Source organism: Aphelocoma coerulescens, chromosome 1A (genome assembly GCF_041296385.1).
Source record: "Aphelocoma coerulescens isolate FSJ_1873_10779 chromosome 1A, UR_Acoe_1.0, whole genome shotgun sequence".
Taxonomy (NCBI): domain Eukaryota; kingdom Metazoa; phylum Chordata; class Aves; order Passeriformes; family Corvidae; genus Aphelocoma; species Aphelocoma coerulescens.
In genome coordinates, this window is record NC_091014.1 from 11,777,070 (window position 1) to 11,849,158 (window position 72,089).

Here is a 72,089-nt window from a genome sequence, read left to right on the forward strand (position 1 = left end):
GGATTTGAAAACAGGCCTCTCTCTGAGCTTGGCTCCCTGGGCCTGTTTTACAATTGCTTCAGTTTAGACGTGCTGGTGCTCACCTTTTTCCAAAAAGTCTTCTCGTTTTCGTGATCCAGAACATAAATCACAGAATCAGAATATTCTGAAGTGGAAGGGACCCACAAGGATCATCGAAAGCTACTCTTGTGAATTGCCCACAGGGGGGTCGAATGCACAGTGTTGGTGTTATTAGCACTGTGTTCCGACCAACAGACAAAATAAATGCTGTATGTCACTGGTATTTCTAATGTTTCATGTAGTAACGTGCTCTTCTAGGAAGCTGTCGTGTGCCAGAGTACAATGATTTAATAAGATTAGCTGTAGGCTCAGTTATTAATCAATTTATAAAATCAGTTTCTCGAAAAAGAACGCATACCCCAAAATACCAAGAAAAGAGACACAAGAACTACATTATTCAACACAGAAGGCTTTATTTACAATTAAACATAAGGATATCAGAAAGAAGGTTTGAGCTTTATTTTATTTGTATTTTCATCAACATTTCTAATGAAAGTTTACCCTGCACTGTTTGAACAAATGTAAATACTTAACATTAGCCTTAGTATCATGAATTAACAATAACTGTAACTGATGTTTTGGATAAAATAACAACAAATAATAATTCAAGTGCAGTCTAGGTGCTGGACATAGTTTAAAAGCCCAAACCTGCATTGAGATCAATGAGATTATATATATGGACAAACATATAGTTCTGTCCATATAAAATTTGGCCCTGAGACATTTAAAATCATGGCCTGACTAGCTTGATCACTGCTGCTGGAGCACCACACAGCACTAAACAGCACTAGTAAAGCAAACAGTAACTTACTGACAATGTACTTGAAGTCAAATAAAATTAAGCGGAAATGTTAGCATATCAAAAACCACAGGAGCACTGCTGTTTTTCCTTTCATGTTAGATGCTGGCACAAAAGACATTTTATTATAAAAAGTTGGCGTCAGATCTTGAACCACAGCAGAGCTGTGTTTATCTCAGAGGAGATGTGGCTTAATGACTTTAGCTGTCCTCATACTATTTTGACCAGTCCATAGGACTCTAGCGATGCCTTCAGTCAAGCTGCCCCCAGACTAATATGGGAACAGAGCATCATATATGACACCAGCAATAACGTGGATATGAGAGAAAGGTATTGTTTTCCATTGACTAGCCAGCACCATGAGTAATCAAATACATGGGCTGAGAGCAGCCCTTCCCTCCAGTGTCACACCGGCTGCCCTGGTAGCTGGCATTTCCAGCTTGCAGCAGGAAAGAGTGCAGCCATGTACCTCACAGACCTCACCTTCAAGAAGAACATCCTGGGATTTCTGTGACTCATCAGCTCTGCTGATAGCTACAAAACTTTGTCCACAAGGAACAATGGAATAAAACAATAAAACACGAGCATTATAATCAGTTGGATTTTCCCTTTATTTCCAAAGGTAAGAACATCTTACTAAAGATACCCAGCCAAAGACATTGCCCTTTATTAGCTTTGTGGTTTATAGTCCATTGTAGCATTGTTTCCAAACAGCAGGACATGAGAGGAAGACTACGTTTGATTTCCCTTTTCTTTGCAGCTCTTAAGTAAGGGGACAAAAAAATCCAAAAAGAAATCATAGAAAATTCTGAACTTAGACTCTTATTCTGAATTTAATGAGTCCATGGAAAAAGAAGAGACCCCACAACACTCCGTATTTTCCCCATTGACTCTCAGAATAAAATACAGCATTCAGATCAAATGAAAAAGTCAACTATTTATGCAGACAGCAGTGCTTGGTACCTGTCAACAGGCTGATACACCTCATTAAATAAATGGTTGCACAAATTTCCTAACAGCAGGTGGTTTATCAGTAAGTAATTGGGGCTACCTGTTTTCATTTATGTGCTTCTATAGCAAGTGGAACCCTCTGACATTTGATCAAAATCATTATCTCAGTCTTTCCTCTCTCTGAAGCATTTTGGAATATTTTCTCTTGGTCTGTCAGGTGACATATCAGATCATTCTCCGATGGGCGCTTTGGGAAAAGTGGCCTTAGAGCAGTGCAGAGGCTGGTGTTCAAACAAGAGCCAGAAATAAAAGCTCACAAGAGGCAACGGGAAGAGCAGTGGAGCAGGTTGGGAGTTAGGGAGTGATTCAGATTAATAAACAGCTGTGGAGTCAAATGTTGATGATCTCCATCAACATATGGAGAACTGTGGTGTATCTATGAGCCATCTCCATAAAAACTGTATAAAACACATATTTTAGTCTTTTATAAACTTCATGTATTAGTTAGTAACTTTACATTATAAACTTCACATTCAATGCAATTCACATCCCTGAACAGAGGACAGAGAGCAGTTCTATTGCAGCAGCTTCCATTCCTTAAAGGAACAGAGAGAAATATTGCAATGAGAGCATGTAGAGCACAGCATGAGCTCCAAATTGTTGTCATTCCCAGCCTGTGCTCAGAGACAGAACATCAGCAAGCGGCTTTCATTTTTCTTGCAAATCCAGAAGAAAATGAGTAGCAAGTTGCATAAATGGCAGAAGGTGAACTAAAATCCAACTGCACATCAATTTCAGTCTGCTTGAATGCAATTTAAAATGTGTAACAAGTCAAATAAAGTTTTTTGAAAGTGTATTTTCCACAGTGGCCTCCTTAGTGATGTCAGATATGTCGACCTTCGAAAACATCAGCTTATTTGGGTTAGTAAGCTGGTCTTCTCAAAATGGAAAAGTATGTTGAACTCCATAGCATGTGGATTGACTGTGCTTTGAATCATACCTTTTGTCTCTGAATTTTAACGAGCTGCTTGGCTGAAATTTCAATTAAACATTGACTACCTCTGAAGTCTTTTGTTATCTGTAGTGAAATAAAATCAGAATTCAGCACATGGTGAGGTAAGTCTTCATCTTAAGAATATCTCTTTAGTATAGCATACTTCTCACCACAATGTTCATGTCTCTGCACTTCTTTTAAAAAATTCCAAAAATGTGGTTTTTTCCCCAGATACTAGCACATTAATCCACTACTTGGTTAGTCTACCCCTGATGGGAGTATATTTTGCCTTTTTGGACCGGGAATGTTCAGGAAGTGTTCAGACTAATGTAACATTGACGCACCACTGAGAGGAACTGAGAAACCATCACTCAACAGAAAGTGTAATTTACAGCGGGTTCTCTGAACCTCAGACAGGGGGATGTCCTGGCAGAGCACAGGAATCTGCAGCTGTGGGGCCTCTGTCTCAGAGAGGTGCTAGAGGACACTTCTGAACAGTTTAACAGTCTTGGACAAAATGTTGATTTTAAAGAAATCACAACAAATGAATGAAGATCTTCTGATGTAGTTCCCAATCCCCCCCCACCCCCCCCCACCGAATTAAGAGCATCCTGAAAGATATAGGATGGGAAGAGAACTTGAAAACATTAGGCCAATTATCTGGATGATTTCCTGAAGGATTTTCTAGCACATTAAAAAAAAAAAAAAAAAAAAAAAAGAACAGTGAAATAGGTAATGACTCTGAACTCTTGAAACCCAGAGGAGAAGTCACTGCTGAGGACTGAGCTGTTAGTGCTTACCTACTTATTTTAATTTCTTCGACCTGCAAATGAAATAGGACCCCAAGAACGCCAGGAACACCACAGAGCCTCCGATTATTAACGCCATCTGCAACATGCTCAGCAGCTGGAGCCGACTGGAGATTTTAGCTCTGAACATTTCTGCTTTCTCATCCCCAATAACAGCAGACTGAAAATGTGCAAGAAAATCGTCAGTGAAAGGTAGATATGCAAGACCTCACTTGCTGAATGTGTTATTGGTGTGGTGCAAATCAGAGCACGAGTTTAATTACCCAGTTTCACGGCACCAAGACTGAAAAAGCTAAGTAGATTTTTGGTTGTTTGTTTTAAAACAGAGAATATTAATAGACATAAAATATACTAACCTCATTTAGCCAAAGAAGAGGGAACACATAGCGTTTTTTAACTTTTTTTAAAGGACTGAAATGAGAAAATAAGTACAGCATGTTACTTTTAGTTTGCTACATAAGCCCAGTTTCCACTTAAACATTTTTCTTCTTGTCTAACTGTATTTCTGACTTCAAGATGTACCTTTTAAATATACTTTTGGAGTGAAAAAAAACACAAACCAAACCAAAACTACAATTAATAACTGTCATTTTACATATTGGGCAACCACCATTTTATGCCTAATCTTCTGTATTTGGGCAGTCAGACACAGAGAGGGTTGAAGATCTGTGTGGTGTTTGTATGTACAGGATGCCAAAGGTGTGTCTATCCATGTACATTTGAGCCAATGAGGAGGAAAAAAAACAGCTAGAGACCCATTGACCCTTGTGATAATAACATTTAGTGACAGGAAATACATAAATTCTCTTTCTCATTGTCTCATTTGTCTTTTGTGTTCATCCTCATGGCCCCCATTTGGGTTTTATAAGAATGCTATTTTTAAGAACATGTTGCCTTGTAAGCTTTTGTAGAGAAATCAAATGTGTGTTAAAATACTTGGGCAGTGTCCCGCTCTGGAAGACTTGCTCTGAACAAGCTTCAGGAAAGTATTTTTATTCCTTCTTCTCCAAGACATTTCTACTGGTGCTCTCATAGACCAATCAGCCCCCTTAAAAATTCATTAAAAATAAAATAATGAAGTAGCACTTACTCAATTCTTGTTGAAGGCTGCACAAGGAGGTTTACTTGCAGCCTTTTTGCAAATCGTAGTGTAAAACCAGTCACCTAAAACCAGTGAAAAAAACGCAACAAAACATTAATTTAAATTTTTTAATTAGATGCAAAAGCCTATAATATGGACTGTGTCAAAAAGCACTTTGGGGTTATTTTATCCTTATGTTTGGAAGGATTAATTTTTAATGAAATAGTAATGTTTCTAAGGGTTTCTCATTTCTCACTGAAGTTCTAATTTTGTGGCTTTACCATAGTTACTTCTGTAATTTATATTTAAACCTGAAGGCAAAGGCTAAAACTACTAAATCAGTCATTTTTATATTTCATATAAAAATATATTTCAGGGGTTTTTTTCACCAAAAATCAGCGAAATTTTCTTTTTCAAAATGAAGGACATTTAACTTGCATAGGGCAGAAAACAAACTTTTCCTATCAGTGACAATATCTATCTATATCATATAAATAATATCATATCTATACAAAAGTCAAATCTTTTCTTCATCTCTTTCTTCCTGTCTCTGTCTTTCACAAAAAAAAAAAAAAAAGGCTGTAATTCTTGAAAATTTTGTGTAATATTTAGGAAAATCTGATTTGTCTATTCCAAATAAGGTGAAACAAAGATTTAACTTCAATCTCCTCACTGAAGTTACATAGCTTAACTGCCAAATTTTAGTGAGAAATTCTCAATTTTACCTTTTCATTCAAAGTAAGAGCAAAATAGAATTTTGGAACCTTAGAATTCATCATACAATTTAGAAAACTTTGGTAAATACACTTAAAGTTAACTGAATCACTGAAACAGAAACAGAGGTAAATTTGTAAGAAATCAAAATAAATTCATTCTGTTTGGGAGATCTGTTGGACAATCCAAGTCACAAAGACTTGAATTGCATCTATTTAGATCAGCCTGTTTAGAGTTCTACCAATTGGAAATAAACTCATCTATGTTTATTTAGTTTCAATTGAGAGAGTAATTATCCAAAAATGGCTGGTTATAGAAAATTTTTAAAAATTAAGTGTAGAGGAAACAGAAGTTTCATAGAATAATTTTCTCAAAGTACTTGAAAGTTATAGAAAAGCTACAACATACTTCACAGTTTGAAGAATCTATTCAATCCCACGTTCCCAGTAAGTCAAAATCAAAACCGATTTTCAAAACTTTGAAGGTCAGAAAAAGATCAAGTTCTGTTCTAAAGTTCCCCTGCTGAAACCATCCCACTTTGAGAGCAGATCTTAGAAAAGCAAGCATGAAAATAATGCATCTTTCACTTGTCCCTCTGGCAAAAGGCCAATTCTACTACTATTAAATTTAAACACTGCCAGTTTCCCAAGGTACAAGTATTAAGTACTTGGACTTACAGGCTCAATGTCCAGATACGTCTCATGCTCCTTTTCATCTGGGCTCAGGCCTTCCACACTGTGCAATATAGACTCACTTGCATGAAGAAAATGAGGAAGAGAGATATATACTGGTCTTTCTATTGAAAAAAAAACAAACTCTCTTGAATCATTAAGCCTTGCTTTAGCTTTCATTTTCACAGTTCATTTTCCAAACATAGTTTTGCTATACAGATGTACAATCCTGATAAAAATGTTAATAGTCTAACCCTACCACCCAAAAAAAAAAAAACCCAACCCAACCAAAAAAACAAAATTCAAGCATTTCAGTGACTTTTTCCAGTCATGGGAAAAATCTGCATGGTGAAATAAACTGCAGCTACAAACCCTGCTTGTCTGTGCCTACACTGTGGAGCTGGCAGTGCTCCCAGTTTCATTGCTGAGGTGAGGAGATTGTCAATGTTTCCCCCCACGTTCATGATCTCACCTTAGCCTGAAGGGACCCCTCGCAGTTCACTCTGCACCAAATGCAGACTCAGTATATATTTATTTTACCAACACCAAACTAAGCCAGTATTGTCTCTCAGTCTCTGAATGTGTATGTAATTGTGTACGTACCCACCCCCACTGTGTGTGTGAATTCCCACAAACACAAAGACTGTGACTATCTCTGGATTTTACACAGTGCCCCTCCCTTCCTTCCTCTACACACATTCCTGCAGTTTCAGTACACAATCTATGGTATCCCAATTTTGCATAGCACTATGCAAAATACAGAAATATTATAGTCTTCATTTTGGGCAATGAGGCTGAAGAAATGTGAGGGGGTCTCACAAGCAATCTGTGGAAGAATTCACAAACACAAACGTCCTGGATCTCAGAGTAACACCTCAGCTACAGGACAAGTGCCTTGTCCCCAGTTAAATGGCTTGTGTAGCAGTACTGTGTCACCACCATACTTGCTTTGCAGGCACTGATGTCCAGGACTCCGGCTAATGTGCAGTTCTCTGATATGACTGGGTCCGTACAGAAGCAATAATTGTCTCTGACTTCAGCTGGTGATGCAAATGCTTCACGAGGAACTATGAAACGATAGAGTGTGATTCCCTTCACAACCTGCTTGCTGTGGAAAACTCCGTAGATCGATCTGAACACAAAAGAGGAGAAATGTGTTTCAGCCATTTGGATTAAAAGTCTGATTTGGTGCCAATGCTCCTGAAGGATCCCCCAGCTGCCTCTCTCTTAAAAGAAACTCCCCCTCTCAGGGAGCCAATGTCCAGGCTCCTGCCACACTGTTCAGAGAATTGTAGGGTTGTTCCTCTGTACTGAAGAATATTCCACTTTTTCACAAAAGGATGTACAAGCTCAGAGATGAGCGTGACAACACACAAAAAGACAGACAAAATTTCAAATACTAATAACAAAAACTAACAAAATAATTGAGATGTCTTTTCCCTATACATTTCTATACCCACTGTCATTATGAGGTTTTTGAAAGTTTCTGGACTACAGTAGAGATGCTTATCCATATAAATCATCTCTGATATAGTTTCTTGCTGACCTTGTGATAGTGTAAGCTTTATGATGCAGGCAACATCTTGCATATAACCTTATCTCATTGCAAGTGAATCAGAATACTACTTAAGCTTCTTTTTGCTAATTTATTATCAGATGATACAGAGACATGGTTGCTACACAGTAATGTAACCAGGATACCAACACTTTGCATTGCAGCCAACAAAAGAAGGGTTTTGCAACATGGACAGGACAATTTTTCCTGACCCTGCTTCTGCAGGACCTTTGCGCAACTGTTACTGTCCTTTAGTGTTCATGAATTGTGAGAATTAAATGGCTGGAGGGATCTCTCAAACTGTGTGCAATCAATCATTATCATTTCTCCCCTGCATAGAATTCCCTTTTCCACAACTTGGGAAATGTTTTCCAGTTGGTGAACAAAATGCTTCACTAAAAAACTCCTTTAACTCCTTATAAGAACACTCATCTTTGAAAACAGACACTCTGCAAACCAAATGGCCCACTTTAAACTTAGTAAAAAGGAAGCATCTGTTTCCAGGCAGCAAAACAAATAAAGGGTCTCAACCTCCCAAGAAAATACACTATGATGCACTTTAAATCTTTAACATTTCTTTCAGAGATCCCACTGGAAAACTTGGGGACACTGGATAGCCCAGAAGAAGCAGCAGGCTTAAAAGTCATCAGCACAGGATGCATTAAGCAGGCTTGTTTGTTTGTAAACACATAAAAATAAAGTATGTAAAAATATCCTGTGAGAAAACAATTTTGAGTATCTATTGAATGACAGTAAACACTGTTCTGTATAGATGATTTTCTCCAGAAATGCCAAAGATGGACCTAATTGGACCCTGCTGTACCTGTTACCTTCTCAGACCAAAGAAGGCTATGTCCTGATCTTAGAAGAAGCTCAGGACTTTGAATCCTGTGGCCCTCAGTTCCTTTTACAGATCTCTAATAGCTCACAGTGTCACATTTTCCTGAATACACATCTGTAAGTGGCTGAAATAAAGCACATTGTAAATAACTTGCTACTTGACATATATAAAAGTGGAAGAATCAGGCTCTGAATCATGACCACAACTCATGACTTGTGTTTTAGATGAAAAGTTTACATTGCACTGCCTGGCTGACCTGAGCCCAAGCACAGCCACTGCAGCCACCCTCTGACAACAAAGAGCATGCAGTGCGACATGAAGGTGGGAAGGCACTCCAGGAAGGGACCAGCCTACCTGCAAATATCGGAGGAGAAGAAGCGTAGTACCTGATTCTTCGTAACAAATGGTGGGAAGGATGCTCCATCTGTGAACAAAATAAGAAGAGCTTGAAAGCAATTCTACTTAATAGACATGATTTAATTGCTAGCTCAATACTCAGTTGCTACTGCCCTATAAAGCTGTGATAAAAGTAAACAATATGAGTCATATGTGGGGAAAATGTTTATGTAAGTTGTTGCACATTAACAGGCACTTCAAAGATAAGATGTAATTGTTCTTGAAAGTGGCCAAGATACAGCAGCTTCCCCCCTCCCCCCAGATGTGAAGCTATATGATCAAGCCCATGTAAAACAGAAGATTTAAAAAAAAAATTCTGCTTGATGTGAAACCAAATACCTATTGCCATTGCTTCAGGGTTCATGCAGTCTATAGACCTAAATCTTCCTAGAGAAGCTTGGGTCACCTGCAGTTATGACACTCAGCGCTTACAAGAAACACAGCTGCAGACGTCAACACTGTCTACTTAATCATCAATGCTAAACCTTTTTCACCAAAGACTGCTCAAGTGGGCCTCTAAGTTGAGGCCCTTCTAGAACTAATGGAGAGGAGGAAGCCACTTCTAGAGCACAGTCCACCTCAAACCATGGTAGATATGCAGAATAAGTCAGAGGATAGCACTCTGGTATTGTCTTTCTCTCAACTTGTTATAAAAAAGAGTGCAGACACTCAGATTTGTATTTCTGCACTGCAAGCACTGAGTTATGTAAAATGAGCCTCTGCCATTTTCCCCATTAAGGTGTTGTAACCAGTACATTTGTTAGTTTTTGCAACAATTTCTGTTTAGTTTCTTAGGCACCAGCCATAACCAAACAATTGCAAACATCTGTGATATCTTTGTATCTAGTTGGCAAGAGCAAGAAAGCTAAATTACATAGTGCCACTTGCCCACTGCTGACAGAAGCACTTTTTTTCAAAGATTCAAGATCATCCTAAACACACATTCTGTTTCTAAATCTTGGCATTCTTGTAAGGTTGGCAAACATGGATTCATGTCAAGCCTCATACAAGTATACTGTTTTATATTTTTATATATGTATTTTCTTATACTATACATGGTGAGCTTTCATGTGAAAGCTTACAAGATAAAGAATTCTCACACTTACAAGACTTTTTAAACCTGTTGCATCTCCAAACATAGCAATGTCACACTGAATGCCCTTGCAAACTGTGCAGCAATCTTTGCTAACAACTAAAAGCTCATTTTCACTGTACTGGAGCACTTAATTGTGGCATATGTTTATTCCATCAGCTATGAAGGAAGAATCAACAAAAAGATGACCCTGGCTAAAAAAACAAAGATGCCAGGCCCCATAAGAAAGAAGGCAAGTCCTAGAATGTAAGAAAATATTGTTTCTTATAAAATTAATTACACAATTTTAAAAGGAACTATTCCTTCATGGCTCCCAGACTTTTGGAAAATTGGATTTTTGTGATGTATTTTAAATACTTCAAATACTTGTTGCATGATCTGGGTTATAAGGAAAATTATCTATGCCAGGTAAAGCAGAATGGAAAATGGAGGGAAAATTCCAAACAAAACAATCCAACAGAAAAGCCTGCTTGTTTTGATATTCATCTACTGAAGGTCTGGAGCTCTCTCCAAAAGCCTCCACCAGACACCTGCCAGCCTCAGCTCCACAGATTGTGGTGTCCTCACAGCAATGCTTTCAATTACCAAAAAGAAAAATATCACCTTCAACAAATGTATCTTGAACAACTCAGCTGTTTACATATGCATTCCAAAAGCAAATTCAAAAATATTCCTCTACAGTCTACTCATCCCAGTCTAAACTACTTTTTCTTCTTCATTGCTGTTCCCTTTCTAGTGGTCTACAAGCCATTCATCTGACAGCCTCCTCCTTTGTTGCCTCAATTTCTTTTCATATATCAGGATGTCCATTCTGGGGCATTTAATTAAATTCTCTACAGTGTAAATGAATGTGCATTATTAAAATGCAAAGATAATTTTCAACTGTTACAGCAAAGAAAAAGAATCTTAATTATATTGTACAATGAAAATAATTAGTAGAAACAAGAGAACTGGATAATTTTGTTTCTCTTCCACATCTACTCGAAATGTAGAGGCTGTGTGCTTGTGTATGGAAAATAACGTACAGTAATAAATAATTCATATATTTTAATAGACACACACATATGCATATATCATAGTAGTAGTATGTATGCGTATATATAGATACTTAATATACAGAATACTGAACTGGAAAAGCCCTGGGGAGTTAATTTAAATATTGTATCTCTTTATTCCCTTGCAATATCAAGAAAAGTGTTGAAGTTCTAAAATGTTTAATAGGCTCACCTGTGCCATTAACCATATCGCAGTGATCCGGCCAGTATGAAAGAGTCCTGTAGGGTAAAATAAAAGTCATGCTGCATATAGTAAATTATACCAGGTAAGCAATTTAATTACCTGTATTGCCAAATATAACTGTTCCAGTATAAGCCTGACCCATTAGCAAAGGCAAAGGATTTATTCAGATAAATTATAGGATCCATTAGAATAGGATAAAAGCAATCTAGCTACTTAAACATGCAAAACAGAAGTAACTACTTGTATCAAAAAATCAGTAACTGTTTTAAGTCCAAGCTCCTAACAGAACTATTAACAGCTGAAAGAAAGAGATGGTTTTGCTAAGACCAGGGCTTGATCCTGTTTCCTTTGAATCATTTACCTACAGCCCCTAGTGAATCAACTCTTAAAAGCCATACATTGAAAATATATATCTATTTTTTTTAATCTACAATGTTATGTTACCTTTTATTTTTATAGCTTTCTATTATTGCTGTTTTTGAAATATCTTCTGTCCCAGTATAGACACTGTAAGGTCCATCACTTGTCCCATTATACTGTAACAGATGCAACAAGAAGGAATAACAGTTAGAAATATTGAACAAATCCATAGCTTTGTCAGATCTTTCTTCCTCAGAGCAGCTGTCTTAAGTTTTATTCATAGAATGATAACTGAAGGCATTGCCTCCTCCTTGGTTTCACTTACCGGGTAGAAGACTCCCACAACTGGGTTCACACCAGGGAAGGGGACACTGTCTAAGAAGGGATCTGTGTACCCCCACAGTATTTCTTTCACTGTTCTGTTCTGCAGTATGGCTGACTTAGAAGATTTAATCCAAGTGTTTATTATTGATTGCATAAAAGTACTTGGGAACACGGCAGGTACAGCCTACAACAGCAATAAAATCAACATTTAGCATAAAATTCCGCGTGTGCTTTTAATTAAAAATACAGAGACTGACTCTAAGAAATGTCTGGTAAAGCCAGTTCCCAGATTTGCAGCTCCCTCGAAGTTAAGTTTCTACATAAAATTGACACTTAACAAAACAATTACTTGCCATACTGGTTACACAAAAGCAGACAACTTTTCTTGGCTGATTACATGAGTTCACTAGATTAGCCCTAATCACAGAATGACAGAACAGCTGAAGCTCACAGGCTCACAGGGAGCCCTGGAGACCATCTGCTCTGCCTTCCAACATGGGCTCTTCTGTGATTCTGTGACTGCTGGTATGGTTCTATTTTATGTTTACACCAAGCATCTTCACACTCTGCCCCTTGCAGGCGCCTTCTCACAGAATCCTGAGCACTCACATAAAGACGGCAGAAAGTTGCAATACAACAAGGGCTGAATATAAATATGAAAATTGTAAAGGCAAACACTGTCAGCCTTTGATAAGACAAAAACACCTGGACTAAAAAGGCTCTAGCACTACTTTAGGTGAAGATCCCTGTGCTCTTCTTTGAATAACTAATATCTCAGTAGGACAAGAGAGCTCCAGGATTGCACCATGGGGCCCAGGCTCTGTGGTGGTGAGGCCATGCAGACACAGGATGTGGGAATTAATGGAGCCTCCCCTGCCAAGCAGGCCTCATGATATTATGGAAACAGCATGGCAAATCCACCCTGTACTGTTCATGCTGTATTTCACACACCAAGGGAACCCATCCACAAACTCTTGATTTATTTCCATGCTAAAACTGACGAGGAGGAGGTTTTTTGAGCTTTTAACACACTGTAGTGAAAGGTGTCCCTGCCCATGACAGGAGGGCTGGAACTAAATGACTTTTAAGGTCCCTTCCAACCCAAACTATTCTGTGATGCTATGAACTCCTCCCCTCTTTCCTCCAGTAACTCAATATTTGTCTCTGGACACTATGGCTTTCTTTCTTTACTTACTACAACAGCGAGGTTGAGGACAGTCACATTGTCATTTTCTGTCCCAACAGACATATCAGGTTCAAAATTAGCAACGTTGGGCAACATGTAGGATATTGTGCCATTCTCATTTTCCGTGACATTTTCTTTGGGTAAATATCGCACCCTTGAAATACAAAACACAAACAGCGAATATTTTTAATGTTTGACTTTTGACAAAACACATAACCATGCCTGACTGAAGGTTTTTGAAAAGTTGATGAACATTTTGGTAAAATGAATGTTGAACATTTTATAACCACTAAAAGGTTTATAAACTTTTCATATGCATACATGCAAAAATTCATTTTTTTGCAAAATATTGTTATTTTGGAAATATTTCCTTATTCCCAAATGGAATAGTTTTCTTCATACTACAGTGAAAACAAACATCTCTTTTTTTTTTTTTTTTGTCATTAATGGATCTTGCACATTTTTATATTTTGTTTTAAATGAATTATGCTTTGTCATGTTTTGTCATAAGCTGTTTCATGGTTGCATGTAATTAGAAGGGGGTGACACAGTCATAAACATACAGATTTTAATCTGATAGACATGTGGTGCAACAAAACAGGCTAAACCCATAAGGTTACTTTGATCATATTTGATAAGCATGTAGAGATTTATAAGCAATCTTTCAGTCCCACTGAGGTTCTGCCAGTCATGCCCTGTCAGCAGATCTCTAAGGTACAAAGCTCTGCTGCAGTTCTAGCTTCAGCTCTTCCAGTCCCATCCCCTTGCTGACCCCTCTGTGGGGACAGCAGCCAGCAGGGATCAAATGACAGTCTATGCTGTAGTTTATCCCAGCTCCAGCTCAGCAGGGATCTTCAGGATACTCCATCAGATCTTCCAGCATGAGTGTGGGGGGGGTACAAAAGGTACAGAGAGCATTTTCACATGGTACAGATGTAATCAGTGCAGGTGGGTCTTATCTGAAGAGCAGCTGGATCTTGGCTTCTCAGAAGTGGTTTGCACACCTGTAATTTTAATTATTAGCCTAATGTGTAGAGCACCTACCTGAAAGGCGAGAAATTTTTCATTCTAATTAATGTGTTTTCAAGCTGTTCTACACTATAATAAATTACTAAATATTTAAAGGGAGAATGAGAGAGAGAGAGAGACTCAATGTCACAGATACTCAGGTAGGCCCAACATCCCAGAAAAGCATGAGTGCAGCAGTGAGAGGAGCCTCCACTTCACAGTCATCATTTCTTACTTAGTCTTACTTAGGCTTATGTCTCAGATTTGTCCCTGAGAAAACTGGCATCACCATCAGCACCAGAGTAAAACATTTCTGTTTGGTGGCAATTCACCTTCTGCAGTATTTCTTAACTGTCTTTTTCCTGATTCCTGTGTAACCCTTTCCTCTGTCTTCCCAGGTACTTTGTGAACTAAGAGTTCTCTCTTTCCCTTGAGAAATAAATAAGCTTTTAGGCACCAAGGCACTTTGTCTGTAGATGCTGAAATGGAAAACTATCTTGTGAATACAATATACACCCTCAAAGTTATGGAGAAAGAAATATCCTATCATCACAGGAAAGCAATTTCCTAACAAGGGTGCCAGTGATAGCAAATATTGGGCTTAGTTACTCAGGAAGCACCAACTAGTCCTATGCCAACATCACATTTAACGTTAAACACATAATAAAACCTCCCTTAAATGTGGGAAGACTGCTGCATCTACACCCTATCTAGTACACTCATAAAAAGGAATGATTTACCAAGGAAAATTTGAAAAAAGAAAAGCTATTGATTAAAAATGTCACAAAGGAGAAAAAACAAAAGAAGCCACTTTATTAAAGTAAGTAGTAGTGATGCATGGATGATAAGATAATCTCTTGGTTTTAGGGCATCTGGCATATTTTGTCCTACTATAAAGCTGGTGAAAACTGAACAGGAAGGAATGCAACTGCCTCTGTGATATTGTGGCCAATGAATTATTGTTTTCCACAAGAGCAAGCAGCTTCACATCCAATCACCTATTTCTATTTGTGTTTTCCTTATGTTAGACACAATCCAGAAGATGTTTGGGATTGCTGTGTGTAGCTGCAATTTAGGAATTTTGGTCATGTCTAACTAAAGTATAATGCTGGAATTTCAAACATAAATTCTATCTCAGCAGAGCTTTCTCTGACTTTAGCAAAACTTCTGATATGATGTCACATATTGAAGGCTCTTTTCTTACCTGTATGTGTAAGGTCCTCTTTGTTCAAATTTTGGTTGAGCTCCTTCATCTATAACCTCTGAAGGATTTAAGACATGGAAAATCCAAAATTCCCTGTAAACTGTGCTTCCTGGCACAAGCCAATTTTGAAAAGCAGTGGTACCATTGACAATGACAGCTTCCTGAAAGTACAACAATCAAAACTAAAATTAACCACAAAAGAGATAAGTGAAAAGTTGCATTTACTTTTTAGATGATTGTTGGAGATTCCACAGCAAACCAAAAAAACCACCATTTTAGCATCAGTACGAGATGTACAGTCCAGTTGGCCAACATCTGGAGGCAGCTTGACATTCCTGCTCAGTGAGAGCAAAAGTGAGTCCCCCTAAAACCAATGACCATAAAGCTGATACAATTTCTGATGTAGCTGGCAGCAAAGTTTTCCTATTGCTGTGGTGGGCATTGCCTTAGTTCTCAAACACTTGCCAAAACTACTGATTATTTATAAAGAGAAAATCTTTGATGACTGAATGATATCCAGCAGGTTATAGAATCCATAAACTACTTTTCATATACTGCAAATAGCCCAAGGGAGGAAATGAGAGTAATGTCTGAAGATTTTTCAAGCTCTAGATAATTTTGCACCCAGAGAAGCCACAAAGTACTCTTGAAGGACTGTTCCTTTGACAGAAAATTTTTGTCACCAAAACTAAGACCTTCTAAGAAATCTCTCTAATTCTGATAACATTTCATTAGGAAACTTTTCCAGATTTAGGGAAGGAACAAAACAGTACATCAGGAACCACTCTAGAGGAATCAACAGCATTAAGTCTGTGGCACAGCCATACGGTAAATGGTAATTCAGTCCTCAGGACTGTACAGTGAGAAGGAGAGTTTTAAAGCATGCTACCTCTATATTCAGGGGAATGCGTGCTTTGCCTGGTCTGTATCAGGCCTCTTCTATAGGATTTTCCCAAAGCCTTGGGAAAATGTAAGTTTTCCCCTTGGTGGTAAAACTTCATAAAAATGTTTTCCAATAAGAAGAAAAATCTAGGCTGCCTGTCTCCAACATAAAAGATGCTTTTCTTTATTAGAGCGATTGAAGACGAATTAGCTCATTTGCACAGCTCATAAAGCCCAGAAATTAAAAGGCTCTAATTTCTCTAGATAGCAAGACTTTAAATCAAAAGTTGTTAGATTTTTTTCTAGTTTAAGTTTGTGCCTCTGAAGTTCACTCAGCAATCACCACCTAAACAAAATAGATACTGCCAGTTAATGACTATTGCAGTTAGAAACAAGTATCATGTCTTGGAGAACTTGTAACACAGTCAAGGCTCTGTCTGTGAACAGCCTGTTTGTATGGTGGAGTTGCAAACACCTTGCTGGTGGTGTAAAGCACAGGGCTTGCTGCCTGGATATCTGCTATAATTTATGTGCATTTGTGTGAGAGGGGAAGGAAACCTTGCTGCAGCAAGCGTGTTATCATCTTGAGGCCTTGCACTCAAACCTCACAAGGTCAAAGACTATCCCAGCCATGGCCCAGCATGGGGCAGACCAGCTCCTGAATGTAGAGGAAAAAGCTTACATGATTCAGAAATCGCCTTCCCAGTCTTCACAGAGAATTGCTCCAAGAATCTGGGAGAAACAGGATAATATAAAAGGTGCAACTCAGTCTGCCCAGAGTCTGCCTGTGATCTGTACTCAGCAGGGTTCTAAGACAGGGACAGATGCCAGGATTTGACCTCCCACTGTGTAACTGGAGTAGGGAAATGGTTAAATTTCTAGCAGATATATGGTCAAGAAGACAAACTAATCTTTCTAGAAGACAATACTCAGGAACAGAGAATAAAGAAGTTTCAACCTTGGGACAATGGATGTATTTAACAGATCTTAAAGTGGTATTACATACATTTTAAAATTCTTTCCCTCCATCCATTCCTCTTCCCCTTATAGCCCTCTGCCAGAGGTTGGAGCAGTCCAGAATGATATGCCAACTCTGCCACCACACTCTGCTGGGTTACAAAGTGTGGATTTGCAGCCCACCATTCACTGTGAGCTAATGTCACTGTGGACACACTTGGGGAATGTTTCAAGGGTACAGCTGATCCAATCTGGCAGTGCTGCAGCCAAAGGGGCAACAGGCTCTCACAGTTCACAGCTCCTGATCTATGTGATACCCTATTCCTTTGCACCAGCTCTTATCCTCAGGGAGCTGTTTCTGCCTGCCAGACAGAAGGAATATAATTTCCCTTTTTTTTTTATTGCTTTCTGTGTCACCTTTCTACCAGTTAGCTATTTGGCTCAGGGGTCTGTGTGGAGGGAACCGGTATTAGAACATGGGAAGCAGCAGGACAAAAGAAAGAGGAGGAAGGAAGATAACAAGACCATTATTTTCAGTGGCATTTAGCCATTATTGTTAATAACATTTCTCCCACAAAGGAGGCATTTATGGTTGTCTGTCACATACTTTGAGAGTGCAAATGGTGGGTTAAAGTGCAATAAAATCCATAGATCCGTCTTATTCACGTCTTCATTTAATAAACTAATACACTCACACCAGCAAGCCCCTTGTTTCTGTTGTTTGATCACCAGTAATCCATCCCTAAATATTACCGCTCTACCTGGCTGGGCAGTTATATATTTCCCTATTAACATTGCTGTGCTTTGGGATGTTATGAAAGGAAGACACTAATATGCAACTGATAGTACAAAACACTTCTCAGCTCCCTAGTCTATCTGCATCAGCTCCAATATCTTGCACAATAGTTAACTACTGTCAGCAAAAGTAGCTACACAAACACAGTTGCTACACAGCCAAGTTCATCCCATGACCTAACTGCACAAGATTGAGTGAAACCAGTGGGAACTCTGGTCCTTTTTGTTTCTGACAATTTTCCCCCCACTAGAGGTGGGTCAACTAGCAATAAGTAAATTCAAGAAATGCTGAGCAGTCAGCAGTAGAAGCTTGCTGTACTTCGTTGATTCAAAGCAAACTAAGCCATCGTCATTTCTGATGAAGAAACACAGAATTTAAGACAAAGTTTCTGTCTTGACAAAGAATCCAGCCAGATGGACTAAAGATGCCATTTTCTGGGAACTGAGAAGTGACACAAATACTTTGGGCTGTAACAAAATTGTATGCTGGGCTGCCTACATAAAGTGCAGGAAACAATACAATTCTGTAAAACTGAAAAAGTAAAGCTAAAGAAAAGCAATTAAACTTCTCCCATTTTGCAGCTGGAAGAATGACTATTATTACTTCTTAAGAGATTATTATTAGCTTATTATTAGCCTTTCTATTCAGGCTTTGTTGGATCATAACTTTTATTCCTTTTCAGTCCATGATAATAAAAAATTAAGGAAGTAAATAAAACTTGATAATGCAGGAATACATGTGGTTAGATCGCTTGTGTTCTGCTGAGAGCCAGCAGTTGCTTTAGCTTCATTAGTTTGTTTAAAGAAGTGGCATATGAATGTCACAAACACAATTTTAAATTAGAAGCGTTTCCAATGCCTCCAGTAGCTGAGGACATATAATCTGGCCAATCATAGATCACAGATATGTAAAGAGACAGATGAGCAAACATAATAATAGCTACAACTGAAAGCCTTATTTCTAAAAATAACTGAGACTAACCCCGTACAGCGCTGAGGCATTGTGACAAATCATTCAACATCCTGTATTACCAATTCATCAGGAGTTCAATAAATTAAGTATTATTATGTGACTTATGTTAAACTCCTGAGCTCATGCACTCAGATAGAAAGCAGAAGAACTTAGAGAAGTGGTGATAAAGATTGTTCTAGCAAATGAATCCACTACCAATAATTTTGAGTGGTTCAACCTAGCTGGGAAAAAAACCCCATAACTAAAGTGATGGGACTTTTGCCTAAAAAGATAATATTGTTTTAAGGAGGGAAAGGCAAAAAGCAGAAATCGAGCCATGTCAAAACACCTTTTTCCAACAATACCTTTCTAATTTGTTGTTTTGAATGCTTTTTTCCCTTTGCTTTTTTTTTTTTTTAATTTTAGATAAGATTATATCTAGTATTAATGACAACACACGATAATATTCAACTGAAATGTGTAGAGTCAGTTCAAAAGGTATATTTTGATAATCTCAAGCAAAATTTTTTTTGTAGAGAACTCTGAAATTTCCATATTTCACTCATAACTCTACCACAGTCAGTTTTCTAAACCCCTAAGATCTTCATGGAAACTTCTCTCCTCTTTGGACAGATTTAATGTCTGGAGAAATCAGGACCGGACTTTTGCCCTTTGGTCCTGGAATCAAAGGCACCTTTCCGTGAATAGTATCAGAGCTGAAATAGTTTAGCACTAATCTCCTTCAGTGGATCCCTGCCAAGGTGCTGCTGCTGCTGGTGTCATTTTGAGTGTGCTCTTAAAGTGACAGTTTCTTTAAAGAGCCTTGAAAATGATCAGAACATATATATATATTATATATATATATATATATATATATATATATATATATATATATAATATCGAACCTGTGGGAGGTTGGACTTGTAACAACTTACCCAAAAATGTTCTGAGACACAGGCAAAGCATTCTGGGGCTAGAAAACATAGCCATGTGTTCTGATTTGAAGCACAGATGTCTGATAATAAATTGGAACACACAAAGATGTGACATCTGGGTGTTTTATGTTACATGGACTTTGTTTGGGTCGTCCACTCATGGACTGCTCTTGGGTAGAGCACAGCACAGCACCCTCTAGGAGATAAGAGCTGATAGAGTCTCTGTCCAACTCCTAAGGGCACCTGAGATTTTCCATACACTTCCAGAAGCTGTCTCTTTGCTTCAAAAGCAGTTTGCAGCCTTCCAGCAAAATATATCTTGCAGTGTTTACTCCAGCTAATTTCTCAATGATGGCAATAAAGGAGAAATGAGGCTGGTAAAGTGTAAAGATGGGTGCTTAAGGGAAGCTTAAGAGAAGCACATTTAGGCTTCTGCTGCAAGCAGGAAAGGACAAAAAGAACTATTGATAGCATCAATTTTTGAAATTAAAGTTCCTCCAATTCATTGGTAGTTGCTAAGAAGTTCATCTTGACTTGCTTGAGAGTAAATTGACAGTAATGTTACTTGACTAGACTTTGATAACAAGTTAATTTAGGACAATTTGTCTTGGTACAGTATGAAATGTCCAAAAATTATTCAACATTTGTTATTCTAAACCAGCAATAACACTTGATAACAACCTTCATTTCCATCAAAAATACAGAATTGGTCCTACTACCCAGCAAAGAACTGGAATTTATTCTGAGATAGGATAGCCAGAGGAAAAACTAGGGGCCTTTTTTCAAGCTTTGACTGTGAAGAATTTAAGACAAGATTTTGCCTTTACTGGTCATATCAGAAACAGCTTTTACCTTTCATTAGGAATAATGGAATTTTGAGTTTTGTTTTCACCCAGGGGGTGAGGACCCAAGTTTAGATTTTGCCTCATATAAGCAAAAATTGAAATAAGATAGATTCGATAAGTTTGGAAAAGACCTCCAAGATCATCCAGTCCAACCTTTAACTGCAATGCTCACTAAACCTTATCTTGAAGTGCCATATTTACTAATTTTTTGAACACTTCCAAGGCTGGTGACTACACCACTTCCCTAGGCAGGCTGTTCCAAATGAATGCCTACAGGTCATATCTGAAAGAACACCGCACTCTGTTTTTTCCTGTCCTAGGGTCACCGTTCTTGAGAAATTGGAAACAAATTTGTGATTGAAACTGATCTGTTTCTACCAAAGATTTTCTGTAGAAATTACATTTCCAAAAATGAAATATTTCAGAAAAAAAAGTATTTTGAGCACTTTCTGTTTGGAAGACCTGTTTCCCTTGCAGTCAGCTCTATATTTATCTTAACTATAAATGCAATGAATAGCAAATTTGTTTTTCTTAACAGACCTCTCATCAACACAGCAAAATCAGAATTAGTTAAATACAAGTCCCTCTGGAGCATCTGTCTAACTAATTACATATTTCAGCTGTTGTACTTGGGCACATCTTGTCTGAAAAGGAATTGTCTCAAGAGTCTTGTGGTGTCACTGAAAAGTCAGCATGCTAAATAGAAAAACAATAGTCTGGTATGACTTGTGCTAAGGAAAAAACATACCCATTTAATTAAGTAAATAAAGCCTCTACAAATTTACTCTTTTATGTTTTATGTAATTACTGGTACAATTTTTTTTTTTTTAAATAGACATCAAACAAGCTGCCTTGAAATAGGTACAAGCATCTGAAACATGATCACAATGCAGAAAATTAAAAAGTGGTTGAGGGAAAATTACTCCCTCTAAATGATTTACCTCTATAGACTCATGCAGGCATAATTGAATATGTAGACATCTGCAAACCATGCTGTATAACTGGTTCATTATTGTTAGTAAATGGATGAACACATAACACTGCCAGTATTTATAACTTGCTTTCAAAATACTTAATGGTATGAGACAACACTTGGGGTTAACTTAAAGTAAGTATTCAATATAAGGAGAGAGAAATTTTTAAATTTATGTGCTTTCTAGAAAGCCTGTCATTTCCTCAACATGGCAAACAATCACAACTGTTTGCAAATATAGAGAGTGTGACTTTTTTGTAAAATATTGCAATGTGGTTGAGACATTATCTAGTGAGATGGTTTTTTATTCGCTATAAACCTTAAAAATTCTTGAAAAATAAAATTACAAATAGAAAATTCCTCTACAGGTTGGTTTTCATTGGGTTACCTGAAAATATTATATAGAAGCCATTTTTTTCAATTTTTAAAAAAAGTGATACTATAATCAAGGCAGGGCCTCAACATACAGTTCAGCATTTCCTGACAGTTCATGTATCCACCTCCTCAGCTGACTTCAACAGCTGTTGAGCTAAGGCCACTCTTCCAGAGGAACCTTTGGATAATGTGTCTCCAAGATGTCCACAGTCTTCAGCACCACAGCAGATCAACAGCAGGATTAAGCAATAGTTAAGATTTTCAGATCTGTAACTGTCAGAGAACCAACCTTGGCTGCAGTGACCCCAAGGAGGCTTCATGCCACTATAGTGGACACACCAGGGCTTTGTACACCCTTTCCACCAAAGATCTAACAAATTACTTTTTTTCTGTTTTCTTTACAGAAAAATCTAGATTTTAGGGACAGAAAATAATCTAAAAAGCAGAAAAAACCCCATGTCTGCCAGGTCTAAAACGTTCTACTTCAATTAATCTTCACACTCAAAATGAGGAGATGTGTTTTAGTAGATCCTCCAATCATGTGGAGAACATTGACCTGGATCATACAATCACAGAATGTGAATACATGAGTGTAGGATTAGATTCTGCAGCAGAAGATTGTTTAGATTATTTGCAGTACATAAATATGAGTGCATGGAGTGAGTACCAAAGTATGGAAAAAAAAATCAAAACAAAAAAAAAAGGAAAATATAAAGAAATCAGAAACAATCAGAAATATAATAAAAATAAAACCCACTTACTTCTAAATTACATACTGAAAACACAATATTTTAGCTTGTAATGTGAAGCACAAGAGAGAGCAAACAAGTGGCAATATAATAAATACATTTTAAAAAATTTTGCTGTTGCATATATTCCCAGGGAATTTTGGATCACATCTATTATAAAAACTATATTTAATTAGGAAAAAAAAAAAAGACAGAAACAGAATCTGAACATAAGATTTAGAAATAATGACTATTCAATAACCACAAACCATATTCCCTGGGGGGAGGGGGGGGAAGTACCTTTTTTACTGCTTTGCCTATAAGATTATCTCCAACTGGTATTAGAACTCCTCCGAGGACAGCCAGTACAGCACCGATTATGGCCCCAGTGAGGAGCCCACAGTTTGTGTCACAGCCCATTCCTCTTTTTTGTCAGGGTACTGGTAAACAGCGTACAAATATTCTTGCTGTAAGGCTTGATGGTTCTTCCTCACTTCTTGGTCCCAACAGGCTCACTGATCTTCCTCAGAGAAGCTGCTAATATAAGCAGAAAGTGAACAAAAATCAAATTCCAAAGCACAAAGTGCAAAGTACATGACATGAAGCAGGTAGGAAGACAGCAAGTCAAAAACAGCCAGCCAGAGACCTGCCACTGGCAAAAAAAAAAAAAATGGCAGGTACTTTTGGCAAGGTAATTGCTTATTACGTGTGATTATCTTTCTTCATTCCAGTTGCCTAAACAGACTAATAAGTTTTTTTCAGTCTTTTTTTTTTTTTTCTTTTTGGCTGCGTTGCATTAGGGCAAGCTGACATTGTTACTATTCATATGGCAATCTTCCTGATCATCTTTAAATTTCCCTCTGCCAAAGAAAGAGGCTATAGACAGCTCTGCTTTTATCTCAGCCTGCCATGCCCGCGGCTCCCGCTTCAGGCAAAAGCAGGAGTTGCACTCCCCTGGCATGAGCTCCCCTGGCTGTTTCCTGCCTAATGCTAGTTAAAAAGTCCTCAAGGCCCATCAGCACCTCGGTGGGAAAGCCAGCCTCTAAAGGGAGGCACCCACAAGAAACCTCTTTCCAGATCTCTATCAGTCCATGATCCTCACTGAAGGCATAAAACTTTGTTTCAGCAACTTCATGGCAAAGGCACAACTGGATTTTCCTTCTAGAGCAGCAATCTTGCCACCAGCTAATTTCATCAATCCCAGGACATCAGAGTTTTTAAAGCAAGACTAGGGCTTGATTTTTGAAAGATGTAATACTTAAAATTTCAAGATTATTCAGTCTCAGAAGAAAAATGTCTGTGATTATTCAATAGAAGAGTTGCTAGTAATATGTCTTAATGTCCCTTACAAACTGGCTGCTAGTGAAAGGGGTTATAAAGAAAATCAGAATGACACCAGTGCTGAAGTGGTAAAATATCAGCTCCCAGTGATTTGTTTTGTGATTTTTTATTGTTTATGAATAATTGAGACAAAGAGTTGCCCAATTTGCAATTTATTCTTGGTCATGAATTAATCACATCCACAGAATTTGCAAGTTGGTTATTTGGTTTGCTACAGTTGTCAGAAAATCTCCTCTTTTCTATTTTAGATGTCACTGTCCATGTACTTTTTATTCTTACCAATTTCTGTTAACATGTTGTGAACATCTCTAAATCAATTTAAAGCAGGTACTAGTTAAGAGTTAATTACACATTCAAGGCCAAACACAGAGAGAAGAAAAACAGAAAGATGAAGTGGAGGAACAGCTCAACCAGTTTGCTCATGAGGACTAAAGAACTAAAAGGACTTCATGAATTTCTGAGTAGTAAAGCAGGTATAGGAATAATGTGTGCTCTGTTTTCATAATCAGTTATGTGATCCTTTTATCACAAAAAAGGACATACAGCATGCCCTAAAAGATTAGGTACCATGGTCAGCGGGCCAGTGAAGCGTCCTCCCTTGTCATGCCAAACTCACAATTATGTCAAACTTTACCTGGTACCAGACATCTCCCTTTAACTGCACTGGAAACCCACCTCCTGCCTGCTCTTGCACTAGCAGCAGCTTATGGTTCCCTTGCCTTGTCTATTTCTGCACATTTGAGATTGTATGGTATGTTAAGAATTTCTCCTTGGATATTTTCAAGCTGAACGACCAAAAGACTTTTTGCAATCTTGGAAAAATATCCTTACTACAAAAGTCAGCCTGTCCATCCACGTGCCACCAGATCACTCCATGTGGTTCCCACTCCAAGGCCATTAAAGGCTTTTTGATGTAGTGGGTGGATGCATAATGTGTTTAACCACAAATTTCAAAGCAAATTTAAGTTAGAAATTTATTAGACTTGAAGAACTTTTAAGTGAAAATCACTTGGACCAAATCTCATATCATTGTAGCTATGCTGAGATCAGGACCTTTAGTTTGGCAAAGACAGAACAGTAAAAGGCAACTAATTGGGTAGGTGGTGTGAGGATCTGAAAATCTGATTGCTGTTACACATTGTAGCAAATCTAAGGAAAAGCAGACATTGTCAAATAGGTACTTTTCAGAATTTGATTTATTTCCACTTGATTTTTCCTCCAATACCAGCAGATTTTTTTTTCCAGTGTGGAAACACACATTTTAAAATTTAAAATTAAAATTAGTTCTTTCAGAAGTATTTAAGGCGATCTTTTAGATATCATCAGACTTTTTTTTCTTAACTTACATACTGAAGCTTTTCAAATTCAACAGTAATACACTTTCCACCAAAATACATTTCCATCTAAGTTTCTACAAGCCTTTCCAATGATTTCATTTTGTTTTAGGTAGACTAGTCATCTCTCATGAGCTCTAGGGATAAACAGCTAGAAAGCAAGGGACTGCTAGCAACTTGTGTCTATTCCAAGCTTCTAAGAATTGAAAATTATTCACCCTTCTCCCACCAAACATAATGTAATAGAAGTCTAGACATCCCAATTTATGCAATTCAAATTATTCATTACACAACTGCAATGAAGAGCACTCACACCATAACACTCAATTTCACATAGAAGTCAACATGCTATTCTCATCTGTCAGAACAGAATTTAAATTATGAAGATTAGGGCAGAAATTTCCAGTAAGAATGCACTTTCTGGGAATTTATATTCAAGTGATAATTATATACCTTAAGCAGAATAGAAAGTGCCATAACAACATTAGATATGGTCTATGAGGCTATAGTATCATTTAAACTTATATTTGACTACAGGATTAATAAGATTATTCACCCCATTCTAGAGTGTTGGGTATGTACTTTCAATTTTTTTTCAAAGGTCCTTAACAGAATATTAATTAATAACAATGGAAATGGTCCATTCAAATCTCTGAAAGACAATTATAAGCAACTGTATAGGAGGAGAGATGCAAAATGTTATTAAATTCTTTCACTACTTAACTTAGACTTCTGTCCATGTCAGCTTAAAGCAAGTCCTTATAAAACACAAATAATCTCATTATGTATTTGATGTTCTTTTAAATTATAGTTTCAAGCTTTTCAACTGCAATAATAAATGCCAAAAAAATGACTTTTAAAAATGCATTCCATATAAATTCATGTGACTCCAGAACTGTATTTTCAAAAACATTAAATATCAAAAGACCGAATGCAATTGGGAAAGCCAGCAATACTGAACATAAAACACTGTTATCATAGTAACAAAGCATTTCACTAATCCACACAAAATGTCACTTTTCTCGCCAGCAGCTTTGCAAAATCCTTCCATTTTATTTTGCATTAAAAATAAATATTTTCAATAGCTTCCACCCAACTGGTCTTGTAAGCATTTCTGAGGAAAAACCTCTGATTTTAAATGTTGTATCGTATGACTCACCTTGAATAAGGGCAACTGATTTCTCAGCTGAACATACAAGTACTTAGCACATGACTTGCATCAAGTTACCAGCAGACAAGCAGCTAAATCTCCCACCAAGCACATAAGCTGTGAACTGCAAGGGAGTGTTTATATATTCCAGGAGACGTCAGTTCCCTCTTTATCTTTTTGCCAGAAAAAAAAGTGAAGTTGAACTGCTGCTTGGGGAGGGGGTTATTTTTACAGCCTGACTAAAAGCCACAGCCCACATCTCGTGGTAATATACTTAGCAACTGCAATCTTTATCAAATTTTGATCCAAGTGAGTCAAAGGTCAAGGAGACAAAAGGGTAAAAAAGGGTAACTTACTCATTTGGTTACTGGTCACTTCTTTTGTATCTGCTTATTTTCATTTTACACATCATGATAGTTTATTTTCAAGTAAAAAAAAAATAGGAAATTTCAGAATATTTTTCAAAGGGATTCTTTTTTAGGTATCAGATTGCAATTACAGATTTCCTTGCAAAGTGCTAGGGCTCTTTCTATTTTACTGGAATTTCAATGAAGGTCATCCCAGAAGCTTCTTTTTCTGAACGTATCTAAAAATCATTTATTTTTACACTGATATCTCTGTCACCCAACCTGTTACTCCATCACAGTGTCTACTACTACACATTAAACAGTTTGGCAAGCTTTTGAAGAAATATTTTATAAATACCTCTTTATCTCAGGTGAATTCAATGAATGGATTGTTTAAAAAGATTCTTCTGGCAGCAGCAAGAGGAAGTGACTTTTATTTGGCTTAATTATGGGAGAGAAAATATTCCTAAAAATAGATCCTTAGGTCCAGACTTTTGTGGTACAGCACTGAATAGTTTGCAATTCACAGGTTTAGTATTTTCTATGTGTTTTGACTGACTGTTTGCTGTTCTTTTATGTTGCTCTATTTGGAAGTTTAGCTTCTGTGGAAGAATCCTGCCTTTTTCTAATCTACTTCTGCTAAGTAAATCGAAGGTGGATGAAAATTAATGAATTTGAGTTTTTTATATTCTAGTAGTGAAGGCAAAACTGGAAGTGAGCCTGGCCTTTTGAAAACAACCTTCTGGGCAGTTTTCAGTACAAGCCTTGCTGACAGAACAAGTTTTTGTGAGCCTGAATATCTTCAGCTTCTCATCCTTGAAAAGTGCAGAAAATTTGTTTTCCCCTATTTTCTAGTTAAAGTGGGATGTTTAACTGCTGAAAGTTAAGCAGTCCTCCACACTGTGCTTGCCATGGACGACTTGTATGAATATTGTCATTAATTCTTTCTATTGGACATGTCCTCCTATTACGTCTCCAAAGGATGCTCTTGTTTGGGATCCTCCTTCACTGCTGCCTCTGGAGATGTTCCCTACCATGCTCATTTTCTCTGTCTGCAGTGTGTGGAAGTCAGTGTGCACCCTTCATGAGGAAAATTTCTACTGGGCATTTTTGCTGGGATATGCTAATGTCAATTAATGGTGTTCAGTTTTCAACATATACATGCTGAGTTGTATCACCTAATGTTATGACTTACAATATCCCACTATCATCCTGTATAAGCAAAAATCTCTTCTAGCAGCAGTGCTTGGCAATGAAATGAGGACTGCCTGGATCAACTACAGAAACCAGCTAAAAGGACAGGAAGCTGAGAGAGAAGCTGTGAACCTTTGGATGTCAGTTATTTCTGCTTCTTAAAAAAAACTAAAACAAACCGTAAGTATTAATGGTTCTGTGTTCTTTGGCTTCGTATCAGAGTTCAGAGGTTGCAGAGGAGAAAGCAGAGACACAGCAACAGAGGAAGGACACACAAAACAAACAACTGTGTGCTTCATCGGCGTCCCCAGTGGTGCAACAACAGACAAACTGCCCCACAAGGAAAAGTTGTCAAAAAGGAGAAATAGGGTAAAGGACACTCACATGCTTCATGAAGGCAGAGAAAACTGCAGGAAGCAGAAAAAGAGAAATGCTGTTGTTATTTCCAAATGAAGTCCACATACATTTTCTGAAGTAAACATATTACTGACAAGAAAATGATGAAGAAATGAGCATTATTTGTGGCTTGTATAGATATCTCATATCAAGGCCTTTTGGAAAACATTTTCTTTGTGGTGCTCTCCTATAAGTCCTGAAATTCCTAAATAGCTTATGTCTCCCTTTCCTTTTTTTTTTCATATTAAGATCTATTCCATCACAGTATGACATACCTTTATGGTAGATATAATTTGAACCTTCAAGATGATTACATAAACATTCCCACATTCCTGTGGGAATTCTTTGCTGTACAGTATAGCACAGCATGAGTTTATATTCCTGTGTTTCCACAGTTATTGCACTCAGAATTTTTATTCAACTGCCAATCAAGAAGCTTATAAAAACTAGTGTTAACATTAATTCTTTTCCAGATGTGGAGGTGTTAGCATATGTTAGATGACATTAGAAAGCAAATTAGAAAGCTCCAGGAAAGTCCTGTCTGTGCTTTTGCACCCTCTGAACTTTTTAAGGACATTGGTTAAAAAAACCCCAACAAAATCTACTTTGTAGTTGTTAGGTAAAGTGCCGACCCCTGGGGCAAAAGATGAGGTTAATATTCTCAGCATCCCAAACATAATTTTCTAGAAGCTTTGGGGTACTCTCCCTGGTTTTAAGATGAAGGTTGGAAGAATTATGTTTACCTCCTTTCCATAGTAAATAAGAGCAGAAATTTATTGCTTATCCAGGTTATTCTATTAGCATCATCTTATGTGGCTTCTATTGTCCTACTGAAAGTCCTGTTGTCACCACTTAGTGACCCTCTGGCTTCTTCATAGGAAGTGGAAAAGTCCCACAGGAAGGGTTGTACCTTGCTCAGTAGTGAAAGATTAAATCATTAAACCTGCCCCCCTCAAAAAAAAAAATACAAACATACACACAGAGAAAAACAAAAAGAACCCATGGCTTCTGCCCCCAATAAGCTCTTTCTGATTCAACACACTCATATTCACCCATGTGCACTTAGATCTACTGAGGAGAAGAATGGTTCAAATGAATCATCTAGAGAAGAAAAAAAAAAGTGCAATATGCCACCAGTTGGGTGAGACTTCTGCCTCTCTGTGTGTACTGGAGATACTATGAGGTATTACTTTACAGGGAAAAATTTTTTATTCATGAAAGTTAATTTGATTTCCTAAGGCTGTTAAAACCTTCTGTGTATCACATCATCACATAACACCTGAGAAGCAGCACATAAACTGTCCACTCAGACCAGATTCAACAATTTACTTCACCTTCCAATGCACAAGAGGCCCTCCTAGAGTGAACATGGCCTATCTTCAGATATTGCATGTAAAGAACATGAATATATAACACACAAAGTATAAAATAATAATACAGACCGAATATTGCTCCTGAATTTCATGTTCACTCTTTCTATCTTGTCTATTCTCACAGCAACTGCTATGTTTACCACCTTATTTTCCAAGTCACAGGATAGAACAGAGTTTTATAGGTCAGGTCACCTCACAAAAAAGAAGGAGGAAGCACAAAGATATTTTAGTTGTTTCAGTTTTCCTTTTACTATCTTATCTATAAGGTTCTAAAATAAAGAAAGGCATAGGGGTTAATTTCTTTTTCTTAAGTTAATTACAAATATTTGTTAACAATAAAATTATCCAGCTAAAAGCAGGCATCTGGCCTAAGGGAGACAAATTGGTTTCCTTTCCTCTCCCTAGAGAGGAATGAACACAACTCATCCCAAGTACTTTAAATTTTATCTTAGGCAAGAATATATAGAATCATACAATTATTAGGGTTGGAAAAGACCTCCAAGATCATCAAGTCCAAGCACCATCAAGCACCACCATGTTTACTAAACCATATCACAAAGTGCTACAGCTACTTATTTTTGAACAATTCCAAGGAGCAGATATCTTTTAGAGGTACTGATATCTCCCCTTTAACTGCAAAGCATTTAAACAATGGACTTAAGATAGGTATCTAATGATTAGAAGGTTAACGTTAGAACAATTCCACTCAACCTCCCCAAAAACGTCTGTCATTTCCTCTCCACATCAGTGCACCGTATTGACGGTACCTGAGCAGCTACACAGGAGGGTTCTGGTAAATGCAAACAAGTTGTGAAACAAATAGAAAATTCAAGAAGAAAACTTCAAGATATTTACCACCTGGCACTAATGGAAAGTTTGGACAAAGATTGCAGACATGGTATAGCATTTTTTTTCCCAGCTCACATCACAGATTTTACTGCAGGTGTGTTGGCCTTCAAGGCTTGCCAGTGCATGCCCTGAGTCATACTACAACCACTCATATCAAGCACTTTTCAACCTCCTGATAAAATAACCTCCCCAACATGCATTAATACTTTATTTCTCTTCACATGAGTTTGGAAGACTTTCCAAACTGCTGTGGAGCTCCTTCATTACCCACTGGAGACTCCCAGCTGTAGCTTTCCCAGCTCTGTAAAGTGTTAGGACCAAAGGTGCTGTCCCTTGTGGTTCTCAGTGTGTCCTGACGATACGAAAAAACATCCTAAAATACCAGTGGCTCAAGCCAGCTTGGCAGCAGCACAGTGGAAACAGTGTGATATATTTGGCTCCTGTCACTGATGAGTTCCTATGTCAAACTGTTACGAGGTTCTTTAAGGGGAAAATGCGTGATAGAAAACCCAGCAGTTGCTTCAGGGCTTTTTCCCTGGAAATACTGCTTCTAAGCTCTTCACTGATTGTGGCATGCATAAACTGCTGCCTTTCTCAGTCCTCAAAATCACTTTTAAAATTTGTCTCCAAGTGATTTTAGCAGGGGGACTAGGTGAAGAAAGCCCAAGAGCAGCGGGGACAGAGAAGACTCTGATTCTTCCACTCCTGTGAGTTCACGTGAGAGTATCTCACAATATAGACAAGAAGGAACTTAGTAGTACAGAATCCAATACAGAAACTGTAATATTGTAACATAGGCTTCAAGTGAGTCTGGAACAGTGAAGAGCTATGAAAATCTCTTACTGAAAGGGCTAGGTTGGTCTGTTAATGCTAGAGACATTTCTCACTGAAATCTAAGTGATGTCCCAAAAATTGGGATTCATCACCCAGTATCCAGTGAGCCAAACACACACAGAACCAATAGCTTTGTTATTTCATATTTGCACAAAGATGGGCAGTGGGTGGTGAATCCACAAAGCTATAGCACCAAGTAGAAAAAGATAAGGACTCTTTTTATATGTTCTGCTTTTCTAGTATATTCAGTGTTTAGTATTTGACTATTTCTGAGTTGTACTGAGCTGGCTTCTTATCTTGGATGGCCTGGTGGTCATCAGTGTTTACAATTCTATTATTGTCAGGCTGCCTTTCTTAATTTCTTCTTATCTTGGGTGTCCTCCAGTAGCAGATTCTTCCTCACAATCTTTGCTACTCACCTGGTGTAGCAGGGGAGTAGGTCAGGCCCTGAAATACGATAAGGCAACTCTGTTGACAAAATATTTGTCTTAGACATCACAAGGAGAGCACAGAGAGGAGGCTCCAATGGTAGGACACAAAAACTTTAAAGCAAACATCTTCTGAAAGTCAGGAGAAATTTAATAAATCTTGTCCCTACTTGGATATATTCCTTCTTGCAAAACTCTTCACCTTAGATCAGAAGTCACAGAATAATGGAGTAATTCTAAAATCTTTCACTAGTGCAATACCTGGTTGAGAAACAGCCACAATGAATCATCCTAGTCAATGTCAGTGGTTTTGAAGAATGACTGGGTAGTCCTTATGTTAGTTTTTTGCCTACCAGCTACACTTTAGTTTTGTCTCTGTAATAATTAAGAACAACATACGTACAGGGGATTTTTCCAATTGTGAATACCTAAGTTTTAGGTCAACTTCTTGGTGACTTCTCAGGTACTGAAGACCTGCCAAATGACTGACACCTTTCAGTTTACACGTTCCAGACCTGGAGATATGTCCTAGGTCTGAACAATGTACAGAAGATCTTCCCTGGGGCTTCAGTCCAGCCTCAAACACCAAAGCCAAACCGTCAGCCTACTGCGAGGAAAAGCCCTGCTCCTTATCAGGCCAGCACAAGGAGAAAGCTTTCCTGAAGCTACCCCATGTCCTTTGGGCAGCTGCCAACCTCACTTTGGGAATCAGTAGCTGGAATAGAGGAAAAATATTTTGTGATAAAAAAAGATTTTTTTTCCTTTTTCTCATATTTTTCTTGAGAAGATACTTAATTACCACAATAAATGAATCAAACATAATTCAAACACAGACAAAAAAACCAAAACCCCAACACTGAAAAACAAAATTACCGTTGCCACAGGAGATACCTTGCCAGCAGCTGAAAATCTAAAGAGATTATGAAAAATTGTGTAATATCACTGTGTATTGAGAAATATTAACACCTATGAAGAACAGAGCAGTTGAAAAAGTACTAGCAGCGATTTCTGTGCACTAACAGTAAATGAATGAGGGAACTAATAGATACCCTGAACTTCTCAGATCATGTAATTTTTGATCCTAAGATATGGCATTATTCTTTCAGATGAAAACATGTTACAGAAATATGCATATAACTATCAGTTACAGGGGGAAAAAAAACAGTAGTTCCAAAATACAGAAATCTAACCCAAACCCCCTACATTTTCCTGGTTGTGTCAATTATATAAATGCTTTTGAAGTCTCACTTGAGTACAGAAAAAAAACCCCAAAACTAAGCAGCTACAGATTACACATTTTTTATGAGTAGGATATTTTTGCCAAGTTAAAAAAAACCCCAATTAATAAATATAGCTATTGTGTCAATGGTCAAGAAAATAAATCATTAAAATAGCATATGATTATGCTATATTTATTGGGTTGATTTCAGGACTTCCGTATAAAAATTAATTGATGTTACATGAGCATATTTACTGCATATAAATTATAATTTTAAAACTACACAGAAATGCAATATATTCTTTTTCCTCCAATTAATTATTATACAATTCCCATAATTAATAATTAATACAGTATCTTTCATATGTTCTTTTATATCACAGTTAGTAAATGTATACAGCCATAAACTTGGTATATCTCCTTATATTTTGTATAATATATGCATGTATTTGCTTATATAATAGGCTTTTATAGACAAGACAATAATTAACAGGCAAATTATTAATACATTCATTGCAGTTAAAGTTTCAATATGTGTGCTGGTTTGGCCAAATTAGAAATATATCCTCTGAGAGAAGGCAGGTCACCACCACCCCTCCCACACCAGGTTTGGGAAAAAAATAAATTTTCCTCAAAGGAAAGTGAAGGAAATAAAAACTATTTATTTAACAAACACACAGAAAAAGGAAAATAATGCTAAATAAAAAAAATCTTTCACTGTGGAGAAAAAACCTGGGAAAGTGTCGGAGTCCTCCCTTTGGTCTCCTCGGAGCTGGGGTTTGGCCCAGGGCCAGGCCCTCTGTGCCCAGTGGAAAGTCCTCCTGATGTGCTCTGATATTGAAGCAGTCCAGCAGAAAAGGGAGAAAATCCAAAATTTCAGGGAAGGAAAAAAGTTCAACTCTCAGTCTCTCTCTGAAGAAAGAGAAACTGAACAACTGGCCAAAAGCTGACCAGGCAGCCACAAGCCGGGTGCTTCCTCGCTCCCCTGGCGCAGCTGGAAAAAAAGTCCCTATCTCTGTGTGACCTTGAACAAGCTGCAAACTGCTTTGAAAAAGTTTTGCTCAGTTTTTCCTTCCCTCTCTCAGGCTCAGTTTAGAGGCATAGAAAGGCACATGAATTAATTTCTGGGCATAGGGCAGCGATATGGGATACACATCAAAGTCACCTCAAGACAATATGTTTATTTTAATTGCAATTACAGTGAAATATTAGCAATATATACATTATCAAGATATGCAAGTGAAATAATTTGACTACCAGTATATTTAGTCTTTACAAATTTTAGTGAATGGACTTTTCTTGGATTTATAAACAATCAAGAAATAAAGGCTGAATGACATATCTCTTTGCTTTCAGTAACCAGCAATTAGGAGCATTTTGCAAGTTATAGGATGCAATGATACATTTACAAGAAATGTATAAAATACCCAGCTGTAGGCTCAGAATCTGCCCCTAGCCCAGGAGCAGGATCACGTACCTGTATGGAGGGAGAGCTGCTCTCACAACTCTCACCACAAAGAACTGCAGAGGTGCAGAAGGACCTGCAAACTTACCTCCGTATTTACAGAAAATTAGAGTTGCTGTGGCAACCCTAAGCAACCCTGCAGCCCAGGGCCCAACCAGACAGCTGATCTTGTATCAGCCACAAAGAGAAGCAGAAAGTTGAACAGACCTTTTAAACTCCCTTTAGCTAAACTATCTCAAGTGATAAGGAATTATGAAACCTCTGAGCCCAAGATAATACCCTCTCACACTTATGCTTTACAAGAAAGGCCAAATCTAAGAAACCCCTTCAGGACCAGCCTTTGCCTCTGATCCCTGTAGCCTCTGCAACAGCCCAGCACTTGGAGGGAATGTATCAGGTCCCTGTTACCAATACAGAACAAGTTTAATTGAGTTGCTTTTTGTGGTGACTCTTTGCAAACACAGCCTAATCCCAATTAACCCCCACAAAGTACTGGCAGCCAGGTAGTATGTGTCATATTAGAGATAGCTCTTCAGATTTGGGCTTATTATATTTATTTACACAAAGCACAGAGACAGGTCAGGATGAGGGATCCCAGCTGAAAGCACAGCTGCTCAAATTCATGGGACTCTTTCTAACAATTTCCACAGGCTTTGGTTCAGAACTTGGTTGTCTAAATGAACACCTGAGCCAGTGCTACTGCCTCCTCTGCCTGTCTGTTTGGATCTTTGCTAAATCCTTTTATCAGAACAGGGATGATACTTTTCTAAAATTATTAAGTTTTAAGCACTGTATTTTTTTTATTTGAACAGCCTATAAAGGACCTCCTTCCAAAAAGTTACAGCAAATAGCAACAGTTATCAGCCTGTCTGCCAAGTGCTTTCATAATTAAAATAAAAGCTATCCCAGAGGATTATCAAGACCCTGGAGGTGAGTCATTATGACAGGAGCTATAAAACTCCCACGTGTATTAACCCAAGGAGCACTCCATGGCATGAACCTCTTAACTCGGCTTTCTATGAAATTTCTGCTTCTCTAAAGTTAGTCAGAAAATCAAGTGACAAGAAAAAGGTAGGAATAAAAAAAATATTTCTGAAATTTGCATTAATCTAGATATTTTCTGACCTATCGTCTTATGTAAATGCTGTTGTTCTACCTTTGGTCTTCTTGGAGTCCTGCTGATTGCTTCCTGTGTGGCTTTCGCAGCTGCAACCTCCAGCTTGTTGCCAGACTTCTGCCTTCCTTTCTACATGTGCTTCCTTTTACCCCGATTCCTTCTCCGAGAATCTCCTCCCGCCTCCAGCTCTGTGTATGTCTCTCACCGTCCAACCTATCATCTCAGCAGTCACGCCTCCACCAAGCATCTCCCCTAGTCTGTCTCCTCCCCCTTTGGATTATCCCCTAGATTTTTTCCCCACTCTTCCAGAATTTACTGCTTTCCGTCAAATCTGTCCTTGTTCCTTGGCATTAACATTTCTTTTTCCCCAATTTCCCTTGATACCTTCTTCTTTCTTCTATTCCTCTTCTCCCTCTGGATGAAGTTCTGGTATATAACCTTCTCACACCATCAGTTAATCAAAAAAGCTGGTTGCAAATGAAAGCCATATTTATCACTGTTCTTTGGTACACAGACAAATCTTACCTGAAAAGGCTAATTATAAATAATAATTTAAGTTTGTTAACACTGTATTCTTGTTTGTGTTCCTCTCTAAAGCCTCAGAACAGTAAAGCCCACAGTATTTCTACCCATTATCTATTTTCTGCCCAGCTGTCATTCAGCAGTCTTTTTGAAGTCCTTCCACTTCTAAGAAAATTAGTACTGAGCAGCTTCAGCCATATGAAAAAAAGAAAGAAAGAAGGAGAGGAGAGGAGAGGAGAGGAGAGGAGAGGAGAGGAGAGGAGAGGAGAGGAGAGGAGAGGAGAGGAGAGGAGAGGAGAGGAGAGGAGAGGAGAGGAGAGGAGAGGAGAGGAGAGGAGAGGAGAGGAGAGGAGAGGAGAGGAGAGGAGAGGAGAGGAGAGGAGAGGAGAGGAGAGGAGAGGAGAGGAGAGGAGAGGAGAGGAGAGGAGAGGAGAGGAGAGGAGAGGAGAGGAGAGGAGAGGAGAGGAGAGGAGAGGAGAGGAGAGGAGAGGAGAGGAGAGGAGAGGAGAGGAGAGGAGAGGAGAAAATTTTATCCCCCTCTTACCTGTACCAGACCTGGGAGAGGATCTGAGATGAGGCTGGGAACAGCTCAGAGTTTTCTTAATGCAGTGTTAGGCAGGTTCAGTGGAAAAGCAGGCATACTGGGCTACCATAACCAGTGCTGTGCCCTTCCTTCCAATCCACAACAGCTAGAAAGGAAATGGGATGTATCCTTCATCTCTTCCTTATGATTTGAGAAGTCAGGGCACTCAGTGTTTAGCATGTAAAAAAAAAAAAAAGTGCTTAAAATTATATAGGATAAAGATTACAGAATTATAAACATGTCATCACAACATGAAACACCCCAGGCATGTTTGTGGCAAGGCACACCCTCTGTATAATTATAGTCAGGCTTCTCTGTTTTAGGCAAAAAGTAACAATAGTCACTTATCAGATTCTCAAAATGGTATTGGAGAGGATTCAGCAAGACACTCCCAAGACTTTCTGGGTAGTAGCCACCATAGGACTGTAGACACATAAATGCTCAGTTCCTCCAGATTCTGGCAACCATTTCTTCCATGCTGCACTCTGCTCTGTTAGTGGTTTTTTAGTTAGTTTTTCACCAGTCTATCTCTCACAGTTCCTTTTCTCTCTGTGCAAGTCTAATTCAGACTTCTCCTCCTTTTCCCAAGTCTCACTGCCAGGCTGTCTGCCCACCTCTTCTCAGAGGATAAATCTTGACCGTATGTCAGACACTGAAATATTATATTTTATGACTTAAACATTTTCTTAAAGGACTTTTTAAAACTGTATTACAAAAGCTGCAGAGAAGACTCCCACACCCTGAATGGGGCCCTGACTGAGGCCTGACACCGCTTGCTCATGAAGATAAGATAAAGTAACAACTCAGGGCTGGGGACAGTCACTGAGCACAGGCTTAATACCTCCAAGATGAAGACCACAGCTCCAGGGCTATCAGCTGCCAGGCTCCCACAGACCCTCGCTCCAAGGGTGGAGGGAGGAGAGGCTCTGGGTATCTTGGAAAAGCCTCTGGTCAGAGGCGCAGTGACTGCCCATCCTCCACTGTGCACAGCCCAGCTGAGGGGTCCTCACCAGGGGGGAGGAAGCTCATCCACAGCAGAAGGGGTGACATGGCCCATCACAGGGGCCCCCCTCAAAGGGGTCCCCAGACCCTGCACCAGAGCACCAGAGATGATGCAACAGACCCTCAGTGTCGCAAGGGACAGGGTGTCAAGCCAGCCCTTGCAAGGGAGACACGTGGGCGTTCCCACCTGCCCCAAAGTGTATATTAGTCCACAGGATTCTGCACTCTTTGGCGTGTGGTGCCGTGTGGTGTGGCAGCGTGGCATGGCGTGTGGCAGCGTGTAGCGGCGCGGCCACAGCGGCAATGGGGAACCCTCACCACCAGCAGACCAGATGGAGGGGAGCAACGAGACATCGTTGGGACCCTCAGATGGGTGATCTGCTTCCATCTAACCCCTGTCACCTCTCCCTGTTCCCCCACCCCCCCCGCACACTTCTTTTCTTTCCCTCATTCTTTTCTCTTCCTTTCTCTTTGCCTCTTTTACTATCAAATAAAATACATCCATTTTTTGGCAACAACATCTAACCTCATTTGGTTTTAATCTCATTTCTGGGGATATTTTGAACCTTTCAGGTTCTTTCCAGTTTATGCTCAGAGACTTAGCTTGCTTTGCTTTCCTGGATCTAAACCGGATTTTAACATCTTAATTGCGTAGTCGGCAGGATCCCCTTAAAATGAAAGTGTTGTTTCCAAAAAATCAATGAATTGCTAATTCTTATGATCGATCATTTTAGACATTTCCTAACACCTCTCTACCTTTCTTACTCTGTCTTACTCTTCTGTTTGTTTGTTTGTTTGTGTGTTTGCACGTGTACCCATGCCTAAACCGTGCTCCTGAGGCCCAAGGTCTGGGAAATTGGCACTCCTGTAGGTTAAAGACCTGGGAGTTTGGAAAGTTATTTTGCGACTCGTAACTGAGATTTTTTACTTTGCGACTTGTAACTTTGGCAAACACGAGGTGCTCTCGAGGTATAAGGAGTAGGACCTTAGAGAAAAATTTTAAGGGGTGACCCTCGAGAGAGACTACTCCAGTGTTTGTAACTTTGTTTGGTTTGGTATAAGAGGTACCTTCCCAGAGAGAGGGGTGAGACTTTTGTAAATTGGCTTTACACTGGGCACCCTCTGGGAAAGATCACCCCCATATTTGTGGTAACATAAAATATAGTGCATAAGCTTTGTTTCCTTTGTTGAATGAATTTGGTGCCAGGTCATCTTCTGCGGGGATGGTCTGTGCACTGAAATGGTTTCTGTAACATCTGAGTGGTCATTGTTGTTTAAATTCTCTGCTCTGCTAGCAGAGCCAGAGTTAAAAGAGGCTGCAGGCAAAACCATCCGCCGGATGTCGAACGTGATTGTCATGTCCAAAGAAAGTTTTGGAATGCAAATGGTAGAGGACTTTACAGGCAGAAAAACTGAGAAGTTTTGAAACTGTAACATTCTCTGAAGTGTGGTCTAAAGTAGCATGTAGACCCTGAATTAAAACTGGCAAGGGTCATAAAATTACCACCAAAACGATACCTGTATGGCTACTGAAAAATCGAAATTTGGCCATAAACCTGGCAAAATTAGAATCTAATCAATAAAATGCAATGAAAATACGAAAAAGGCTGGGTGAGTAAAAGGAGCAAATGTTATCTGCAAAACTGATTAGACTAACTGCTCCAGGCAGAAATGCCCTGAAAAAAAAAAGAGGAGAAAAAGGCATCCCAAATGCCTAAACCACTCACTCCACAGAACATCAAATCAATTGGGGGAGACCCCGTTGAAAAACAAACTGTGGACATGAAACCTAATAATAGTAATAAATTGATGCAATTAACAGCTTGCTTTACACAGGCATATTTTGCCTGGGAAGCTTCTTTTCTCTTTCTAGGAATCGAAACATCCCTGCACTGAAGAAAAGGAGAATGAATTTGGGAGCAACAAAACTGAAAGCAGCAGATTCACCCCTAGATGTGATAACCATCTCTTCACTTTAAGCTCTGTGACTTTGTAATAACTACAAGAAGTTTTTCTTTTAAGGTCAGTCTGTAGTAGGCCGAATTTTTACTCTTCTTTTATAGGAACCTACCAACAGATGAAATAGAGCTGTGTGAGAACCAACACAACTTTTAAATTGTCATCCTGACTGCTTGCCTTGTCAATTAATTTGTTAATGTTTGCAATTTATTTGTGTTTGCATTACAAGCAAATCAATTTAATTTTATATATTGTTAAGTTTGAGTTCTTTTTCTGAGATAGTGTGGCAAAAGGTCTTATGAATGTTTGTTTGTTTTTTGAAAGTTGGTACAAGAATATATACATATATGAAATCTTACATATATGTCTTTCCCAGTTGTATCTTGGAATCATTATAATTTGGCTAATTCTTTTTTCTCTTTTCTTCAAGAGTTATCAACTAGTGAACTAAAGAATCCTAACAGAATATAAGATTAAATGAAAAGCAGCCTTCTACCAACTCTCAAACCCGCTTAAACATATTTAATGTACTGTTAAGTTTCCTATGTCCAAGAACATTTTAATTCTACCTCACTTCTTTTAATCATGCTACTAAAGTTCAAAAGTAAAAAATTTCTTAGAGTTATACAACTAAATTTAAAAGAAAATTAATTTCCTTTTTATTTCTTCTTTCTTTTTGTTTTTGGGGTTTTTTTAATCCCACCAATAACAAAACTACAGTTTCTGTTTTGTGTCAAAATTAAATTACAACAGTGCTATAATCTATTCCCTGATAAATGAAACATAGCTGTGATGTAAAAATGTGTTTGCATGAAAATCTTTTGTATGAAGATGTTTTTATATCTTGTGAACTTAATATGATAAAAGTTAAAGTCTTTCATAGACTTACCCAGCGGAGCAGGAATACTACCAATGAAATTCTTCCAACTATATGTGAATACAGTCAAGAAAACAACCTATTTTTCAGCCTTGAAGTATGCAAAAGCACACATTTTCAACAAACATATTCACATTTGTTCCAGGGTGCAATTATAATTCCCAATTATAAATCCCAATATAATTCCCAATTATATTGGGAATTTAAAAAATTAAAACCCGCTGTGTAACTCTATGATCAATTTCAAAACATATTAAGTCAACATCCAAGAAATACCATATTGGGGAATCCCTCACAGCCACTGTCAAATAAAGAAAACTGATCTTTGGGTTTACAGGGTGGGAGGCACTTACTAATAAGCATTGGATTAATAATTGCAATTTACATTTTTGATGATTGGAATAACTATTGTATTACTTGCATTGTTACTTCTTCTTCCATCTTTTCTCTTACTAACCACTCTACATCACCCACCGTGGGTAACCCATAAACTGAAGAAACATCAGAAGAAAAGTTTAAGTCACGGGGTGGATTGCTGGAGACTGAAATATTATATTTTATGACTTAAACATTTTCTTAAAGGACTTTTTAAAACTGTATTACAAAAGCTGCAGAGAAGACTCCCACACCCTGAATGGGGCCCTGACTGAGGCCTGACACCGCTTGCTCATGAAGATAAGATAAAGTAACAACTCAGGGCTGGGGACAGTCACTGAGCACAGGCTTAACACCTCCAAGATGAGGACCACAGCCCCAGGGCTATCAGTGCCAGGCTCCCACAGACCCTCGCTCCAAGGGTGGAGGGAGGAGAGGCTCTGGGTATCTTGGAAAAGCCTCTGGTCAGAGGCGCAGTGACTGCCCATCCTCCACTGTGCACAGCCCAGCTGAGGGGTCCTCACCAGGGGGGAGGAAGCTCATCCACAGCAGAAGGGGTGACATGGCCCATCACAGGGGCCCCCCTCAAAGGGGTCCCCAGACCCTGCACCAGAGCACCAGAGATGATGCAACAGACCCTCAGTGTCGCAAGGGACAGGGTGTCAAGCCAGCCCCTGCAAGGGAGACACGTGGGCGTTCCCACCTGCCCCAAAGTGTATATTAGTCCACAGGATTCTGCACTCTTTGGCGTGTGGCGGCGTGTGGTGTGGCAGCGTGGCATGGCGTGTGGCAGCGTGTAGCGGCGTGGCCACAGTGGCAACGGGGGACCCTCACCACCAGCAGACCAGATGGAGGGGAGCAACGAGACATCGTTGGGACCCTCAGATGGGTGATCTGCTTCCATCTAACCCCTGTCACCTCTCCCTGTTCCCCCACCCCCCCCGCACACTTCTTTTCTTTCCCTCATTCTTTTCTCTTCCTTTCTCTTTGCCTCTTTTACTATCAAATAAAATACATCCATTTTTTGGCAACAACATCTAACCTCATTTGGTTTTAATCTCATTTCTGGGGATATTTTGAACCTTCCAGGTTCTTTCCGGTTTATGCTCAGAGACTTAGCTTGCTTTGCTTTCCTGGGTCTAAACCGGATTGTAACACCGTATCAGAAGTGTACCTCTAAAAGTCTTATGTACTTATTTCAGCATTGCATGTTCATATGATGGGGAAGATTTTTTTCTGCTGTACTTCTGCATGTGAGACTGTTTAACAGCAGTTTCACATTCTAGGTCTTACTGAATGTTGTATTTTCCAAAGTCTGTGTGCCCAAGGGAGCATTCTGGTATCTTGGTCAAACAAACACTATGGACCCTATCAGCTGGTATCTGTCAGGATGCCTGCAATGCCTCTGACTAAAGTTTAATGTCCCTGTGTTTCTAATGCACATGTGCCTAAATAATGTGTGCACATTCAAGTCACATGTATGGATCTCCTTAGAAGAGACAGAAACCACTGCAGTGGAAATGGTTTTTCAAAGCTTCCCAACAGCTTTCATGGCAGACAGCTTCCATCCATTGGGCTTATGAAAAACCTACTAAAAGACATTTAGACCCAGAAGATCCTGGTATTTTGATTCTTCATCTGCATGTAATGAGAATTTTCATCTTGGCATGACAGGCATATGTTGGCTCATGAACTCATGAGGCTTGTGAGAAGATATTTTCTTGGATAGTAGACGTGAGGACATACTTCCCTGTGGGTATTTTACTTTCCTTTGACCAAATAAAATGTGAAGGCTTCCCTCTCTGAGGTCAATAATAATACATTTTTGAACTAAATACTTTATGCATGCTTGCATATATACATGAGCGTACATGCTGGTGTCTTGTTTCAATTTCAATCTGTCCTGAAATTTAGTGGGTAGCTGAGCTTATTTTGCTTCTTGCAATCTTGCCTATTGCCATTTTCCACCATGCAAGCACACTGCAAAGTACTACTTTTTCCTTGGAAAATTCCACGTGTGCCTCACTGAAATGCATGTGGCGGGGAGGACGTGTGCCTACCTTTGAAATTGTGTTGTGATTCCTTGCAGAGCCATACTTCTCATACCATCCAGGTTCCTCACCTGAAGAACATGGATGGAATACAGACCTATTTCTTTGGCATGTTGCCATGCTTGGTGTACTGCTTAAAGTGAACTGCTTTTTGGGGTGCTATGGATATTTTGATGTGGCTACTGCCTTTCTATGTAATCTTCCCTTTCTTGTGATCAAATTAATCCATGAGCAGATTCCCACTTTAATGGCTATCCCTCCTCTAAATACCACTTCAATACTTCATGTTTAATTCACATTATATGCTGGGCATGTGTCCAGTGATTCCAAAGCTTTTGAAGGAATTTCGTGATTTCAGAAATATCTCCTACTCAAACTCACAAGGCCTTAGAAGGGAGGAGGAACAAAATTATGATATAAGCTTTATCTGACTTGTTCTCATCCTCATTTTGTAATTCAGACTTACTTGATTTTGGGATTTACTTGCTGTGGAAAGAGTTTAGTCCTGAAAAAGTGACTGTAGCTAGTGAGACTTGATACAATGGCAAGAGTTTAAGCAGCCTATGAGCGCTGTCCCCGGGTTGTACTCAGGGTGAATTTCATCACAGTTCAAAGAGTTCGTATGACCCTTTATTAAACAATCACAGCATATATTGTCATATTCTACCTAATTCATTGTTTTTACTCTCATTTATTTTTATGTTCTTTATTCCACCATGCTGCAATTAGTGAAAGTTAATTTAATACACAATTGATTAACATTTAAAACTTTTCAAACATTCTGTGCTTCCAATGCATGAAACCTAAGCTTCACAGAGTGCAGGAGGAACTCCAATCAGTGGTCTGTGTCAAGTGGTTTTAGAGGCATGTAATGGAGCCATCCCACATGAATTAAACATTCATGACTCAAAATCAATTAGTGACTAAGATATAAATTAGTTGACTGTTCAGGTTTAGCAAGGAGCATGCTAACCTAGACAGACCATGCAATGCTGAGTGTCATTAATGAAGAAATATTATAATAACAAATACTGGACATTTATGTCTGTCATAACATATCTCTAATAAAATGAAAAAATGGGATGTATTGGGATATGTCACATTCCTTTTCAGAAACTAGATGCTGTACATTACATGAGTAATTGATACTTCAGGTAAAGCAGTGGGATAGCAAGACATTTTTCTAAGGGAAAAAACAAAACAGTTCATGAAAAATTCAGTGGGTCAGTCTCTGACATGACAATTAGACTTTTGTAGAGTTCATCAAGATTAGAGTCCTTGAAAGCAGTGTTCTACCTGCTTTTTTGTTAGCAGAGACCCTAACAAAGCCATGAATAAAAACGTAAAAAGAAATTTATACACTGTTACAGCTTTCTATACTTGTTTAAAAGTTAAAAGTTATTCTCAGTTTAGAAACTACGAAGTGGTGTACTTCCTTGTTTAAAGACAGCCCGTTCTTGCCAGATTTACTTGGATAATTGAGTGTTCACGGAGAGTCCCCACAGAGCCTGGGGGAAGCCGGTGCCGAGTCGAGGTGGTAAGACTGGAAACTCCTGTGGTGCAAACCAAATGTCAGGGGAGGATTTTTAACTTGTCCTGTTGCCTAGGCCTGCTGCCTAAATGCCTGGAAATGGTGACAGCAGTTGTCCCTTTCTCTGACTGAGTCTGGACATATTCAGAGCCATTCAGATGTAGAAGCCAGACCAAGTGATAGGTCACAGGAATCCAAAAGTATTGACATTAATGAAGTAATGAAGTTACATAAACCCAAGGCAGTGGAAAGGCAGAACCTCCATGGTTTTATTTAAATTTTTAGAGATGAAGCCTGTTTATTTCCATGCTTTTTTAGTCTCAGCATGACTGAAAACAACGTTTCTGCTTTATTTCTGAAAACCAAACACTGCAATATGCTAATGTACATAAATCCTAAAATTGTTATTCTCAGAAGTCACAAATTGTATGGATACCTCGAAATTTATATTGCTGATTTAAGAAGATTGCTATTTGTCCTTTGAAAAATCAGATACTTTTCAACTGAAATTCCATGTTCCCCAAAACAAAGAAACTACCTTTTCCAAAAAACTTTTAAAATAAAAAATTGCTGGTTACTTAAATAATGAGAGTGTTGTGTTTGTTTATACAGTGTTTACACAGTGAAAAATAAAGTTGGTTTAGATTATTTCAATCTTGCCAAGTAGCAATTGCTTTAGTCATTAAAAAAACAAAACAAAGAAAACCCCAAACCCCTCAGATCTAGATTGCTCAGGTGGGTAGTTCTCTGCCATCTCTTAAAACATAATTAGGAAGACTTTCTGTCTGTTTTTTAGCTGCATAACTCAGAATTTTGTCAACTGGATTTTTCCCAGCAGAACACTTGCAGGACGTAGCTCCTCTCCTACTGCAAAGATTCTTAATATTTGTTTTTCATCTCAGGAGACTTTAATTAACTTTCATTTCTTTGGCCTCTCACTTGTATTTTCCAAACAAAAGTATCTGTAAAACACCTTCTGATGAACATGTAAGACAGAACCTGCCTTATGTCTCTTGAAAAAGTATTGACTTCCAGTTTAGCCCAAGTGTTCTTCAGCACAGCTTCCTTGGAACATCTGCCTGGGAGATCTTAAAAATCAGGCCAGAGGTCTATCATCAGAGGATACTATTAACATAATACCTTAATACATGAATTTACTATTTAAAACTCTTATGTAGTAAGCTTTTATATACAAGCCGTCAGCTTCACCAGTCTGGTTGTTACATTTCTGAAATAAAGGATCCTTTAATAAGGTGAACAAATACCTGGGCTGCTCTTGCTTCTTTGAGGCAGTGTTCCCCTGTGAATTGAGCAGTGGTATGAATTTGATCTATTTATATCTTGAATAAACATTCTTGTATTTCAAAATTTTCAAACTTAAACTGATAATTGAACTTTCCTTTTATGTGATATACTGTCTTTCTAATTAATAAGTGAATGATCCTAAGTAAAAACTTGTGTTCAAAATCAATCGATACTTGTATAATTATCAAGATCAGAATGTAGAATCCAGTGTGAAGACTGAAAATGTATCTTGTGCTCAAGGACCTCCTGCCCTACTGAGAAGTTTTGACAAAAACTGATCTCTATTAAGTTAGGAAGATGTTGAACAAAATGTCACAAGAATGCTTCTTGTACTTTGTGAGGACTTGGAATCGCACATGCACTTTGGGTCTCTAATGGCTCTGGCAGTAATTGTGGGAAGAATAGCAGCTATGCCAGAAAGTAAGAACACAAGCAAGAAACACATTGGGACTGAGACAGATCTTGACATTGCACAAGTCGTACTTAAATGTGTGCCAAGAGTGACTACTCAGAGGCCAGTAGCCCAAAGATACTTGGCTTCTCGTTTCGCTTTTAATCATTCTGTTCCAGACACGTATAAACAATACCTAACTGTAAGAAAGCTGGGAGACAATTTTTAAATACAAGGAGTGTGTAAAAGGGCAAAGGAAACTGATGTTAATAATGTAGAACAAGACTTAAGAACTATCTGAACAGCTGCAAGGGACTTGTCAGCAAATTGACTAACTACTCTCACACATGAGTATGCTGTGGAGTGAAAGTAGGAGAAAAGTAAAAATTCAAAAGAGATGCTAAAAAGAACTAAGAAAAAAAATAGACAAGTGTTCTAGGTTGGCTCTGGCTGGACACTGGGTGCCCACCAAGTTGCCCTATCACTCACCTCCTTAACTGATGGGGAAAAAAATACATTGAAAAACCCATGGTTTGAGATAAGGACAGGAAAAGATCATTCACCAGTTACTGTCACAGGCAAAATAGACTCATTTAGGGAAATTAATTTAATTTATTGCCAATTAAGCAGAGTAGGATAATGAGAAACAAAAACAAATCTAAAACCAACTTCCTATGCACTCCTTCCTTCCGGGCTTCACTCCAAACTCTTCTACCTCCTCCTCCTCAGTGGCACAGGGGATGGAATGGGGGTTGTGCTCAGTTGCTCACACGCTGTCTCTCCAATCCTTCCTCCGCAAGGAACTCGTCACACTCTTCCCCTGCTCCAGCATGGGATCCCTCCCATGGGAGACATGATCTTCTCCAGCATGAAGAAGGACAGCCTGCTTCACCATGGTCTTCCTCACGGGCTGCAGGCAAATCTCTTCTCTGGCATTTGGAGCGCCTCCCCACCCTTCTTCCGCACTGACCTCGGTGTCTGCAGAGTTATTCTCTCACATATTGTCACTACTGTCCGTCCCAGCTGTTGCACAGATTTTTTTTACCCTTTCTTAAATATGATACCACCGTCACCGATGGGCTTGGCTTTGGTCAGTGATGGGTCCCTCTTGGAGTCAGCTGCAGCTGACTGCGTCTGACATGGAGACAGCTTCTGGCAGTTTGTCAGAGAAGCTACACTTGCAGCCTTCAACCCCCAAAGGCTACCAAAATCTTGCCATGTAATCCAGGTATAGGCAGGAAAAAAAAATTGTGGACACATGAAATTATAAAACATCGGGAATACTTCAGGTAGCTTTGACTCTTATGAAATCAGCATTACCCAAACAGCTTATCATTTCCCTATGGAGCTTAAAATGTTACTGTAATTGTTAATTGTAGAGTCAAGCTTCAGTATGAACACCTCAGCTTTCATTTCTTAGGAAAATTTCCTCACTATAGCAAAAAACTAGAGAAAAAAAATTGCAGTGAATCCAGTCTCCTAATTCTAGTGAGGTTAATTTGTTATTCCCGAGGGCTGTGGTGGGCTTGTGTGTGTTGAAAATTTCCAACTTTTGCAAAAAATTATTGTCGTTTTGGGGGAATTCTAGTGGCTGCATTTTAAGTATTGGAATACAACATTATTACAAAATTGTTGAGAACAAATATTTTTTAAAGAGATTTTCTCTTTTTTTAATTCTAGTACATTGGTAATAATTTAAGAAGTATACTCAGAAAGTATCCAATCTTTGTAGCTTTTTTGCAAAAGAAATGAAATTACAAGAGTCAGTGCTGTCTTAGCAGTTTTCAAATAAGGCATATATTTTTACTTAAAATACATGATTACACACTTCCAAAAAGTGTCTGGAGAGGCAGATTTCCTCCTTTGGTTTTGTTAATGATCTGTTACATTTCAAGGGGGGATTCTGTGTTTCAACTCTTTTTTTAAACGCAGAATACATTTGGACACCACTTCTGAATGTCCTTGAAAATGAACTCCTTTTCCTTGTGTTTCTAAACACACAAATGCAGGAAATTTTTTTAATAAATGTTCTATAAACAGCACTGTTTTGATGGATTAACATTTCTGTTTCTTCTAACCCTGCACTGATTTTCAGGCAATAATCGAAATGAAAAAGTAAGGAAACATTCTGGAAAATGCATCTGTATCAGCAGCATCTAAGGAACCAGTTATTCTTTTAAAAGAATCTGAATAAAAGTAAGTGAATTAAGTGCAAAAAAACCCCATTGCTTACAAGGATAATGTTCTGTAGTGATTCCCCAGTGTCACTGGGTTTCCCTGCACAGAAATGTGAACAAAGCAAGGAAGAGAACCCTTAATTAAGAATCTGAAAGGCCTGACCTTGTACGTATTGTTGAGATCAAGTCCAAGAGGGGATTTCTCAACATGCATTGCTATTTCTGGTGTCTCATCATCAATTACAAATGCTGTCACTTACACTGCTGCTTAAATCAATAATTGCTTCATGCCATATAGGTGCTTTAACATTTGCCTGTTACAAAAGAATAATTCAACAGCAACTGAAGGCTTGATGGAAAAAACAAAACTAAAAATCCAGTAGTTTCAGTCAAACACCTTCAATGTAGTAGCATATTAGTTCTTGTAATAGCAATAAAAATGCTTTCAAGAAGTATTTAATTATACTTTAATTGAGCAAGAGTATTCATAGGTGTATTACCACAAGGCAGTTCTTAATATTTTTTTGTGACAATACAATGGATTGCAGCTTCTTGAAAAGGTGAGGTTGCATTCATATGTGATAGACTCATGTATGTTTTCATTGTAAATACTGCTTTTTTAAGGGACAAGGCAATGAACAGAATTTTGAGATATTAATTTTGCCATATCATGAGGAGTATCTGACATACCACAGTCATCATCACTTTTTTCAGGCTTCCTATTGTGTTTGTGTAATTAAATGAGGCTTATCTGAACTGCTTAATGCTATTAAATATCTTACTATGCTCCAAGGTTTTCGCATTGCGTAAATTATTTCTCCTCTTATCCAAGTCGTGCCTTCATTTAAACAGAAAATTTGGGCTGAACTGACAGCTCTGACTGATGACTGCAGATCCCAACCCTCCTTCCTTTCCTCCCACTTCAGCACATCTGCTTTCAGGGATTGATTTCCTGATAGCTGCTGTGAAGAAACCACTGGAGTAAGTGAAGCTGAGCAGATGGGAATGAAAACTTAGTAAGATTGTTTTGCTGTTCTGTATACTTTATTAATGTTTGGAGAAAGCTGAAGGCCCAGTTATGTGACCTATGGTTAAAAAGTCTGCTCTGTGTTCAGGTGTGATTGGTAAAAGAGAAGCGGGGTGCTTTTCTACTTCAGCTAGAACTCTGGGCAATTGCTGAAATTAAATTTTTTGTCTGAGGTGTTTAAGTTGCAATTTCCATGCTAAATTATACAAAGCAAAATCCAAGTAATCCCAGAAGCTCCGTTTATATAGATCAAAACTAGTACAATAAATGCAATCACCTTTTTAGAAGTATGTGTCCTTCTGTGTAGGAAAATGATCTTATTTTTTAGCTGGGATAGAAGCTTCAATACAATAGTAAGTCCAACATTCAGTGCAGTGAATAGCTTGTTGGGATTTTTCTAATTCAGTCAGCATACCAAATTAATACACTTGTACACATCCTCATTTTATTTGCATAAAAAATCAATTGTAAGGCAAAGTCCTGAAATCCTCCCTGGCGCCAGGAATTTATCTGAGAGAGGATATGATAAAAAGTGTTCAAAGTCTGTCTGAATTGAAACATAACCTGGAAAAACATAATCACAAATGATTAAATGAAAAATTCCTTATTTGAAGCAGGACATATAAATGTCATGCTACAGTATCCCATGTCATTGTAAAGAGCTATTAGCTTATTCTTCTTTACATGGAGTGTTAAAATTGCAGTGCAGAAAAGCTCTGGAACATTTTTTATTATAGCTCTAGCCTTAGAAATAAATCAAAACAGTAGAGTTTTAATCCATTGTTTAGAATTGTGTCCAAATTATTCCGATAAAGAATTAAGATAATAATGTTCTACTTTAAAAAGTGAGATAAAATTATTATAGTAATTTTATCAAGAACTGAAAGCAAATCATAACATTAGAGCTGCAGTTACAACTGCTGAGCAGATCTCTTCTAGCTGGTGCTGTCTGCCAGGTTACTCACTATTATTACTCATCACCTGGTGGAGATCAGTAATAATCAAGGAAATTGCATGAGCAGCACTGACAATCCAGGACATATTTCAACCATAGTTCAGTGCTGCTGGTCACCAGTCCAGGAAGGCAGGTGGGAGGAGGAAATGATGCAGAGGAGAGGCCCAGCTACAAAGCAAGATATAACAAATTCAGTGGGAAACAATCGTACTCAACACTGTTAGCATGGATCTTTACAAAACCTTAACAAAAAATTAAAAAATCCTCAACCTTTACACATAAGCCCAGTGGTTTTGCAGTGAAAGAAGATGGCTGCTATGAGCAGAGATATGGGAGGGAAGAGCTGCACAAAAAAAAAAATTAAGAGGGAAGGAAACACAGCAATGTGAAAGTGCGAAAGGTTTGATAAGAGAGTAAAAATAGTCAGTTATCTTCTGTTAGTAACCACATCTTCTGCTGCCAAGGTGAAGTCCTTCACAGCTATTCTGAAACCTTGAATTCTTGTCTTCAAAATATTTTGGGTTGGATATATGATGGTGAAGTCCTGTCTTCCTCTCTGCTGTTCCACTGTGTGGTGTTTTGGACAGCAAAGGAGTGAAATGAGACAGGCTGAGAGAGAATCTGAACCCTGATCACAAGCTCCTAACTCTACATTCCTAACCCCTAGACTCCTGCACAAAATGAAAGTACTTTTGCCAAGAGTGCAATACCCATCCCATTCACTAGAAGGGTATCTTCCAGCATAATGAATCCCACTCCTACAGTCTGTTCTGGAGCCCGAAACCATCAAAATTTCATTTATAATCTGGTCCTATGTCATAATATGAAGAACTGGTTCTCAGACTACTTATGTTTCTTCTTAATTTCTCACCTAAAATTTAAGTAGCTGAAGTTGAGAAAAGCTTTATCTCAATTGTTAAATAGTTTGAATTTTTTAGAAGGATGACCATGTTTTTGAATATCCAGTCTTCCAGGTCCACATGCAAGCACTAACCCCACAGTTTGAAATCAGTCTTAGTACACAGAAAATGTCTTTATTAATTTGAAGCTGGGAGGTGATATGAACTCTGTTCTGACATAACTCAAGGAAATAAGTAAGTACCAGGAAAGAATTAATAAATGCCTCCCTTTTGACAAGGAAAGTCATGCCTCGGAGTTTTCTTTGAAGAAGCAAGCAAGAGTGGACATGGGAAGCCTGCATATCAGTTACTTCAGTTTGAAACAGTTGTTTAAATCAGCCATCCACCTAATATTGCTGAAGAAACTAAAGTGGCAAAGCAGGAGAAAGATAATCCTTAAATGGACAAAGAACTGTACAGAAGATGGGCAACAGACCTTAAGTAGAAGTCATCAGGTTTTTTTGGTTTGATGTCATTCTTTAGTTTTTACATCCTAATGAAAATTAGTCATTTCATCTAACACCAAGGAATCTGACTGATTCTGGCCCCTGATGTTAAACAGAACAGAATGAGCTTTCTGTTCCTCAGTTACGTTCCTCTCCCAGATATTTTGAGTGAAATGGCATGATTCTGGGGAACAGAGCAGCAGTTCTAGAGGTAGAGAGGAGAAAGCTGATAGCAAGGTGACCTTTAGACATGCTTTGTTTGTCCCTTTTGCTCACTTGTTCCACCACAGACAACTTGTTTCTTCTTCAGGTATCCTTTTTTTTTTTTTTGTTATTTCAACTCATTACACTTTGGGACAGTCTGAAGAGTAGTTTGACTAGCCAAAATTATGAGATAGAAATATTTGGCAGGATAGGTCTTGTATGCAGTTGTTCTTATTGCTGCTAGCTGTTTGGCACTCCAATGTTGATTTGTTGTGTAGGCGTACTTCTTTTCATGTATGCAGTGAATAAGGAATCTCTACCCCCAGAGGCTGTGACAGATATTCAAACAGTGGGTTAATTAAAGGCGTTACAAGGAGCATGAACACAGTTGAATGAAAGTTGAGTATCCTCCTTGACTGAATATCTATTTGAATTTGAATTACAGAAAAAGCCACTAGTATCTTAATGGTGGAGTAATTCTTTTCACTTTTACAGGTTGTTTTTTTCAAAGGGACACACAATTATAATTATTCAAGAATCTTAAAGCTCTAAGAGTGTGGCTTTTGTGATGAATTTTACATTTAATTTCCTATTTAGACTTTCTTAGAAAGGGAAGAGAAAAATCCTACAAAAATGAGTGAAGTATTCAGAAAATATTCTGGCAGCATTTCAATGACAATTAATATTTACAAACGACTCCCACCAATTTATTTTCCAATCCATTGTTCTATTTTCTACTATTACTTTACCCTTTAAGAGTAAAAAGATCTTTAATTTAAAATAGATCCCTCTTCTATGCAGCTACTAGTTCTCTTTCTGTACCCAAATATCAGTTTTCTCTCTTACTAGTAACCATTCATATTGTCTTTCCTGTCAGCCCTCAGCTTTTAGATTTCTTTCTGCAAAGAAATCTGTGTTTCCCCAAATTAATTCTTATTTTCTGCTCAAAAGCATATTTTTCTAATATTTTCCATATCCTCTTTTGTACTGTAGTACCAGTCTCCTTGTCCTCTGTCCCCTTGCTGGTATGGTATTTTGTTACTTTTTTACACTGACCTCAGCAAATCACTCCGTTCCCACGGTCATGCTTCCTTTAGTTTTAATTCCAGAAATAAATATTGCAGGATTTCTGACCTGGTAACTGACTGCAATATCAACCCTTGAAATGAAGGGTACAGATAATACAGCATGGACATTAAAAATGCAATGTGGTGACAGGATTGTCAGAAGCTCTTTCAAACCCTGGTTACGCAAAAATCCTCTGGATTTTTCCCACTAGAATATCTTCTCCCACTTGTCATCCTCTTGCCTTCGAGCTCTCTGTTTCCCAATACTCTGATTCTTAATCTGATCCCAGAAATGTCAAATAAGCATCTGAAGGATCAAAGAGTGAAAGAAGCACTAAAGAAGGGAGTGCTAGTGTGAGGTACATAAGAAAGTACAATATTGGCTCAGTTTTAGGAGAGGCTTGCCTATGCTGTAGAAGATCTGATTATGTTCCAGATTTTTCACTGATTTCTCAATTATCACTTTCAAGTTACTGAACTCCATACCCTAAGTGTTGCAATGCTTTGAATTCAGTATGTCTATTTAGAGAAGCAGGGGTAGCCTGCCTAGCAGTGAGTGTGAGCACTGACTGTCTGTGTGTAGCAATCACAGCTCCTTGACTGTTTTGAACCACTCCAACCAACTCTAGTACTCTGGATATAGGATAATTGGTGCTGCTCAGTATTCCTCACTTGGTTATGATACCTTTTTGTTTTGCAGTATCAACAGAGTCCTAGAATTAGGTGAATGACATTTTTTAGGATGCTCATAATGTCTGAATAGTGGCTAAAGATACCCCAAGTATCTCTAGCTCAGCTAAATTTTTCTGCCTCTTTGCTCTTTGAAGAAAGTCAGGACACTGGAGAAAAAATTCAGATTTTTGGAAGTTTAGTCCTCTTCTGATTTCTGTATACTCCAGGGGGAAGCTGAACTGACTACCCTCCTAATCTCATTGAATCCACTAAATTTGTGTCCCAAAATCCTCTTAGGTGCAATTTTCTACCTCATGCTAGCGCTGGAGATAAATATATATATATATACAGAGTGACTGGGACTAGAGCAGAGAATGAGTGCTGTGTGTGTAGGTAAGGATGAGATATTGTAACTGCTGGCAGTGTGTCCAGGGCTCTTGTTCTGTCTTCACCAAGGGGAAAAGCCATTGGGATCTTCTTGCCTATGTGAGAGCCTCATCATAATATTCCTTTTTAGAGTCTTCCATTTCACTTACTTCAATGCTGAAACCATCTCTTTTCCTTCACAGAGCTGGAATACAAGGTCCTCTTTTATTTCCTAGAAGATGCATGACCTAAATGGTTCTTACAACATATACTAATAATAGTTAAAAACGAAAGAAAAGAAAAAGCAGTGTAATTCCACTAATTAAGAATAAGTACCTACTGTAATTATTCCTTATGAAAAAACCCTTAAATGTTCCTAGTTTGCACAAATGTTGGTTGCACCATGTTTGCACAAAATATTCTTTAATTAGTACAATGCTCCCTAATCCAGAATTGCAGGGTGTGGGCCAAATATTCCACACTGCCCAGGCTTCATATTCTGGACCTTCACCACCTTCAAAGCATCGTCTTGGCAAATGGTGCAGAACCTGCAATCCTGATTCAGTTCCTTGGAGGACAGTGGTGAAAATCCCCACTGTTTTGTTGAGGGTTTTTGGTTTTTGTTTAATTTCAAAGATTTTTCTTTTGCATGTTTCATAGACTGCACCAGCACCTACAGCTAAAGACACAAATGGCAACCTGCAACTTGGCACTTTTTAAGGCAGTGCTTAAGCCTTGGAAGTCTTGGAAGAACACAGTAATCATCTATGTCACAATTTCCAAAAAGGTGGCATCCCTAAGATCTCTTGTATGGAATGACTTTTTCATAAAGTTTCATGTATTTTGTCATTCTGCCAGAGTTTTAAAGAGAAAGTTGCATAAATCAAGGACCACTATTTAGCCACTGAGGCTGAAAATCTGCTCAAGTGGCAACAGTGCCACTGATTCTACTTTGTCTTGACTTTTGACAGTCAAAAGTACTTTTGCATAAAATTGACTGATATTTATAAACAAAACTGTCATATTTTAAGGAGGGTCCAAAAACTTCACTGGCTTTACATAGCTACTGTATAAATTTTTCTGTTTCACAATTAGTTATCTGTTATTACCCATATACATAAACTATAATATTTGTGATCCCCCAAAATACTTCAAATCATAACCAATGTAAATTATTTTTCTCTGCCTGTTTTAAAATATATTTTGAGTGCTTGTGGATCATCCCAGAGCTTCTGTTAGATTAAACAAATAAAACAGTTCAATCCTGTGCACTGCTGACATGACCATTTCACCTGTGCTGTTAACGAATATGGGGCTTAAGCTCCAAAGCTAAAAGATAATAATTCCAATATTGAGTGTACAACAAGCATACAGCATGGTTTAAGCTGCCTTCAAGTCCTGTTTTCAGGACACATGGACTTTCTCCTAAGTCACCACAATAGCCTGTGACTTTCCAAATTTGCTTGACGATATCACAAAGACTTGAAGGACAGGAGAGAAGCTGTACCAACCACATCGTGGGGACCCTCAAGAGACATATTTGAGGTTAATCCTTAGAAACACATATAAGGAAAACTGCTCCAATTAAGCAGTCTCTAGCGTAAATGAAAAAAGAACAATTTGCAAGAGGAAGTATCAGAAAAGACGCAAAAATAGCTTGTGCATTATGAGTAAGACTCATGACTAGAAAGCCACAAGTGAGAAGTCACATGAAAAATCTGCTTACGTACACGGGTCAAGGAAATCCTTCACTCAGAGTTGATAATTTCGATGTCCGGCCTTAACCACAGGAAGAATATAAGCTTAAACCAAGCAAAAATTGCTTTTAGGGATCAAGGTTTCTTGGTGTTGGCTTTCAGTCAGGTGGGCTGACTGAAAGTATCCAAATGGCCACGATGGTGGTTAATAATTGTATATCACATTTCTAGAACCAGAGAAGAACAAACCCCCTCTGGTACTTGTGCATGACAGCTAATTAAACCAAACAAAAGTCTTCTCACTTCAGAAGTCCTTTAAGTGTTAGCAGGACCAGAAATCTTGTTCTACAGGATATTCCTGATGGCGGAGAAGGTCAAACTTTTCTAAACCCCTAAATTCACATTTGTAGATCACCTTGAAGTCAGTATCTTCTCATGAGGAACTTGTTCTCTGTATTTTGTTACAGACTCACTCAAAAATCACCTGATGGAAGAACCACCCTAAATAGGATTATCTTTTTTGACTTTGCATAATCCTGCAGCTTTGTGTGTTGCACAGTTCTACAGCTATCTGCACTCAAAAGCAAGACTGTGGCCCACAGAGAAGGACTTGTATGTATCTTTCCAAGTCCTTAATTTTCTGAAAAGTTATGGTCCAATTATGAAGTCAGCCCCACTATGTTTATTGGACTCCCCCAACTAAATTAATTTCTATTGATATGAGCACCACATGGTTAAACTCATTTATTCTGATTGAGCTCCAGATCTGTAGTCAGCCAGAATTTGTTCCTGGATCTTAGACAAGGGATTTATTCTAAAAGCTCGATATTTTTAATCTGAAAAAGAAAAATTATACTTCTTCCCTCAGTCACAGTGATGTTCTAAGGATTAATTTCTTAAAAGCTCCTGTAACCTTTTGTGAGATCTTTAGAAAGGGCATGCTTAATTAATTACTGTTATCATCATATATTGTACTGAAGGCTCAGTGGAGAATTTGTGCTTTTAAAAACAACTGGTTTTTTGAAAGGAATAAAATAAGAATGCTGACTTCTAATTATGAAGTCTGAGGGCTGATAGATATAAAGAGGCCACAACACAAAGGATTGGTCTAAGCAGCAAGTGGTAATACACATTACATTATTGTTTGTTACAAGCATTTAGATGGTGATGGCCACACATTTTTTAATTAAGTGGTGAGACAATTTACGTCAGATGGTCAGCTTGGACATCATTCCTGCGTGATGAGAGTTCCCCTTCAGTAGGTGTACAGCTTACTGACTGCTGCAAGTCAGAACTGAAAAATGAGCTCCTGGGAAGGAAAGGGTTTCTGCACAGGGAGGAGAACTTTGCCTCTTTTGCAACAGAAGATCTCCTAGAAAAGCAGTTCTGCACGTACATAGAAAAAGACTTGAGCAATCATTTCTTCTTTTGCTGTGTTATTTTAAGCATTCCTCATCAAACACTAGGTTGTTGATCTCAGCCCTTGATTTGTTTCTTCTTGATCATTACAACCAAGCCCCTTTTTATTCCTTGATTAGTTTCCAGTTTGATGTGTTCCCTAATACAGCAAACCTGAAGCAGTAGAAACAGGGATTAGATAGAATAGTAAAAGTGTATGAGTTGCCTAATTATTTTAAATACATATTTATGCCAAATATCTAAACGTGGCATGTGGCAGCTGGATCGGCAAGTTAACCCCATCCTCACAGCTAAGTTTGCAACATAATCCAGACACTAGTGCTTCTTTCACACCAAACAGAAGCAATAAGGTGTTCCGAGAAATTTCCTGGAAGGAAACTCATTTTCTAAATTTCATGTTTAGTGGCTTCATCACTTGCTATTGATTAAAATACAGTTTTTATCACAGCTCATATAAAGGGCAGCATTTTATTGCTGAGCTATGGATCAGATCTAGAAGGAGATTTGAATCCAAAGTATCTCACCTGAGGAACAAAAAAAAACCAAAAAGAAAACCCCATACCTGTATAGTTATAGATGATTGCCTGAAGGATTATTTTCACAAGGCCATATTCCTGCTCATGGTGCCATGGTTAATCTCCCAGCTCAAATTGCTCAGTCCAAGTATGCTGGAGTTCAGGATTCAACTGACTCAGCAATAATTTGTCAGGTGAAATACAGCTGCATAATGGAGGCAAAGTTTGATTTAGTAAAAATGAGAGTCCCCAAAACTCTTAAAACTCTTATCTAAAAGTAAGAGCATTTATAGAAAAAAAAAAAAAGAAGAAGAAAAAAGGAAAATAAAACCTAAAGTGAAATAAATAAGAATATAAAGCAAAGCAATTTGTAAGACTGCTAAAAAAAAGACTGAAAGAGAGGATAGGACTGAGTTGCTGATGGTCTGTATTACAGTGTCATTTAAGCCTAATTATTACTGGTAATACTCCCCACCTCCTCCTTAACAACAGCTGCCTGATTCCAGATGAGAAATATTTTATTCTCATCCATAGCTTTGAAGGAATATACAGGATTATGCAGATGCAGAAGACGTGGGCAACTAGCACTATGTAATCACACACAATTGCATTGCTCGATCATGAAGGGTATGGCTCAATATTTGTTTGCTGGCAACAAGCAGAGGAATTCATAAGCAGATCACACTGCATCTAATGCATCCTGCTCTTTGTTTTTCCACACAAGCATTAGGCATGTGAAATTGTCTTAGGTTTAAACAGGGAGAGGTGGCCACTATGAATTTGTAGTACCTTCTCACTGCTGTTGGAGTCTTACATTTGTATGTACAAAGTGTGTTCTTGGGTCACAATGCAAAGTGCGTAAGACAGTGGCAAGCTGAAGTCAAATACAAGTCATAGGACCATTTCCCAATACCTGAAGTAAATTTCTACTCCTTTTCTTTAGTATAACATCTTTAGATAAACCAAGTAAATAGACATTCACTTGAGCTGAATGAAAATCCACAAGAGAAGCTATTCACAGAAGTGCTGCCTGAAAAGGGTATGTCCAGAGATCTCAGATCTAACTTCCTCCTTAAACCAAGATTTTCATCAGCTGCAGCTCTCATTAGCTATGCTTTGAAAATCTCAAAGGGCAGATTTTCCCCAGTCTTCCAATGCTGCATTATTCTGCACCCACTAAATTTTTCTTTATTTTCTATTGTTCAAGACTGCTCAGCCTCTGACTCTCTTCTCTTCTCTTCTCATAGATCTGCCACTATTGAGAAGATTTCGATTTTTACGTTACAATTTCCTCTCAAGTAGTTTTAGAAGGCAGTTACATCACCCCTTGGTCTCTAAAAACACATTTACCAACAGTTTTTTGTGGTCAAAGCCAATACAATTTCATACTATTAAGAAAGTTCATGCAATTTCATAGTATAAAACCTAATTGTTAGTTCTATAGTTAAGGAATGAGATTTTCCTAACATAGACTTGTCTGGATTCTCCAACATTTATACTAGAACATTTTCACCAACAGAATCTAAAGATTTCTTGGATTGTTTGCACAAACTTCTCCTCCCACTAAAAACCTCCAATGGGAACATAAGTATGTGATCAGGATTTCCACACTAATTTTAATGCCATTTTCCCATAATTGAATTTAGACTTTGAAGCTTATGGGGTTCTCACTTTAGGAGCATCTAATTCTATCAGAATTGTGTTAGAAAGGGCATAGATCATACAGACAGACTAAAAACTTTCAGTTTGGTGTTGCCTCAACAGAAGCTCTTGCTGGTGAGCACCCAGCATACCAAGGCTGTCAACTGTTCTACTGCTTGCGCTACACCAATGAGTGCAGGGGAGCCATAAAAACCAGTCAGAGCTTTGTGGAAACAGATTTCCTGTTTCTAACTCTCTTCCTTTCTCTCAGGGTTTTGAGAAAAGTTCCTGTATCTTATAGCATGCTTTCCACTTTGTGGGTAGTGAACTGTGACTACACATTTTTTTCAGTTCACGTGAGAGGCACATAGTTGCTGGCTAAACTTGCCTCCATATGTTTTCATAATGTCATCACCATTCATTCCTTTCTGTTTCATGTATCACCTCAGCCCTCTGCTATGAATTTGTCCTATCTTAGAGTGAGCCCTCTGCCAAAAAGTGATAATCCTTCACCAATGGCCTTACACTGGATTGCTTCAAAACCGGCATCTAGCCAAGACCGTGTCATCTCCAAATGCCACTCGACTTTCACCTCTGTGCTAGTCAAGTGGCCTACATTTGAAGACACATTGTAATGAAAATCAAATGTGTTTTAGTGAAGCCCAAATTATTGTACTGTCTCCTAGAACAGTAACATTAAATTCTGCATCTTGCAATGTGTTGCGGGCTGTGTGGTTGGTTAATCACAGTTCAGGCTCACCGGGGTGTCTCGGCTTCAACCAGGACTTCCCAGTCCAGAGCCAAAACTTCTGGTGCCAGAACTGACAACGAATCTCCAAACACTGTCTGCTGTGTGACCAGTGCTATCCCACCTTTTCGAGTGGGATAACACTAAACATGAAGAAAAAATAGATATTAATAAATTTTACAAGGGCACAGAGAACATGCTGTCTGTGCCTTTCTTTTATCTCAGGTCAGAAGAAATGAACCCAGCAAGGAGAATCTAAAATAAATATTTTTTAATATTTAACTAAGCTTATCAGGAATAGTGGATCTGGTAAGCAATAATGTGCAGTTCTAATATTGCCTGTTGTTGTTACCTAATCCCTATTATATAATCATATAGATGGCAAAGATAAATGGAAAAATATAAAGCTATATATAAATACAAAATATATTTTGATTATATAAAATAAAAATACATATTCGACAGCTATATATAAATGTAAAATATATTTCTATTACATGAAATAAAATAAAAGTAAATATAAAAATAGAAGCAAAAATAATAAAAATTGAATTTTAATTCAATGTCAATTCTCATAAGTGAGACCATTTATGTGGAAAAAAGCTATTTGCATTCTATTGAATATTTTATGACAATCTCATTACGTGTGTATTTGCCATGTAAGGAGTGTGAATTCTATTTTATGTTCATCAAGAACCAAAAAGAAAGATAAGTGGCTTATTATTGTTTGTCAATAACTAAACACGTGGTAGAGAATTCTGAGATTTGTTTGACAGAATACTACGTGTGCAATATTTTTGGTCAAAACCATGTCTTTAGATATAATATATTTTTCATTATTAATGTGAATGATTAAATATATATAGAATTCAAATTTATGTATATAATTCAAATATCTATATAGTAAAGGTCTGAAAAATTTACTATGGCAGAAATGAGCATAAAGTGCTGCCAGAAAGTCAGGCTGAGAGCAGGACACCAGCAAGATGAGCAGCCTGGAGCTGTTCACCTACTGGAGGGCTTTTCATTTTTTAGCATCAGCATTTTCCCAGTGTTCTGCTGCAGCAGAAAATTATCAGCTGCTATAACATCTCCTTTAAATTATTAATCCAGTGTACTGTTTTCTTTGCAAAGTGGCACAATTACAGTACGCAGAGGTTTGATTTTAGATATCTCATTTGCCATAGTGGAACATGGCCAGAAAGATCCCTTTGCACTAGGGAGGACAGAGCTGATTATATGTTGCTACATACACTGAAATACTCTAAATTAAAGTGAATTATTTAATATCAAATGTGTGAGGCTAAATAACTCAATACGTCAGTTCCCCAAGCACGACAAATTTCCTTCTGCCATTAGCAAAGGCTGTTCACAGACCCAGAGATATGTCCATGAGTTTTTCCATGGCTGTGGTGGGTCACTGCAGTAAGCACTGTTTGCAGGGAACTGTGGGGGATGTAACAGTTTACTGCTTAGTCAGATACTTTGAAATGTGTAATCCAGCAATTGCACAAGTAGCCTTTATTCTAAAATAAGTATTTTTTTAAAGGAAGACTGACTGAAATTTTCAACAAAATAGAAATGTGGTTATTATTTTAAAGAAAACATGAAAGGCAGCTGCTGTGGCCTTTAAGGCAGCTGATTGTCTGTGAAGAGCTTGGTAGAAACATGTTTTAGTAAGTCTCTACCTGTGCCTCTGGGAGTGGCACAGAACTGCCAGCAACCAGCTGCATTTTTCGTAGTGCTGCTGAGAACAGCATGTCAGTATTTGTATAAACAGTTTGTCCTTGTTGTTTTATTGAGGGGAAAAAAATTGTGTCATTTCCAACTGTGTCTAAATTTGAGCCTTCCTGCATCTTGAAGAGTAATCACATTTTTGAGGTAAGTAAGCAGGAAGTGGCTCCTAATCACTGAGCAATCAGGGGAAGGACCTGTGCTCTAGTAATGTGCCTGCGTTTGCTGAGCCATAGCTGTGGGAAATGAGGGCATACCAGGATAACTGCTCCTCTGAAGCACTATCTGTGAGACCATGGGATAGCAAGAATTAACTACAAAGGACTTAAACCCTCTTATATCTACCTATAGTATAATAAATTTCTCAAATTCCCTGTTGCATTTAGTTACAGAGAATGAGGGAGAAAACAGAAACAACCAACTGTTCTGTGACTGTGTTCATTACCTATACATGAGCATGTTAAGGATAATTAAATACCTTCTGCTACTCTTGCAGCTTCAGCATGGAAGCAAGCCCACTGATATTCTTGTTCCTTAGCTGTTAAGGCCACAGAAGGATATTGTTACAGTGGGGATTCTGTAGCATGATGTATCAAACAAGGAGCCCCTGGAAAGAAATGCATATGGACCGATTCTTGATAGATGTTTATTTCCCCAGCCGCATGGCCGGGCTCTGCTGAGGAACTGCTCAATCACGGGACCTGAGGGTTCTTGGCCACACAGGGGAACACAAACCAACCAATGGGGAACGAGGCTGACCAGGGCAGGGAAACCCCGTGTCTCCCCCCAGGGCCCCTCTCCCAGGACCACATGGCAGGGGGAGACCCCAACATTTCACCCGTTTATTTTTAACAAAAAGAGATTTAAAACTTAACATTGAAAACAACTGGATAAACATAACAAGAACAGTTTCAAAACAAAACAAGCCACCCTCCTGAGTCTTTAAATATCCAAACAGATTCTCTGGAACATCTTACAGCTGACAGAAGGGAGACAGGACTCTCCGGGCATGCTTTGTGGGGAAACTGAGGCAAGAGAGGGTTTAATTTCTTCCCTCCCCTTTTCATTCCCCCCTCAGCATCGGAGAGGAGTTGTAGGGAAAGGGAATTGTATAGGGAAGCCATGGGGTGAAAAACGGATTAGGAATAAACTGGGGATGGGGTAAATTTAGGAAAGGATTCATATTGGTTGTAGGGTAAAAGGGGAAAGTAGGCTGTGGGTAGGGAAATTGCTGGGATGGATATTGTTTATAATTTTGTGCATAACGGCTGCCTTTGACAGGAATACCTCCAGGCCCAGTAACATTTGCTGCCTGAAAACCCTTCTTTCCTTGCACTATATCAAATTGTACAACTTCCCCATCTCCTACACTTTGCAGGTAATTTTTAGGGTTATTCCTTTTAATGGCAGTTCTATGGATGAATAAATCTCCCCCTGTATCATCTCGTGTTATAAATCCATAGTTGTTTTTTACATTGTACCATTTCACAGTTCCTGTGATTTCATTGCTACAACTTCTCCTATCACGTGCTTGCGTGTCTGTCGTGGGTGCCGGTCCCGCGTGGCCGCCGCCTCGCCGACTCCGACGTCTCGGTCAGGCCCCCACGCCGCGGCCGCTCTGCGCTCTCTGCACGGCCCCGCTCCGGCGCGTGTCTGGGCTCTGCGCGGCCCCGCGCTGCCATCGCCGCCGGCCCCGTGCCCTGTGAGTGGTTCCACTCCACAAACTCCACGCTGCTTTGAGAGCGGCCCCGTTCCGGCTCGGCGCTGCACGGCGCGGCTTCTCGTGTCGCTGTGGAAACCAACGCTTCTCGCTCTACAGGGCTCTCCGAGCCATATGCTTAGAGCGGCCTGCCACTCCTGGTTGCGCAGCCGGGGACCCCGAGACAGGGATGGGGTCCACGATAAGGCACGCACTCCCGAGGGGGCCGGGCGCATCCAGCGCAGGCACCTCTGCTGGCACGGCTGCAGTCATGCGCTCCTGGGATGGCTGTCGTGCGGTCTCAGCCATGGGATTACAGTCATCCTCTGCTTTAGGGGTAATGGGACCATACAAATGCTCCTGAAGAGCTTCAGTGATTACAAGGCATCCACGGAGAGGTTCAATCACTAATGCATGTTTTGTTTGATCCCCCATCTCACACAAGATCTCATAACAAAAACACTCAAGACTAGTTCCAGGAGGTTCAATATCAAAAAGTAAGTCTTGAGAAATATAGAAGAAATTTTTGAAAACCCAATTAAAAAAAAGTTCTAGATCTCCCAGAACAAACACTTTCTTGTTTTGTTGTTCAAGGATTCCTTTAACTTCTAGATACATTTCTTTCTGTGGTTCAGAGACCCACATTTCCCACGATTCTTCCATAGTCCAGAGAGAATATCCAAACCAAGGCAAGAAGAGAGAGATCTAGAGTGGTTTTTACTCACGAATTTTCTGTCCTTAGGGATCGGTGTCTTGCCAGCAATTCTACCATTTGTTACAGTGGGGATTCTGTAGCATGATGTATCAAACAAGGAGACCCATGGGAAAGAAATATATAAGGACAGATTCTTGATAGATGTTTCAGAGATGTTTATTTCTCCAGCTGCATGGCCGGGCTCTGCCGAGGCACTGCTGCAATCACGGGACCCGAGGGTCCTTTGCCCACGCAGGGGAACACAAAACAACCAATGGGGAACGAGGCTGACCAGGGCCAGGGAAACCCCGTGTCTCCCCCCCAGGGCCCCTCTCCCAGGGCTACATGGCAGGGGGAGGGCCCCAACAGGATATTCCACACTGATACAGAGCAGATTCGGAATAAATTCCCAGAAGTGAGTAGAATAGTACAGTGTAGCGGTAGTTCAAAGGTGTGGACCAGGCTCTCATTTTTTCTATTTTATAAAAGCACTGCTATTTTTTCCTTCTGTATCTTTTCAGATTTAGCTTTCCTGACTTTGTATTTTTGTTTTTGTTACAGGTCACATAAATACTTATTTTCAAATTTTTTCCTTTTTTTGTGTGTAGGACTGCTTTCAAATGTTACAAATGAAATGGCAAAGCATAAGAACCACAGCAGCCTCTGTTTCAGTCTTGAGAAAGCATCTTAAAACCCCCTAACAATAATATATCCCCTTCCCCAAGCTTTGTGTTCCCCTGGAAAAGTTCCATATTCCACCCTTCTAAAGAGAAAAACAAATCTTTCCACATCTTTTTGATACATTTGATTTGGGTCTTTAAAAGGGAATGATGTGCAAATGCCAAAAAATCAGTCAGAACCGAGAAGCTGCTGGTTGTGCTGGACGGAGGACTCTGGACAGCAAAATGCTGAGTGGCTTCAAGTCAGAGGGAGTGAAGGGAAGCACGATTATATGCGTCTTGCCACATATACAGAGAGAAGCAGCTTCACTAAGCAGCATTCTGTAAACTGGAAGGTTGACATCCCACACAGGTAACAGCAAACCAAACCTAGAAAGTCCCTTTACAACTGGAAATGGGTTTGGGAGTTTGGTGTTTTGAAGTGGGTTTTTGGGGATTTGTTTCATTTTTCACCAAGTCTTGACATCTACACTGCTGATATAACGCAGCAGAAGAAAAATTCACAAGGCATAGTAATGAAAATTCATCATTTGATTCAACATGGTAACTTAAAGGGGTAAAAAAGTATAACCTTACACTCTCCAATATCTGTTACTCCTAAGGAAGGTTTCAAAACTACAGTTCAGTGGGAATTAAAAGACTGAATTCAAGAATTATTACCTGAAACATGAAAATTAAAATGTTCCTAAACAATTTATTCAAAAGAAGACATTATAACAAGCCTGCCTGTCAATAATTACAATATCATCAAAGTTACAGAATTATTTTGAAGACAAGCACAAATATACATTTTTCATTCAAAAAGCAGATTGATAAGAAATTAAATTCTCGCAGAAAATGTCTATGTTTTCCAGGAACTTCCAATTGCTTCAATGACTTCCATGGTACAAATCTAGACAAAAAAATCAGAAGTGAGCTAACACTAAGTATTAGCCTGTATTAGTTTATATCCAGGTGGTATACAAGTAGAACATTAAAGCTTACTAAAAATCATACATATACTTAATTTAAACATAGTTCATAATTTTTTTTGTCATTTTATGGTGTAAAACGAAGTAACAAAGTACAGCAGTTCCTCAAAATAAAAACATCAAGGCAACTATGTTTCTCTAAGTAAAAGCCATGTAGCCTCTCTCAAAAATACTTACAGACCTAACCATGGAGTCATATTGCTAGTAGAAGACATAGCCACTGCTCAGGTGAAGCATTAGTATGAAAAATTAAGACAAGTAGCATTTGAATTTATGACTTTCATAAAGCATCTAAGGAAAATAAAAAAATATAAAAATATTCACTATGTCAACTAGAAAATACTAATGAGAAGGAACAGCCAGAGATGTTCTTTAGTCCATTAAAGGAAGTTACCCCTCTACATTCCTCTGCAGAGAGCAATCTCCAACAGTTGTGCACAATGGGCAAAAAAATTTTAGAAGCAGCATTCACTGATAAAGAGAATCACCACCAAGGCAACAAATAATCATCTGTGGGAAGTGGAAGTCCTTTACTTTGTTTACAGCCTCCAAGAATCAAGGTCAGTATGTAATGTGTAATCAACATTTATAAAGATTTTAAGCCTTCCTGGAAACATGGGTGGATGCCAGCCATGAATGAATGGCTATGGACCCCAGCCATGTCCGTGACAGTGGCCATGACTACATTAATCAGACTTACTAAAATCCATGTAAGTTTTAAAAGAGTGGGGTAGAAGTGCATTCTGACTTTGAAAAATGTGCAGCAGTGTGTTATTTCAGTGACAGCAATGAACTATCAACACAGGACGTAAATTTGTCTATTCTTACAGGGAAAGGGAAAGATGAGCACCTTTCAGAACCACTGCAAGGGTCCCCAAATAACTCAAAGGAAGGTCACTGTACTGGAATGAAACAGGGGCCTTCTGACCATTCCTGGGTGCCAACTGCTGCAGTCAGAGGCATGTGCCTGTGCTCAAAGGCAAACACCAATAAACTTTTCATCTTATCTCTGTTAATCCTTACACCCCTTTCTTATAACATAAACAAATCTCAAACTCAGGTATTGGACCTGAAGGATCAATAAGATAAAAAGAGTAAAAAGATAATTTAAAAAAGATGAATGAAGAAGAAAGGGAAAAGAAAAAAGAAAAAAAAAAAAAAGATAATTTGCACAGCCAAGAAAGAAGGTGTCTTGACATTTTGGGAGCCAGTCGCTAAAAAGAGGTGTAGCAGGAGCAAGTTCTAGGCAGGGCCTCCACAATACAAAATGTTCCAAATGGAGCACAATGGTTTGTAGTTTTTATAGAAATACCTGATGAATTTCCCAAAAGGAAACTCTCAACAGATTGGACCAATACCAATAAACCTTGACATAAAGAAGGCTAAATCAGCTCAAACAGAGATTTGTCTTGCCAGAAATATATTGTGCTTGAGATAATCAATGATAGCTTGAGAGGCTGCCCACAGCCATTTCTGTCAATAATGGTCTCAGAAACCAGATTGCCTTGTTCTTCCCTCTAACAGGCGGATTTAGAAATCACACTTCAGGTGTACAGGGTGTTAATTCACTCCTATTGATGATTGATTTAGCTGTTGGCAATGTAGGCAACTGCTTAGAAAAGCAGACAGAGAAAAAAAATCCCCCAAATATCTGTACTTCTCCCCTGCCATAGTTTATGATACTGGAGCCTTACAAAGGTGTTTTATCTTTCTGTGGTGAGTGGGCTGGTGCATAGTGCTGGGGAGAGGGGAAAGAGGAGCTCCTTCCAGCACCAGACATCAGACACTGTCCTTTATTTCCCTGTCTCCTAGGAGTGAGCAGAAGCAGCAAGTCCAGCTTGACACATTTTCCCACCACCTTCCTCTTCCCTCCTTGTAGGGGGAGTTGCTCAGCCCCAGCCAACTTCTACCCACCTCCCAGGTCTATTTCTTGGAGTAGCAAAATTCAGTATTTGTTCCAAGGCTTGCCCTGTTTTTGTTGCATATATTTAAATGGGGAATTGCTGTGCCAGGTAAGGCTAGAGTCTAGGAAGACATTGTGAGAAAACCTGAAGGAAAAATGTGTCTCCAGAACAAATAAAGATTAATCCTGTGATTCAAGGTTTAATGTCAGAACTTTTCATATGAAATGCTTTATAGAACATATAAAAGGAATGATACAGCACAGCATGAGATGAGGACAGTATAATCTTATTTTCTCTGAAATCTCCTTTAGAGGATTGCATTAGCGTGTCTAAGGGTAGCTTCAGACTTTTCATTTAATTTCAGGTTTCCATTAGAGGACATAGCTCTTCTCTTCTTAGGGAGACTACTAAAACTCATTCTAAGAGAAAAGTTTGTTTATAAATGTATTTATTATAGATGTATTTTTGTGTGTCTGCTTCAGTACTTTTCCAAGTGAAAAAACTTGGCTTGGGGATTTCACTAGTTCGTTCCCAGTCTGCATAGAGAATTTGCTTTCCCATCTCTTTCTATCTTTTTATGAACTGTGTGATTTTACTTAACAGTATTTTTATTTTAGGGTTTCAGTCATATGTGTTATGAAGTCCAGTAAAATTCTGATTTCAGCTTTAAAAAATACTAACAAACACCTTTTTTTGTTTTGCTTCAAATCTCACCTCTAAGGAAAAAACCCTAAGAGGCAAAATGGGGAAATAAAAAGGGTTTGTAGGAAAGGAAGAGAGAGAGAGACTTTATGAGTTTGAGGATGGGGGGTATGGTGGTGGGCTGTGGTTTGAGGTGTGGTCATACATTCACTTCATGTTATTCAAACATAAACCCTGGAAGTCCTTAGAAGGACCTGCATAGTGTATCCTGCCAAGAATTTAGTCATGTATAATTGTCCTCATCATTGCTCCTGACTGGGAGGGTCCCACGCTAAGTACACCTGAACAAACCACTAGGGAGGATGTGGAGAACCCATAACCAGGATGGTGATGGAAACCCAAATGCTGCTGCTGCTGCACTGGAGCTCTCTAGTGGAATACATGCTGCAGAGCTGGCTTCTCCTATTTTGACTGCTTAACAAACCACACCAAAATACTGGGCTTGATTGTTATACTGAGGTGCTGTGAAGTGGTGTACAAAAAAAGAAGGTAACATGTTTCCCAGCGTTCTTTTTTTCAATACCTATTATGAGTTTTCTCTAAACTCCTTGAATTCCTCAACAGAGGAATTGCCTCAACCTGGCAGAGGAGTAATTCTTCTGTGTTTGAAGATAAGGTTTCTAGACTGCTAGTACATCATGTAATTTGACTTACATTTTTAGAATTTTCTCTATCTGGACTTAGATAAACATCAAAACCACAGGATCAGACTGAGCTCAATTCTCTGTTAATGACATATTTTTGCTGGTTACTTAAATGCTCAAATAATTTGAATGCCCATCAGTAATGGTTCAGCAGAAGTGGGATGGGACTGCTGTGGTTTGTGTAACTGATATAAACAGGAGATGGTCAGGACTCTCTGTCATCCATTCATGGGTATTGTAATCTAAAACTCTTATCTTTCCTTGTGCTCCTTCTTCTTAAGAGAAACCCACATAAGTGGGGCTGATGGAGGACCCACAGCCTGCAGAGGGTGGACTGACTCATTCTCTATCTTATTTCCTTTTTATACTGCTCTTCAGCTTCATGTTAGCTGGATGCTCATAAGCACCAGGTCCCCCATTTCAGATCCAGTATCAGTACAGGGCTTCAGGGAGCCTCTTGTCCAGCCCTGCTTTATCTTTGGATCCCTCCACTCCTGGTGTAATGCTGTGAAATTAAGGCACAGAAACTGAGGAAAATATATAGAAAAGGAAACAATGCATACAAAATTAGAACAAAGTGGTAAGTGCATCTTATACGTGCACTTATAAATGCATAATTTCTACTGCATCTAAGCGCTTGTTAAGAAACCATACAGCAAAAGGTCCTGGTTCATGGGAGAAGCATGAGAGGCTGTGTGGAAAAGATGTACAGCAATGTACTTTATAAATACTGCCAGTGGAAATACTGAAAGCTTTTTTGGAAGCAAGGCATGCATTTATGCTTACAAATTTCTTGCTGATCAGTTAGTTGCCATCAGTGTAAGGAGCCAGCTCCTATGTTCCCTGAGTTATTAGGGACCCTGACATATATCACTAGCCATGCTTGGTGTTACCATAGCACTTAAATGCACCAAGTAGGTGTCAGGCCTTTTTCCGTGTAGAGCTGAGCAGAAATGCAGCACAAGCCAGACCAGAACTGGAAAATCTAGTGCTGAACTATGAGTATAATTTCTGACTGGATAACACAAAACATAAGATTTCCCTGAAATCTTGTTTGAACAGCTCCACTATTGCAAAACTCCCTCTGCAGGCTCTTTGTAATTATCAATTAGTGAAACAATAAGAGATGGAGGGGAAGGAAGATGAGGAACAATAAAATGTTCAAAAGAAATAAAATTATCAAAAACAATAAAAAACATCTCCCTAAATATGACGTTTCAGCCCAAGACCTGTGTTTTCTATCACCACATAAAAAATGTTCTAGTTGTTATTAAATGCTCAACAAAAGAAGGAAACAGGTAGTAGTTAAAGTAGCTTAAAGTAGTTAAACAATTTCCTTGCCTTAATAGCTGTGTTCAAGTCTCAAATACATCCTTAAAGAAACAAAACATCCTAGGATTTTCTGAAGTAAAGATCCATTCATATCTCCTAAGGCAATAAGGCTCACATAAATTGATATGCTTCTATTGTGAAAAACACACAGGATAAGTTTCAGATCACCTACTTTGGTGCCAGTGAAAAACCTGAAGAACAATTAAGAATCTTGGGATTAATTAAGAGAATCCTAATATTCACTGTCCAGCATGATGTAACCCTGAATGCAGTCAGGTTTAGAGTTATATTTTATGCCATGAGGTCCATCAAATAATCTTGATCAGAGCAGCCATGGATAATTCCACCTATCTCTCATCCTCAGTCAGACTTACAAATGTGGGATATGCCCAGCCCTTGCCCTGGAGGGATCTCTGCTGAGACAAGAGATTTCGCAATTGCCCAGCAGGACTCCCTGAAAAGGCAGCCACTTCTTGGGTCATGGCGAGGAAAAGTGGACCCACAATCCTTTGAGAGACACTATGCAGATCTTTCTGTAACCCATTGGTCTGTCCCAGACCCTCTGTAACCCATTGGTCCCCCACTGATCTCCTGTATCCCTATAAAAGGAAGCCCCCTGGCTCTGTGGGGAGAGAGAGCTCGTCCCTGGCTTTCCCCTTCACCGGAGGGAGCCAACAATAAAGCTACCTCTGTGCGGAACCAGCCACACGGGCCTTCTCGTCTCTCTCTGGTCTGGTTTGGCCTGGAGGTGCCCTGCAGAGCTGAGCTGGAATCACGAGCTGACAATCACTAAAGAGCTGACAGCCTCTGCAAGGGCCCCTCTGCCAGCAGCTGAGAGGAAGACACCAGACCTCGGGAAGGCGATTCCTTTCGGGACCATGTCCCCGGACCGGTCACCTCTTCCTGGGTCAGAACCACTGACCCCACCACCAGCTGTAATATAAAAAGATCAGTTTAACACTCCAAAAAGCATCCTTATTCTGGTTTTATCAGTTGGCAAGATATAAAGAAAATAATAATAGATAAATAGATATAAATAGATATAAAGAAAAAATATGTACACTTGAGTGCCCATTCACTACAGAGAACTGAACCACTATCTTACAGAGCCATCTTACTTTATGATGCTTACTTTCTTAGCATTTTCTGTTGTTGATAATTTCACACTCAACACCTCTTTGGAGAGTTCAGGCGCTCTCCTGGAGGTGACAGGCTCCTACCACTGATTGCACCAGGAGCTTTGCAGCCCAGCTTGAGCACTCTGACTCGCCTCACAGGTGCAGGTCAGCCCTTCTGTACACTAGGGTGGCTAATCCAGATGGTCGGAGTAATTTTGAATGGTCATTTTGAATCTGAACGAAATCAGCAAGTGCATTCTGAGGTCACTAGGAACTCCTCAGTTAATCTGCAGTAATTTCACGCACACTTTTTTTCGGTGGTTTTGGGGTTATTTTGTTTGTTTTCATGTTGTTGTTTTGTTGTTGTTGTTGGGTTTTTTATACCGTTTTTTTCACTCTACACTCCCC

The 72,089-nt window shown here is 38.8% G+C and overlaps 1 protein-coding gene across 3 annotated transcripts; it reads right to left on the minus strand.

Annotated features, from left to right (window-relative positions):
• Positions 1-449: 449 nt before the first annotated feature.
• Positions 450-35,920, minus strand: CD36 (CD36 molecule (CD36 blood group)). 3 transcript variants are annotated; one of them, XM_069035638.1, is made up of 14 exons: positions 35,814-35,920; positions 23,028-23,264; positions 15,286-15,446; positions 13,083-13,227; positions 11,889-12,071; positions 11,648-11,739; positions 11,192-11,238; positions 8,830-8,899; positions 7,024-7,211; positions 6,086-6,204; positions 4,704-4,777; positions 3,970-4,024; positions 3,605-3,773; positions 450-2,888 (listed from the first exon to the last, which is right to left on the minus strand). In XM_069035638.1, exons 2-13 carry the CDS (start codon positions 23,145-23,147, stop codon positions 3,609-3,611), a joined length of 1,419 nt encoding a protein of 472 aa, XP_068891739.1. In that variant the 5' UTR covers positions 23,148-23,264; positions 35,814-35,920; the 3' UTR covers positions 450-2,888; positions 3,605-3,608. The 3 variants fall into 3 exon arrangements, with proteins under 3 accessions (XP_068891739.1, XP_068891731.1, XP_068891725.1); XM_069035630.1 differs by lacking the exon at positions 35,814-35,920 and adding an exon at positions 26,562-26,731 and having other exon boundaries at positions 23,028-23,261; XM_069035624.1 differs by lacking the exon at positions 35,814-35,920 and adding an exon at positions 26,562-26,731.
• Positions 35,921-72,089: the final 36,169 nt, after the last annotated feature.

What these genes read in the sequence shown, in the direction of transcription:
- CD36 (XM_069035638.1), bottom strand. Translation starts at nt 23,147, where the DNA reads ATGGGCTGTGACACAAACTGTGGGCTCCTCACTGGGGCCATAATCGGT. An exon ending in CATCAGTGCCTGCAAAGCAA is followed by an intron (nt 6,205 to 7,023) that starts GTATGGTGGTGA and finishes TTTTTTCAATAG; the next exon opens with AAAGACCAGTATATATCTCT. An exon ending in CGTATCTGGACATTGAGCCT is followed by an intron (nt 4,778 to 6,085) that starts GTAAGTCCAAGT and finishes CACTGGTTTTAG; the next exon opens with GTGACTGGTTTTACACTACG.